The sequence below is a fragment of the Cajanus cajan genome, chromosome 3 (genome assembly GCF_000230855.2).
Source record: "Cajanus cajan strain Asha chromosome 3, NIPB_CcT2T_4, whole genome shotgun sequence".
In the NCBI taxonomy this organism is placed as follows: Eukaryota; Viridiplantae; Streptophyta; class Magnoliopsida; order Fabales; family Fabaceae; genus Cajanus; species Cajanus cajan.
The window spans coordinates 53,077,143-53,149,231 of record NC_138519.1 but is presented as its reverse complement, the minus strand read 5'-3'; the positions used below and the strand labels follow the sequence as shown (position 1 = coordinate 53,149,231).

Here is a 72,089-nt window from a genome sequence, read left to right as displayed (position 1 = left end):
ATACTACTAAATTCTAATTTTTACAAAAGAAGAAAATAGGCTTTAGTAGCTCCCTAACCTTCTCCCTTAGAATCCCAAATAGACTCATCCCTTTCAAAGGGTTCCTTAAGAGGTTGGAATGCATTATCCCCTTCCTTTTTGAGAAGATTTACTCTCAAATCTCTAGGTTCCTCCACAATTTTCTCAACACCTTCAAAAGAAGTTATAACATATGCATTAGAGATGTTTTGCACAACATGAAGGAGGTGTAGATAAGACATATTTTCCGAAAAGCAAAAATGATTATCTAATCTAAAGAGAATAAACTCCCTATTAGTAGGGAAAACATCCTCACTAAAGGGAAGTTTATAGTGGAAACTAAAACCTAAAAAAGTAAAACTAGTAAGGTTAAAACAAAATAAGTTTCTATTCATAAAAACTAAGATACTTTCCTAAGGTATTGATGGAGGACCATCCTTGAAGCATCATATAGGGCCTATCACAAGGTCCATGGCTAAGAGAGTAGAGGAAGATGAAGAACACACCACATCAAAGGCCATGATCATCATGTGTGTGGAATTTAAGCCCTCTCCTTAATTTGTTGCTTTCTTTTCCCATTTTGCCCTTGTATTTTGGGGTACATTAGATATTAGGATTTTATTTTGTATTTTTATTTAGCCTTTGTATTTTGGGGCAAAATTAGTCTTAGGATTTATTTTAGGACTTAAGCCTTATTTTTAAGGTAAAAAGTCCATTTTTTTTTACCTAACGGTACTTTAGTCTTTTAGGAGGGATGAGAGCCATTTAATTTGGGATGCATTTAGGGTTCATTTAGGGTGCATTTGGACTCCAAAATTTCGGCCAAATGCTCCCAAGAAACCCTAGATGCCTTTCTCTCCCTATAAGTACTCTAGGTAACCCACCTTGTAGCCACTTTGGAAATTAATGCTATTGAGTGAGCCTAGTGCCTCTTCATTCTTTCCTTAGTCCCCTAGGAACTCCATGGCCCTCTATCCTCTCCTCTCTTCCTTGAGTGAGCTTGGGTCTTCCTTGGTTGGCCTTCATCATCCTAAGTGAAGTGAGCTAGCTTAAAGGAGCTACACCACCAAACACCATCCATTTCTCTCCTTCATTTTGTGCGTCACCCTTCACCTTCCCAAACACCAAATCCTCCACTTCCATACCCTTGAAGAGATTATCCTTCACATCATATCAACCTTGGAGAAGAGAAGGAATCAACCACTAGCTCTCATGGAGAAGTTGGTTCCATCATGTATCCTATATGTTTACTGATGAAGGACTATCCTTAAAGCATCATATAAGGCCTATCACAAGGTCCATGGCTAGGAGAGTGGAGGAAGATGAAGAACACACCACACCAAAAACCATGATCATCATGTGTGTGGATTTTGAGCCCTCTGCTTACTTTGTTGCTTTCTTCTCCTATTTTGCCCTTGTATTTTAGGGTACATTAAATATTAGGATTTTATTTTGTATTTTTATTTAGCCTTTGTATTATGGGGAAAATTAGTCTTAGGATTTATTTTGGGACTTAAACCTTGACTTGTGAGGTCAAAGTCCATTTCTTTCTTTTTCTAGGCCTAAGGGCACTTTAGTTTTTTAGGAGAGATGAGAGCCACTTCATTTGGGCTGCATTTTGGGATCATTTAAGGTGCATTTGGGCTTAAAAATTTCGGCCAAATGCTCCCAAGAAACCGTAGATGCTCTCCTCTCTCTATAAGTACTCTAGGTCATCCACCTTGTAGCCATTTTGGAATATATGCATTTTGAGTGAGCATGTTTGCCTCAAGAAGCCTTCCTTAGTCTCCTAGAATCTCATGGCCAAATCCTCTCCTCACTACCCTAGAATGAGCTTAGGTTCCCTTGAGTGGCCTCCACCAACCCTTGGTGGAGAGAGCTAGCCAAGAGCACCAAAAAAACCTTCCACCTACTCTTCTCCTTATTCGCCCACCTTCACCTTCATATCATCCATTATTGTTTTTCTTCACCCTTGAGGAAACATCCAGCCATCAATCTTCATCCTAATCCATGGAGAAAGAGGGAGCTTCTCCTTGGAAGTTGTTGCGGGTTGCATCAATTGTCCCGTGGCGAAGGCTAGGCGAGCCAAGTCACTGTTGAATCATGGCGTTTGGGCTGCTGCGCTCTTAAGTAAAAAGAGTTGCGCCCTGACTATCAGATATAGCTTTTGGCCTAGTGGTAAGCGCTCGATCCAACAGAAGTCATTGAACACACCATAGAAGGAAAGAGTCTATCATTTACCAATGCTCCTAATGTAGACACCATTTTTTTTTCCGGGACACAAAAATAAAGACTTGGAAACTCCTAGGCTATAGAGGAGTGACCATAGAAGACTCCGAGGAAGCTCTATAAATGTTCAAGATGAATAAAGAAGAGATCATCTCATATCTTAGACTAGATTTTCCTAATTCAATCATTAAGATAGGAGAAAAATGTCTCAAGAGGCTATCATCCAAAATTTAGCTCAATCCAATGGTTAATAAATTTGCTAAAGGGTTAAAATGGTCACTAGTATGTGCATGATGATCTTATTTCGGACATTGTTTGTTCTCTCATGGTATTGCTCATTACAGATCACGTTTCAACGATCCCACCATTGAAGTCAAAGATCAATGTCTTGAGAAGATACCACCAAAGAACCAACATGATCCAACGGCTAACAAGTTCTCTAAAGGCCCTGTTAAGTTCCTAAAAATATGGGTTTTATTCTGGACAACGCTTTTGTTCTGGTAGTATCTCTTAGTATAAACCTAATTTCCACGATCCCACCATTGAAGTTAAAAATATATGTATTGAGAAGATACCAGCAAAGAACCAACACGATCCAACGGCTAAGAAATTCTATAGTGGCCCTGTACAACACCTCACAAATTTGTTTTTTGTGGATTTAGTCCCACATCTAACAATTCTCAAAGGATTTTGCCTCCTAGATGGTTATACAAGTAACCCCTTGGCAAGGGAAATACACACTTCTCTCTTCTCTAACTCTCTTTGAATAGCTCAGAACAGTGCTCTAAGAATTTTCAATTAAGAGATCCTTGACATATTATAGCTCATGGTGATAACTGGTTACCTCGGTCCAACACTTGGATAGACCACCGACGTCTGCCAATTGAAGATGTCAGAGGGACTGAGACCCTATAATGGGGGAACTTTGGGGGCCTTGGACCGGTGAGAACAATTAGAACTTACATGAGAATATGCACTTTTCTACAGGGCCTCTACCTATGGAAAGAACGTGACTATTCGTGGGTGTATATTGTTTGAATTATTGTGTGCATTGTTGTGTGTTTTTGTTGTTTTCAATAAATCTCCTTTGAAAGAGAACACACAAAATGTTTAAAACAACATTCGTTTTCATGAGGAAAAACAAAGAGCGAAAATATAAATATAAGTAAGGCATGCATTTCATTTAATAAACTCCCATCATGTATCCTTTTTTACAATAAGAACATTAGGACCACGAAAGATTTCTAGCAAAGGAAAAGAGGCTTGATTCGGTGTAACCTTCGTCATACCCTGTAGACACCCAATTTCGTCCGGGGACATACAAACAAGGACATGGACCTCTGTTACGAAGGGAAGGAGCTCCCGAAGCATGCCAACACTTTAGAGGGCCCAAAAGCACAAATTAAATATTTTTATTAGCCCGGAACGGGCCGTTCCAAAGTTGGAATGGGCCGTTCCAAGGTCCAGAACGGGCCGTTCCGACGCTCCCAAAAGGCCAAAAACCCTAATTTGGAACGGGCTGTTCTGAAACTGGAACGGGCCGTTCCAATATTGGAATGGGCCGTTCCAAGATTGGAACAGGCCGTTCCAAACTCCTTAAAAAGGGCTTAAATGGTTAACTGGAACGGGGCTGGAACGGTCCGTTCCTAAATCTGGAATGAGTCGTTCCGGTCTAAGAAATCACATGTTATTCTCACTACTAGAACGGGCCGTTCCGATTTCAGAAAGGGTCGTTCCAGTATAGGAATTTTACATGCAACGGCCATATCCAGAACGTCCATTCCGATTTTGGAACGGGCCGTTCTAGACCCCCTTCCCGAAGTCTATAAATAGACAGTTGGGGCTCATTTCTCCAGACTCCAAAATTTCGTCCAGACTCCCTAGAGCACGAAATTTCTCTCTTCTTCTCTCTCCCCCTCTCTTTTGTAGTTCTTGAGATTTTTGTGAGGCATTGTAGTGTGAAGGGTTGCCAAAAAGCACCCAAATCTCCATCTTTGAAGATTAATAGAGCTCGTTCAAGAGGTATTTCAGCTAATTTTCTTCTCTCTCTTTTATTTCTTATTTTTAATAAATATTATTTATAATAAAAATAATCATGTAGACATTTTAGGATTAATTGTATAATTTAAATTTCGAGCGTGTAAATAATTATTAATAAAGGGGATTAAATATTTTAATTATTAATTCTTATTACGTTATCTTCATCATAGGGTACCGATTTAGGGCGTTGTAGGGGTGCTTAATACCTTCCCTACACGTAACCGACCCCCGAACCCAATTCTGGTTATCAAGACCATTATTGGACTTTTAAAAACCTTTTCTTTTTCCAATGTTTTGAGTAAAACATTGGTGGCGACTCCATAGAACTTATTTTCAAAACCATTAATTAAGGATTAGTCTGGTGTCCGGGCATTCCTTAATTGATGAGATCTTTAAAAGGATGTCTAAACCATACGTCGCAAGATCAGAAATTTTCGGGTTGCGACATACCCAAAAATATTAGGGGAAGGAACATCAGCGTTTGAGGGAAGTAAGTCACCTTATCTAAAAGGGTGAAAACTTCTTAAGAAAAAAGGTTACTCAGTTGATGTTAATTCCTAGAAAATGGTTTTCAACACTCCATTTGCACGAGAGCTCAGAAGCAAATTATAATGGAAGGCTTGGAGGAGCAGAACTACGAGCTCACCGCCAAACTTACTCGGCTCAAGGAATAGATGGCCCCAATGATGGAGGCCATGCGTAACCTTCAAATGGGTGATAGCCACACTGGCAATGAATGTGATAATGAAGAGGAAAAGTGACATCCTCATTGCACACCTTTGCCTATACCTATGATGATCAAGGAACTCAAAGTCTGCAAAGAGCATCTGAATGCATTGGAGAAGAGGATGCAAGCTATGGAGGGTCATAACTTTGACGTAAAGGAAGCTGCTGAGATATGCCTAGTACGAGACATCCAATTCCCCTAAAAATTCAAAGTCTCTAACATCCCTAAATACATTAGGACTAGTTGCCCAAAGAACCATTTGATGATGTATTACCGAAAGATGGTTGATCATGCCCACAACGAGAAACTTTTGATCCATTATTTTCAAGAGAGCTTGTATGATGATGCGCTCAACTAGTATACGCGACTAGAGGGAGGTTAGATTCAGTCATGGAAGCAACTGGAAGATTCTTTCCTTAAGCGCTATAAGTACAACATTGACCTAAGATCTGATAGGTCAAATCTGCAAAGCATGAGCAAGGGCGATAATGAGTCATTCAAGTCCTATGTCTAGAGATGGAGAGAGTTGGAAGCTCAGGTGGAACCCTCATTGTTAGACGGGAAACTATGTCCACATTTGTTAACTCTTTGACTGGTCCCTATTATGACAAGATGATAGGGAACACGTCAACACCCTTTATGAACATAGTCACCATAGGGGAGAGGGTGGAGCAAGGCTTGAGGAGTGGAAGGATCAGAGGGCCTTCCAAGAGCCAAAAGGTCAAGAAAACCTTTGGCAAAAAGAAAGTGGGGGAAGTCAACGTAGTAACTATCTTCACCATTCCTCAAGGTTAAGCCTGAGGAGCCCTAAGAAAGGATAGAAAGTTTGACAAAATTCCTACAAGCTACGAAAGCTACTTCCTCAATTATTGAAGGCTTTCATGCTAGTTTGCATTCCACCGCAAAGGAAGCAAAATCCACCCTATCCCCATTGGTACAAGGCTAATGAAACTTGCAGCTACCATTCAGGAAGCATTGGGCACTCTATTTGAAGTTAGATGAAAACACATAGAAGGGGGTTTGAATATGTGTGTGTGTGACTCTAGGAATTTAAAAAATGTTTTTGCAAGGAAGCTCTTTTTCTTCTAGTAAAAACAATATTTTGAATGCTTAGCAGAAAATGTGCAGGATTGGTTCAACAAAAGATTTTTGCGTCTGAGAGTTTATCGTCTACACAGGAAAAATTCTTCTTAATTTTTTTTAAGATAATAAATTAAACAAGTGTGGTTTTCGTCTGAAGATAGTTATAATGAAAAATTAGCATTGGATGAAGTTTTCAATATGATATAATAGTTAAGGGAAATTGCATTCGAAATGTAAATAAATAGTGCAAGAATTTTTATATTGGTTCTCTCAAACTGAGTTACGTCCAGTCTATTTCAATTGAAGGGTTTCCACTAGATATTCAATAAAGTACAAGTATTATTTGTTCAGCCTCTTCAGGCTTGTAGTTGTCGCAACCCGAAAATTTCCGATCTTGCGACCTATGGTTTAAACATCCTTTTAAAGATCTCATCAATTAAGGAATGCCTGGACACCAAACTAATCCTTAATTAATGGTTTTGAAAATAGGTTCTATGGAGTCGCCACCAATGTTTTACCCAAAACATTGGAAAAAGAAAAGATTTTTTAAAGTCCAATAATGGCCTTGATAACCAGAATTGGGTTCGGGGGTCGATTACGTGTAGGGAAGGTATTAAGCACCCCGACAACGCCCTCAATCGGTACCCTATGATGAAGTTAATGTGATAAGAAACAATAAATTAAATATTAGATCCCCTTTATGAATTACTATTTACATACTTGAAATTTAAATTACACGGTTGACCCTAAAACGTCTACATGATTGCTCTTGTTATAACAAAAAAATAAGAAGTAAAAGAAAGAGAAGAAGATTAAATGAAATACCTCGTGGCAAGCTTTGTTAGATCTTCAAATATGAAAAAATATAGGTGCTTTGGGGCAACCTTTCACACTACAATGCCTCACAAAATCTCAAGAAATACAAAAGAGAGGGGGAGAGAGAAAAAGAGAGAAATTTCGTGCTCTAAGGAGTCTGAACGAAATTTTGGAGTCCTGAGAAATGAGCCCAAGCTGCCTATTTATAGCCTTCAGAAGGGGTCCAGAACGGCCCGTTCCGAAATCGGAACGGCCCATTCTGGATTTAGCTGTTGCGTGAAAAATTCTTAACTGGAATGGCCCGTTCTGAAATTGGAACGGCCCGTTCCAGAGATAAGATTAACACACAAATTGTTGGACTGGAATGGGCGTTCCAATCGAGGATTTTTAGGCCATTTTATTAACTTGGAACGGCCCGTTCCAGTTTTGGAACGGCCCGTTCCAGTTAAGATTTTCACCCTTTTTTGAGGAGGTTGGAACGGCCCGTTCCAATCTTGGAACGGCCCGTTCCAATCTTGGAACGGCCCGTTCCAATCTTGGAAAGGCCCGTTCCAATTTAGGAACGACCCGTTCCAAATTAGGGTTACTGGCTATTTTAGGAACTTGGAACGGCCCGTTCCAAATTGGGAACGTCCCGTTCCAAATTGGGAACGTCCCGTTCCGGTTTTGGAACAGCCCGTTCTAGTCTTCTAAAATTAGCTTATTTGGGCTTTTGGGCCTTCTAAAGTCCTATCTTGTTGTTTGCATGCTTCGGGAGCTCCTTCCCTTCGTAACAGAGGTCCATTCCTTGTTTGTATGCCCCCGGACGAAATTAGGTGTCTACAACTGCCCCTCTTTACTTGTCCTTTAGAATAGTAATGTGTTGTTTTTCCAAAGGCAAGAAAAGACGTAGACATTTTGTCCGGGTCTTCTCTTCGTCTATCTGGTGCTTCTACGTTGTTTCCCTTGTGATAATGTGTTCCTTTATTTATAGCTTCTTTAAGAGGGAGTATTTTCATATCCTCTCCAGGCTGTAGTATTTTCATAGCCTCTCCAGGCCGTAGTATTTTCATAGCCTCTCCAGGTCGTAGTATTTTCATAGCCTCTCCAGGCCCTAGTATTTTCATAGCCTCTCCAGGCCAGAGTATTTTCATAGCCTCTCCAGGCCAGAGTATTTTCATAGCCTCTCCAGGCCAGAGTACTTTCATAGCCTCTCCAGGCCGTAGTATTTTCATAGCCTCTACAGGGCGTAGTATTTTCATAGCCTCTACAGGCCGTAGTGTTTTCATAGCCTCTACAGGCCGTAGTGTTTTCATAGCCTCTACAGGCCGTAGTGTTTTCATAGCCTCTACAGGCCGTAGTGTTTTCATAGCCTCTCTAGGCTGTAGTGTTTTCATAGCCTCTCCAGGTCGTAGTTTTTTCATAGCCTCTCCAGGTCGTAGTGTTTTCATAGCCTCTCCAGGCCGTCTACTGGTGTTGATGATGTGATTGCCCCTTGACGAGGATTTTTGGTAAGTGGTGCCCTTGTGCTGGTGGGAAAAGGAGTAGATGATTGACAGAGATTCTGGTGTTACCCCTGCCATGTGAGTATTGTGATGCCTCTCCAGACGTCTGCTTGTGGTAGATTTTTTTGAATTTCGCTTTTGTTTAGCTTCGGCTCTTTCATGCTTGAAGCTTTCCTTTTGTGCTATTTTTTTTAAATGCTTCGACTTTTTCAACATTTATGAAGCTTGCCTTTTTCTCCTGTCGTTGTTTTGCTCTTTTGTCAAGATGCAAGGAAATAAATAAAAAATGCTGGATGCTTTTTTTTCATGCAAGATTTTTATTTATTTATTTTTGAATAATCCCCCTTGGATAAAGAAAAATTTATAAGTGTGTGAAATGATTTTGGATGCGTGCAATGCATGTTTTGATTTTTGTTTTTTGTTTTGTTTTGTTTTGTTTTTTTTTTGTTTTTGTTTTTTTTAGAAGGTGGCTCTCCTTTTCTCCTTCTCACGAAGAGACTGCTTCGATCGATGTGCACTATTAGTCATATTGGCCGTTTGGTGTATTGAGTCATTTTGGGGCTCCTTTTTTCTTTTTGTTTAGAAACCCTAATTTTTGCCTAGGATGTATCCTAGCGGGTATTTTTTGCTTTTTTTTCATTTGCCCTAATTTTTGCCTAGGATGCCCTTTGCGAGTTTTCATCCTAGCGGGTCATTTTCATTTTTCTTTGTTTCTTTTTTTTGTACTTGTTTAAATTTTGACAACCATCAACCATATACGTCATCAAGATTGGACAAGACAGAAAGGAAAGAAAAAGATGATTTAGAATGAATGGTTAGCAGAGGTAGGATGATTTAGAATGAATGGGTAGTGGAGGTAGGATGATTTAGAAAGAATGGGTAGTTGAGGTAGGTGAGTGTTTAAGTTTTTCCTTTTTTTTTTAACAAACATTTCCTTGGATAATTATTATAATCATTCTTCTAATTATCTTGAACTACAAATCCGAGTCTCAGGCGGAGTCTTCGCAGAATTTGGCCCCTTGTAGAAATGTTCAAGCCGCCTTTTAGCATTCAACTATGAGAATTATCACTTGCTATTTTTATCCTTTTTAGATCCCTAATTTTTTCCTAGGACGTGTCCTAGCGGGAACTTTCCATTTTGTTCTTTTTTTTTTTTTTTTTTTTTTTTGCCTAAGATGCCCTTTGCGGGTTTTCATCCTAGCAGTATTTTGCAAGTGATATTATTTTTTGGCATAACATTTCTTTGCTTTGACAAAGTCTCCTTCCATCCGCGTTTGGGAGGACCAACATCTTTGATGATTAACACTGCCCCCCATTCTCGTACACCAAGGAGAAAGATGTTGCCCCGACCTATGGGTGTTGAGAGAGTTCTTTCATGAGCCGAGATTTGTGCTTCCTTTGTTGGCCAAATTGAGCGAAAGTTGTTTTTTTTTTTTTGCAAGACTCTTATTATGCAATGAGAATCTTGTGTAAGACTCTTATTATGCAATGAGAATCTTGTGTAAGACTCTTCTAATCACTTTCTTATTTTTGTGTGTTTCGAGGAGGTGATCTTCTTATCTACCTTAGACTCAGATAATGCGTTGTAGATGTTCGAAGCTTTGATTAATTTTATTATCTTCGGTCATGTTTGTTTTTTTTATTGTGATTAATTTTAGAATTTAATATGTGGGAAGAGGGGGAAAAGAATAAACACAAGAGATTTATGGAAATGACGTATATTATTGATGAATGTAAAAAACAAGCCCTTATTGTGAGATCCCACAACCCTGGGCGAAAGTTATGGGTAAAAAGAAAACAAAACTTAATGGAGCCCCTGCCCCAATGGCCTTTCAACATTGCATTCCAAGGTCACTTCTTATCGTGCTTGTGCAACGGGTATTTGTTGATGTTGGGTGTGTTGGTGTCAAATTTCAACCAACCAACGTCTCTAAGTCCTTGCACACGAAATTGTAGGGCCTTGCATCGCTCCACGGAGTTCCTCGGAGAGTTAGAATGATAGTCGCACCTTTCCTCGGGCTTGTACCACGATGGGTAAGGAGGGTTCATCTTCTTCGTTGGAGGAAGTCATACTAACATCGAGGCCTCCAAGAGTTGGGGTAGTAGCTCTGCATATGTGATGGGGATTTTGTCTACTACCTTGTCATCTCTAGGCTTTGCCTGTGATGCAGCTTGACTCTTTGGAGCAAAGATGACAGTGTGGACCCCTTCTTCCCTCTTCTTTTCATAAAGCCCTTTTGACAGACCATTGTCTAGCGGTGAGGGCTCTATGGCTTCATATCCGAATGGGATGTCTTGTATTAGGTGGGTCTCGATCGCATTTTTACCGCCAAATTTGTGGTCCTCAATGGTTCTCAATCTTTCCTCTAGGGCACCCAGATGGCCTCTGACGTCATCGATGTCGTGTTGCATTCTAGTCATGGTCTCAAACGTCTTAGCCATTTGATGTTTGAGCTGTATGAACTCCTTAAAAAGTACATGAATTCCTTCTTGTAAAGCTTCCATGACTCTTCCACCCTAAGCGTTTGTGAGTATGGAGTGTTGAAAAGCCACCTTTGAGAGATAAGATAATTTCCTATTAAGCTTATTTAAATGGTAATGCATGAAGGGAGTTTCTATCAAAGACTTGATGACTCATCTTTGTTGAAAGGCGAGTTATTGGTGTTCCTCTTCATAATATTTTATGATGTGACAGAGGTCACACTGATTTCTCGTCTTTGATACAAATCCCCTTGTGATCCTGAATATATGATATGCGTGTTCCCCTTTTTTATTATCCTTTTATTTATTATATTCTTTATTTTGTAGACAATGCATGATGCCCCCCCTTTTTTAAAAAAAAAAGAAGGAATGTATGCTTCTCATGGATCTTATTTTCACACTAGGTCTTCTCTTACATTATAATACATTTTTTTAATTTTTGTGTTTTTCTTTACCTTAGGGGAATTATAAAAAATAAATGAATGATTTGAATAGACAAAATGCAACAAACATATGCTCATACAATCCACAAACAGTCGCGTATAAATCCATGGACAGTGGTCCCTGTTAAGAAAAGTGCATTGTATAAGGTGGTTCTAATTATCCTCACTTTGGTCTTAAGGCTCCCAAGGTGCCCCCATTATAGGGACCCAGTATCTCTATTGCCGTCACCTAGCAAACTCTAAGGTCTGTCGCAGTATTTCGGGCTAGAGTAACCGGTTATCACCTTGGGTGTGATTTCCGACAAGGCTCGCAGGCTCCAAGGCCAAACTTGGACCGGTCGTACGTCAACCACTCCCTATGTTTAATACCCTCATGCCCCCGGGTGTAGGGGGAACTGTTGTGTGCTATGGTTTGTGTGCAGTTGTTAATTCAAACATGTGCAGAATTTAAACAAGCAAACAAATATTAAAGCCAAACAAATAAAAAAAATAAAATAAAGGAGAAAAATATTTAAATTATTATTTTTATTTTATTAACTTCATCAATTAAATGGGCCTGACCCTCTTTGAACGTCCCCAGTAGAGTCGCCATCTGTCGCAACCCGAAAATTTCTGATCTTGCGACCTATGGTTTAAATATCCTTTTAAAGATCTCATCAATTAAGGAATGCCCGGACACCAGACTAATCCTTAATTAATGGTTTTGAAAATAGGTTCTATGGAGTCGCCACCAATGTTTTACCCAAAACATTGGAAAAAGAAAAGATTTTTTAAAGTCCAATAATGGCCTTGATAACCAGAATTGGGTTCGGGGGTCGATTACGTGTAGGGAAGGTATTAAGCACCCTTACAACGCCCTTAATCGGTACCCTATGATGAAGTTAATGTGATAAGAAACAATAAATTAAATATTAGATCCCCTTTATGAATTACTATTTACATACTTGAAATTTAAATTACACGGTTGACCCTAAAACGTCTACATGATTGCTCTTGTTATAACAAAAAAATAAGAAGTAAAAGAAAGAGAAGAAGATTAAATGAAATACCTCGTGGCAAGCTTTGTTAGATCTTCAAATATGAAAAAATATAGGTGCTTTGGGGCAACCTTTCACACTACAATGCCTCACAAAATCTCAAGAAATACAAAAGAGAGGGGGAGAGAGAAAAAGAGAGAAATTTCGTGCTCTAAGGAGTCTGAACGAAATTTTGGAGTCCTGAGAAATGAGCCCAAGCTGCCTATTTATAGCCTTCAGAAGGGGTCCAGAATGGCCCTTTCTGAAATCGGAATGGCCCGTTCTGGATCTAGCCGTTGCGTGAAAAGTTCTTAACTGGAACGGCCCATTCTGAAATTAGAACGGCCTGTTCCAGAGATAAGATTAACACATAAATTGTTGGACTGGAACGGGCGTTCCAATCGAGGATTTTTAGGCCATTTTATTAACTTGGAACGGCCCGTTCCAGTTTTGGAACGACCCGTTCCAGTTAAGATTTTCACCCTTTTTTGAGGAGGTTAGAACGGCCCGTTCCAATCTTGGAACGGCCCGTTCCAATCTTGGAATGGCCCGTTCCAATTTAGGAACGGCCCGTTCCAAATTAGGGTTACTGGCTATTTTAGGAACTTGGAACGGCCCGTTTCAAATTGGGAACGGGCCATTCCAAGATTGGAACCAAGATTAGATAGATCTATGTTATACCTCCGCTAGAAATTACAGGACCTAGAAAAATCACCTCATACAATCAAAAATCATACTTAGATAATTTAGCATAAAGGCATCTTGGATATATTTTCACCCTCAACTCCAATATGATAATATCACACCTTAAGGTCAATCTTACTAAACACACAAACATCCATTAATTGATCCATAAGGTCATCTATCCTCATATCAACATACGCACATATCAAATCATATTAGAATACCTAATTTAAACATTCATATATATACCATCCCTAAGCATGTACGAATCAATCACCATTTACTCCATATAGCATGTAGATGAACCAAATTTACCATATAGAATCATACAACCTTAAACAACCTTTCAATCCACATGGCAACGCCTCAAAACATCATAACCAAATCAGTTTTTTTATCCTTTCATTGCCTAACAACTCAAAAACATTATGACATCATACATCTCTTTTCAACAACTATCAACGAAAATGATACACAGAGAGTTATACTCATTCAAATAAGGTCAAACCTGTCTCAAACGAAATATAAGAGAATAAGCTACAAATACTATGAAGACATGAGATTCAAAAAATATTATCTTCATAGCTAAAAATTTCAAAAACCGCAGCAGATATATTCAGCGCTTACAACTAGACCTTCGTTCACTAAAACAACCATAACTGGAGTTCTAGACCTCCGTTTTACATGATTCTAGTGTCATTGGAAAGATAATATCCGAGGATACAACTTTCATGAAGACCAAAAAAGCAAATTATGTCAATATAGCACTCGTAATGGGGCGACAAAACTATAGTTAAAACATCTCCTGCACCAGACAGCAAAGAGTGCACCAAAGTCCAAGACCACGAAAATATCTTATAACACTTCCATACTCACTCTTTTCCATCCCAAACTCATACCTAAGCTTCCCACCACAATCCTAAACCAAAGTAACTCACATGTTCAACACAAAAGACTCAGAACTGAACTAAACCCACACGCAACCCAAACCATAAAAAAGGTTAACATGCAAGTATCAAAATTCAAAGAAATCACCAATATTTCAATCTCTAATAAAGAATTCCCAAAATTCCACTTTTCAACATACAACCTCTTTGAATTCAATCGCTACAGCTATAGATTTTGGAAAATCCATCATCCATAGACTCTTAATACCTTTGACAAATTAATGTCTCAACCAAATCTAAGGTCCCAGTAGTTTCTAGTTGATTAGCACAATATTTCGTCCACTACTACTCGTACATATGCTTGCAATACAAGCAATACCACCCAACCACTACTTCTTACGTAAGCAAGAAGTATAAAAAAAAAGAAGAAATCATAAGAATGAAGAAGAGTAGTCATGATGACATTAGCTAACACTATCATGTCTACCATCCATATTCTGAGAAGAGAAACACCCAATTAAACACAATAGCAACAACACAAAGAGAACATCATCATCATCATCATCACAAAGCAAAGAATCATCAAAGTACACAACAAGCAAAACACTGTCAGAGTACCCAATAGAATCATGATAAGCACATAACACACACGTTCGGTTTGAATAAACTAGGCTCTGATACCACTGAATGTGTGATCGAAGCCGTATCCGGTCAAATAAAAACAATTAAATGCAGTACTAGGAAGTTGTCCTAGGTTGTCTCCCAAGGACCATTTTTCTCTGTCAAAGGCTTAAACACGAAGTGGGGGGGGGTTTTGTTTCAGATTTTTTAGTTTATAACACAATAAAATGCAGGTAGCACAACAAATGAAAAAAATGGATTAGCTCCTTGTTCAGATTGTAACTCTCTTATCCTTGGTTCACAATAACATTACTCTATTAACCACTTAATCTTTGTTCCATCTGAGTTAACCAACTAATCAAATATTAACTCAAGATTTCCCTACACGAATTAAGCAAACGTATACAACATCAACCTCTTCACAGATTAAGCAACTGTGGCATTGAGCATAGCCCATTAAGCATGGACACATTCATACAGTACAGAGGTTAAATGAAGAAGAACAAAGCAGAACAGAGATATACAAACATACCCAACCTCAAACAGAGATTACAATCCATAACAAGAAGCCAACCCAAGAGATTTTAGCCTTCCATTAAAACAAAAGCAGATACAGAAACGAAAATGCAAGGAGAGGAGAGGAGAGCAAAACGAAAATGAACAATCTGTATTCTTCAATGCAAGGGTTCAAATACAAAACGAAAATGCATATAAGAGGAGAGGAGAGCAAAACGTGAACTGTAGCTATAGAGAGCAAAACGTAAAAACAAAGAGAAGAGAGAAAAAAACGTAAAAACAAAGAGAACAGAGACAGCCAATGTGGTCACATCAGATACTCTTTTTTGGTGGCTTCCCTAGGACCCTAAAAAACCCTAAAAAAGTCAATATGGGTCCCCAAGTCAGGTTTAACCCGAAATACAATAAAAATAGAATATAAAATGAAATTAAATGCTAAGGTGGAAAATGGTGCAGCAGTGACATGGCAGATGACGTGGTAGCTCCTCTTGAAGTCCAAAAATTAATTCCAAACCCAAATAATTATTAAACTGCCCTGAAAATAAAATTTGGAATAATTAGATTCAGAAAATTCAAATTAGTTAAAATATGAATTACCAGTCCAATTAAAGCCCAAATAGAAAACAATGCAGAATATCAACAATTAAGCACAAATCAGAGATTAAAATAAGTACAGAAAGGTAAGAAAATAAGGGAAAATAATGACTCATCAATGTGACACCCTCTACCCCAACATACATATATAATAATTATAAAAACATATTCTCAAGTTAAATAAAATCTTTAGAATTAAAGCAATGGTTCCACTAACATTAAAGTAGAGAATTCACATTTGTAAACTGAAATCATGGTCAAATGTAGAATTTATAAGAAAATGAAACATTAGTTTTCCAAAACAAAATAACAATAATGAAATCCTAAACTAAGCCTAGCTACCCCCTGATGTCACATATCCTATCATAGCACGCCCAACTAAAGCCTAAGCCTCATCACCAACATCCTTATGTTGATGATCACTTACAACACAATAAAATACACATAGAACAACAAGGGAGTGAGAAACATCTCACTCAAGTTCAGGTGCAGAAATAAAGGTTAGACAGCACACACACACAACAAACATAATACAAGTCACAAGCACAAATCACATGTAAACAATACACATACACAATCAGTATCACAAGCACACTCGTTTATCATGCAATGTGTCAGAGACTCGACTCACAAATGCATGCATGTGGAGCCAATCACATATCACATATCAATGGTGTGCTACCTAAACAACACACCTAAGGTAGTCTAGGAGTACATGTAGGGAGCTACCCATACACTTTCAACTAGAAGGATGTACTGCTAGGGTCTGGTCGGGACGGAGAAGCTATGCAAGTTATGTCTCGTGCTCACAAATGGGCGAAATCGAGACATCCAAACCGCACTATCCCTTAGGACTCCCCCAAGCTGTTACACAAGGAGGGTCTTCCCTAACGGTGTACTCCATATCGTACCCTTCACATAGATGCACATGATGCATGTCACACACGTTCACACTTCATGGACTCATCATTTTACTTGTCATAGTTACTCATATATCATGTCTCATTATCACATATCATCATATTTCATATCTCATATTCACTTTTCACATTGTCTCATCATATTCACATAATCTCCATAGAGCACTCTAATTCCTATCAAAACATATTCAAAACTCAAAATTAAATATACATTCATGCTCAGTAATCATCAGGAAACACAATAGAAAACCTAGAAAGTAAAACAGAAAACATTAGAAATTTGCCCGTTTCTCATAGGATTCTCTCAGAAACCCACTGAGCACTCTAATTTATATCAAAACTTGTTTATTTTCAAAATTAAACACATATTTACACTCAACATCACACAAGGAACGCAATAGAACATTCAAAAAGAAAAACAGAAAACTTTCATAAAGTGTATATTCCTATCAAGCAAGGGATTGGAGGCCAATCCTACTACCGAATAATTATTCCCACACCCTGAGCGAGGTTTCTCACTCCCCCCCTTACCTTGATAAGCAGAAGATGAAGCTAGAGCAGAATCTTGCTAGTTTCCTTCTCTTGGTTCTCCTTGGTCTTTAGAAAGTGTAGAAGAAAATGAAGTCAGAAGTGTAAAAAATGCTTTTGGTAGTCCTTGAGTATTGTTGAGCTTAGGGGAGCCTGAACTTGATGAGGTCAAGATTATCTGATGGAATCATGCTTTGGAGTGCAAGAGGTGACATACTCAAAGATCCAAGAGGAGTTGGCTAGACATGAAGGTTTGGGCCAGTCAGGGCCCATCGGGCCCAATGGGCCTAGGAAGGCCAAGTTGAACTTTTCATGGGCCATATTTTGTTATAGCTATTTTCATATGTTTTGTATACATCATGTTAGTATAGGTATCATATATTTTGGTCTTGTATTTTGGACCACATAGAGTAGCATTTTAGGTTTTAGGCTTGTTGGGCCTAGTTTTGGGCATCATGGGCCTTTGGGCTTTTGGTACCCAATATTGGGCTCATTTTCATTCTTGTAATTTTTCCTTTCCATTGTATTTGTTTGACCATTGTATTTAGGTCATTAGATTAGGAAAATACAAGAAATACTAAAGTAGGTTAACTAGGTTAAATTAGGTTTAATTTGGAAGCCATTTAAGTTACATTTGAGTCACATGTTTTGCACCAATTGGTGGCTGAACATGTGACACTCAAATTAACCCTAAATGACTCTCAAATCAGACCTAGATGCACATTAGATACCTAAACTCACGGCCACACCCATGTGCACCAAAATTTGAATTCAAATTTCCAATTTGAATTCAAATTTTAGGCGCCAACTTGTGTAGTTTAGTCTAGGTGCCAAAACCGTCCCTACTTAAAGTGTTTCTCCTACACTTTGTAATCACTTTTGATATATGAGAATTTTCTGAATATTTCTTCAGCCAAATTCCCTCAAGAGTCACCGAATTCATCCAAGAGAGAAAACCAAGAGAATGCCTTCAAAAACCTTAGGAAAACCTAGTTTCCTTTTCTTTGAAGTGTGCAATCCTTTGATGTTCTTGAGCTTGGATGCTTCCTTCAAGGCTTAGGCCTTCATTCCGCAAGCTTCTCACCTTCCTAAGGTGTTCATTCATTCGGTAGTATCTCCTTTGAAGTGGATCCGTGCCTAGAAGGAGCTTGGAGGAGTTCAATCATCACTTCTCCCACTCACTTCTATCATTTTTGGTATCAAGAGCAAGGTTCTTCAAGGAGATAAGTGCTTCATTTTTTTGTGTCCGAATTTGTGTTGTTCATTGTGTTCCTCTTGTCTTGTTTGAGTTTATTTTCGGATCTATATCTTTTGAATCACATTTTGTTCCGTAGATCCATTGGTTGATTGTTTTTGAATTTTCTTCCACAATCAACATGTTTAGGACCTATTAGCTTGTGCTTGTTTTGATTTAATTTGAGTCTCTCCATTCTTGTATGTGTCCGTGATTGGAATTCATGCATTTGCATTAGATTTTGGTTTTTAATCCATGTTTTGTCTTAGAGTTTGTGTTTAGTTCTTATATGTTCAAAAACTCCTTGAATAGCATGTTGACCTAATTTTTGTGTTAAGTGCATTGTTCATTATTTTGGCTCTCGGTTTGCTTCTCTTTGTGCTTACCTATATGTGCTTTTCTTTTACCTTATTGTGTTCATAATTTGCTATTAGTTCTAGCAAATTTCTTTAGAGTTAGGTTTCTATTGTGTACTTAAGTTTTCAAATCACCTTCCATTAAAAATCTTCTAAAAAATTTTTTTCAAGTGTAATCCTATTTCTAGTGCACTTTCTTGTGGATTCAAATTAATAAAAAAAGATTTTAGAGGCTGAAAAACAGAGATAAAACAGAGCCTAAACAAAAGAAAAGACCTAAAGTTCAAAAGAAAAATAGTTCAAAAAGAATCCAAACCAAAACCTAAAACTAGTGCACTAGTTTATCATTTTCACTTGAAATTTGACCTAATTTTTTTTGGCTGATTTGTATTCTCGGTTTCTATAGCTTGGAATCTCTAAAAATTTTGAAACAAAAGGCAAATATACTCTCTGGACTCTTAATTTGATACTGGAAAAAGAAAGAATTAAAAAAAAATAGAGAAAGAAAATTAAAAGGAAAAAGCCGAGAGGTATACAAATTGAAAAACCTACTTGATTCCTTGTTATTGTTTTGGCTACTATTTTTGCTATACTTGTCCAATTGTCTTCAAATTTTTTTTGTTTTGTTCATCTATTCTAGTACCTATCTAGGAACTCTTCTCTCTGAGTGCTAGCTTTTATTTGGAGTCTTAATTTTCAGTTTTACTTGTTGAACCTCTTTGAGTCTTGTCATATACATCTATTACTCTTAATTTTGGTATAAGCTTTTCAAATTGTGCTTTGTTGCTTGTCTAGTTTTTCTTTCAATAATTTCCTGTGCTGGAAGTGGCCTTAAATCCTTGCTCAAGGATCAAGCATTGCTCAACAAAGAGTAGGAAAAATTTTGGACACTATAATCACCAAATTTGACCTAATTTAGTGACCAAAATCATCCTAAATCTCCTTCACTTGAGTGACCAATTTCCTTCACCTTGTGAGGCAGCCACCTTAACCTCTTTGTTGTGTTTCTTTTGCAGGTCCAGGAGCAGCATATTGAAGGATTAGTGGTGGATTAAACACTTGGTTAAGTGTTAGAAAAGTTGAACACAAAACCGCCACTAATTGGTCTTCAAAGCCGCCACTTTATTGCTTTTTAGGCTAGTTTAATTTTTGTCAATTCTCTTGTATTTTTAAACCAATTTGTAAAGCTTGGAGGGAGTATTAAGAAGCTGGTCAGGTATATCTACACCCTTGATAGACTCTCACGTGTAGTACTAGTGGAAGTGGCTTGGAAATTTCATATGTTTCAAGCTTCCACTTAGGATATCCGACTAGTTGCTTAACTTGCTTCTTTTAAGTTTTCTTGTACTTAATTGCTTTGCTTTGTTGCCTATAAACGTCTAGACTTGTGTAGTTTTATTTGCTCACGTTTAGTTAAGTGTCAAAAACAAACAAATTGTGAAAAAGCATACAAAAATTTTTGTGAAAAGTTTTGAGGAATTGGAAATACCACAAAGGAGTTTAGTGATTTCCACTTGAAAAGGCTTGGTTATTAAGTGGCTCTTTGTAGCTCACCTCCCTTGATAGTGCAACTTGTACACTTAGACTTCCAAGTGCTATTTTCATTCCTAGAAAAGACCAAAAACATTTTATAACTTTTTGCATAGCATACAAATTCTTTGCTTAACCATGAGTCATCATTCTCAAGGTAGTAGTGACTTTGATACTCCTAAAAGTTTTGAAAGAATTGTCAAGGAGGTTGAAGCACTAAAACTTTGGAAAAATGATGAGATGCTTCAAAAACAAAAAGAGAAACTTGAAAAAGAAGTACAAATCATGGCTTTGGAACAAGAAATCCAAAAGATTAAGCAAAGAGAGGAAAAACTTTTAAAAAGTTTAAATAAAAATAAAAGTCCAAAAGGTTCTTCTAGGAGCTCAACCAAGAGCTCCAATGATTCTCAAAGCCAAGCTAATGATGGTAGTATGCATATGGATGCTTACTATCAACCAACACCTAGGAGAGTCATTAAAGAACACAAAGTGAGGGAATCAAGGGTTGATCTCCCTTACTTTCATGGAAAAGAAAATGTGGACGCCTACTTAGATTGGGAGATGAAAGTGGAGCAAATCTTCACTTGTCATCAAGTAGGTGAGGAAAGAAAGGTTCCTTTGGCCACCCTAGCTTTTCAAGGACAAGCCATGTATTGGTGGACATCCTTGGAAAGAGAGAGAAGACTTCATAATGATCCTCCCATCACTTATTGGAATGAATTGAGGAGTGCTATGAGAAGAAGGCACATACCTTCCTATTATAGTAGGGAGCTTATGGATAAGCTCCAAAGACTCCAACAAAAGAGTATGAGTGTGGAGGAATATAGACAAAAGATGGAGTTGTATCTCATGAGGGCTGGTATAAGGGAAGAGGAAAGGTTGACCATTGCTAGGTTTTTAAGTGGTCTTAATTTTGACATAAGAGATAAGGTTGAGCTACTCCCTTATAGGGACCTTGATGATTTGGTCCAACTTTGTATAAGGGTGGAACAACAAAATTTGAGAAAAAGCTCTTTTAAAGGAAAAACTCAATCTAGCTCTTATGTTAAGAAGGACTACAAGAGGGAGGGTCAATTTGACTCTTCTAAGAAACTTGGCAAGGGATTTGAAAAAGAAAAAGAAAATGAAAGTGATAAAAATAAAAATGTTGTCACTTCTAGTAGTAAAACTAGTGACATCAAATGCTTTAAATGTCTTGGGAGAGGCCATATAGCTTCTCAATGTCCAACTAAAAAGGTCATGATTTTGAGAGGACAAGACATTTATAGTAGCCTTGATGAATCTAGTTCTACCACTTCAAGTGATAGTGAGACTAGTAAGGAAGACCCTCAAATTGAAAAGCTATATCCTGTTGATGGTGATCTTCTTATGGTCAAAAGGCTTCTTGGAAGTCAACCTTGTCCCACTTCACTATCACAAAGAGAGAACATCTTTCACACAAGATGTTTAGTTTCTAAAAAAACTTGTTCTCTCATTGTTGATAGTGGATCATGTTCTAATTGTTGTAGTACAAGGTTGGTTAACAAGTTAGCCCTTACCACCATTCCTCACCCTCACCCTTATAAACTTCATTGGCTCAATGAAGGTGAGGAATTGGAGGTGAATCAACAAGTGAAGGTCAAGTTTTCTATAGGGGATTATAAAGACAAAGTTTTATGTGATGTGATCCCTATGGAAGCTTGTCATATTTTGCTTGGTAGGCCATGGCAATTTGATAAACAAACTATACATGATGGCCTTACTAACAAAATAACCTTCACTCATAAAAATAAGGAAATTGTTTTTAATCCTTTAACACCACCCCAAGTGTTTGAGGATCAAAAGCAAATGAAAAGAAAAAGAAATAAAGAAAGAAAAGAAGGAAAGAGTGTGGAAGAAGGGGATTCCACTAAAACCTTTGTGACCAAGGAGAGTTATTTTATGACCAAGCAAGATTTGAAAAGAACTCTCTTTATTCATAAAAGTCTTGACTCTTATCCTAATGCTGCCACTTATCTTAAAGTTGAGAATGAGGAACAAAATGAATTTCAAGTAAAGAATTCTTCTCAACTTCGAGATATAGTGAAGAAGGAGTGGACTATACCTAGTGTTACTCCTTATACTACTTCCTTGAAGGTGCACAAGGAAGGAAGTATTTCTTTGGATTTCATAAAGCACCCAATTTTTGGTTTACATTGTTTAGTAGATATAAATTGTAATAAACTATATTCTATGCTTGATCTTATGGGAAGTTCTTATTTTTTTGAACTTAATATGTTTCCTTCCCTACAAGACAAAAATAGAATATATGACTATGAGTATCTAATAAACAATCAAATCCAAAATTGTTTAGGACGTTTTTTAGTAGTATTTTCTTTATATTTTAGGAAAAGCCTAGGATACCATTTAGGGTACTTTAGGCAAGATATTGTAGTGTTTAAAAATCAGTCTTTTCATTGTCTTAGTCATAGTGTTCTTACATTTTTAGGTTTTACTTCTAGGTTATGCTTAGAAGAGGAGCCTATTTTTAGAGAGTCTAATATTTTATCTTTCTTTGTTAGGTTAGATACTAGGACTCCTCTTAGGATCCATGATCTTTTCTCTTACCATGTTACTTCTTATTCCTTGCATGTTTTATATGTAGGTGTTAATTTTTCTTCTTCCATTCATCCTCGAGATTTGAGGACAAATCCTTTTCAAGAGGGAGGGGATGATGGAATCATGCTTTGGAGTGCAAGAGGTGACATACTCAAAGATCCAAGAGGAGTTGGCTAGACATGAAGGTTTGGGCCAGTCAGGGCCCATCGGGCCCAATGGGCCTAGGAAGGCCAAGTTGAACTTTTCATGGGCCATATTTTGTTATAGCTATTTTCATATGTTTTGTATACATCATGTTAGTATAGGTATCATATATTTTGGTCTTGTATTTTGGACCACATAGAGTAGCATTTTAGGTTTTAGGCTTGTTGGGCCTAGTTTTGGGCATCATGGGCCTTTGGGCTTTTGGTACCCAATATTGGGCTCATTTTCATTCTTGTAATTTTTCCTTTCCATTGTATTTGTTTGACCATTGTATTTAGGTCATTAGATTAGGAAAATACAAGAAATACTAAAGTAGGTTAACTAGGTTAAATTAGGTTTAATTTGGAAGCCATTTAAGTTACATTTGAGTCACATGTTTTGCACCAATTGGTGGCTGAACATGTGACACTCAAATTAACCCTAAATGACTCTCAAATCAGACCTAGATGCACATTAGATACCTAAACTCACGGCCACACCCATGTGCACCAAAATTTGAATTCAAATTTCCAATTTGAATTCAAATTTTAGGCGCCAACTTGTGTAGTTTAGTCTAGGTGCCAAAACCGTCCCTACTTAAAGTGTTTCTCCTACACTTTGTAATCACTTTTGATATATGAGAATTTTCTGAATATTTCTTCAGCCAAATTCCCTCAAGAGTCACCGAATTCATCCAAGAGAGAAAACCAAGAGAATGCCTTCAAAAACCTTAGGAAAACCTAGTTTCCTTTTCTTTGAAGTGTGCAATCCTTTGATGTTCTTGAGCTTGGATGCTTCCTTCAAGGCTTAGGCCTTCATTCCGCAAGCTTCTCACCTTCCTAAGGTGTTCATTCATTCGGTAGTATCTCCTTTGAAGTGGATCCGTGCCTAGAAGGAGCTTGGAGGAGTTCAATCATCACTTCTCCCACTCACTTCTATCATTATCTCTGAAGCTTAAAGGAGTTTTGATGATCACAAAATGTGTGTCAAGGACAACAACAAACAATAACAACTTAGAAGACAAAAACAAAGTCAAAGAAAGTGCTATGTAATAGGGATTAGTATATAAATTGTTTTGAATGATTTTATGTGTTGTGAGTGTTGTGTGCATAAGCAAAATCTATATGTAAACTAATTAGAGAGTGTATGATGATGAGTTAAAAGGACTAAAAGACTTAAAACGAAGTTTTGAAAACTAACTCAAAATAATCGATTATCATTAAATATAATCGATTATTCCAGCAACAGGCAAAATGGGATGCCTTGCTGCAATAATCGATTATTTGCAAATTAATCGATTATCCCATAAATAACTCTCTGGAATAATCGATTATCCAGCAAAATAATCGATTATATTGTTCTTTGTTGGTTTCCAGAAAACCTGAAGAACAAAATAATCGATTATTCTTTAAAATAATCGATTATCTGGTTCTAAAACTTATATAAATAGTTTGAACTTTTAGAAACTTCAGAACTGAGTTAGAATTGAGAATCAAATTTAGAAAAGCGTTTTTGTGGAGTCTTTGTGACCATCTTGGAGAGTTTTCTTTGTGAATCCAAGAAGAAAAACGTTTGTGAAAAACTTTGAGAAAGGATCATCATCATCATCACATTCTTGAAAGGGGAAGATTAAGATTTGCTTCTGAATTCCAGGTGAATTCGTTCCTTAATTCTTTGTGAGTACTTGTAAAATCTTGAGAAGGGTTTCTCAAGTGGTAAGGATTCTTGTAGTGGGTTTCTACAAGGGGTGCTTTCTTGGGGTCAAGAAAGTGGTTATCTTGAGTGTTGAAGTATATGCATGTGTGGTATGCTTGTAAACCTTCTTCATAAAGATAGTGGAACAAATCTTGATCAGGTTCTGATTGAGGACTGGATGTAGGTCACATGTGGAGTGGCTGAACCAGGATAAAAGACTCGTGCAATCTTCTTCTACCTTTATCTTTTACTTTGAGTAATATCTTGATTGTACATTAAAGAAGATGATTCTTGATTAGCATGTGTGTGTGAATATTGGTGGTTTAAACTGAATTAAAGCATTACATTTGAACCTCATTATTTTTGTAATCAAGAAAGCATATAGAATTCATTCTTCCATAACAAGTCTTTAAAAAAGCTTCATTTGAAAATTCAGTCTTAGAAAAGTTTAAGTGAAATAAAGATCCTAAATACTCTGAAATTTTTAAAGGGTCTTAGAATCCAATTCACCCCCCCTCTTGGATTGTGCCATTCTTTTCTAACAAGTATGCTATTTATAAGTGTCAAAATTGACCAGAATGGTCTGTTCCGGATTCAGAACGGCCCATTCTGGATAATTCTGTTATGGGTAAAATGTGAATCTGGAACGTCCTGTTCTCAAAGTGGAACGGCCCGTTTTGGATTCAAATTTTACTCATAACAGCCTGTGTTGGAACGAACCATTCCAATCTAGGGCTTATATGCCATTTTAGTAGTTTGGAACGACTCGTTCCAGTTTGGAAACGGCCCGTTCTAGGCTACTAAATCACCCTTATTGGGCTTTAAGCCTTCTGATGTCATATCATGTTGTTTTCCTAGGCTTTGGGAGCTCCTTTATTTGATAATAGAAGTTCATTTCTTTGTTTGTATGCCCGGACAAAATTAGGTGTCTACAATATTTATAAAATACATTTAAGTATCAAAATAGTTTCTAAAATACCTTAATATAATTTATGAAAATTGGGATGTTACATTCATGATATTAAACAAGTAATAATTTGACTATTAAGATCCCTTTAGCCTCTACAAAACCATTTGTTACCATAAACCATGTATAAATTAAATTTTTTTAGTACATGAAAGCTTCTTTAAAAGTTATTCAAATGGACAACAATACATAGTATCAATTAAATGACATTTTACTGTTGACACTATTTGTTTGAGAGTTTAATAATTAGCCATTTGTTAACTTAAATTCTTATACAAGTTTTCTATTTTTTTTAAATAATAAAAGAGGTTTATTTCATATATAAATTATCTTCTTCTATGCAATGGTTTGTGATGTTATGATTAGCATATCTACCTTTAATATCACGTGAATCATAAGAATTTATAGAATATTTTGAGATAATGGAGATCATTGAGATGACTTTAAGACTCCTCAAGAAGTTTTAGTTTTGATGATGTTAATGTATAGATGGTGTTTGAGCCTATGCAAAAGGATATTGCATTGATTGTAATATATATAGGCTTATGTGTGTGTTTGTTTATGATTGATTGGTGATAATGAATGTTTAATTCAAGAACTAATCAAGTTTTTTAAAAAACCAAGAATTTGATTTTTTAGTATTTTCATGAGTAAACATAAAGTAATAGATTATCTTGAAAAGGGTAATTTACTACCAAGTGTTTAAACATAGAAATATGACTTAATTCAAACAAGAGTTTTCAAGGTAATATTGTTAATCAATTACCATATTCAAGGTAATAGATTACCAAATCTGTTATTAGAAAAGGATATTCAAATGTTCTCTGTGTTAATAGATTACCACGTCTGTTACTAGAAAATGTTTTTCAAGTACTATTTGAGGTAACTGATTACCAAAGTTAATTAGTAATAGATTAAAACAGACTCTTTTTCTTGAAATAAGGCTGAAGAATCAAAGTTTTCAATGGGTTAATCGATTACCACTTGAGATAATTGATTACCACAAAATGAAAGGCAATCATGGATCCTAGAAAGCTTAGGATAATCAATTACCATATCCTGTAATCGATTACCCTGGTGATTTTATGTTTCTGGTTCAATTTTAAAGAGTTGGTAACAAATTACCATATCAGGTAATAGATTACCTCTGTTATTACTCTTTATAACTAAATCACATCTTGCACTTTATAAAATCTATCTTTTTTGAAATTAAAAGAGAACTTTAGAAAATCTTTTGAAAGAGAAACATTTGAGAAAAAAATTACTTTCAGAAACAAGATTCAAGGCTTATCAAAGAATTTTTCTGAAATTTCAAGAAGTGCAAAGATAGAACATGAGTTCTTGAAGGAAGAAATTCAAGAAGTGTATTCAAAAGTGAAAGATCAATATCTACATGAAATTAGGTGTCATCTTTCTGATCTTTAAACTTGTATTTTCGTTTTGATTGGTATATCTCTTGAGATAGGGTGTCTCAACAAGAGATGTTGAAATCTCGAGTAGGGTTTCTCCAGTAATTTTTGTGGGTATAGAAATTTTGTTTGTTTTCAATCTTGTGGTATCAAGATTGATGTTTGTTTGAATTCTTGTAATATTGTGTGTGCAAGGTGTTTGTAAACAATATTATAGTAAATGTTCTTTGATTTAGTGGGGTGCTTTGATTTAGTGGGGTGCTAAATCAGGGAAAACTGGATGTAGGCCAAGTGGATGACTGAACCAATATAAATTTTTGTGTTCTTTATCTTCTTACCTTTATCTTTAAGAATATTTTAAATTTCTTTTTTAAAGGTTTTAAATATTTCTAAGATATGAAATTTCGATTGTAGCACTAACTCTGATCTTTGTTGAAATTGATTAAAAAGAAGGTAATATAAAAACAACCTTGGTTACAAGTGATTGTTTTGCTACATTAACTTTGATATTCTGATACGTTGGTAATAAACCTTGTAATCTACTATTTTTTGTTAATTCAAATCGAGTAAAGGTTGAATTTTAGATATCTTGATAGATCTTTATCAAGATTTTTTAAAAAGTGAGTCATCTTAGGATAGAATCTATTCAACCCTCTTCTAGATTCTAGTAAACTAGGACCAACAGAATAGTCGTTTGCTATCATGAATTTTTTATGTTTAAAGTAAATTATTTTCTTGAAAAAACTATTCTTTAAAATTTACTTTAATATGTGATCGTTAATAACGTCAATTGAATAACACTTTTATCTATGACGTTATTTAATTGTAAGAGTAATAACTAGTCATCTGCAAACTTAATCCTTATGCAAAATCTATTTCTCTAGATAAAAAATATGAAAATAATTCTCTTTCACATAAGTTATTTTTAATGGTTAATGATATTAATTGAGTAACAATTCTACCTTTAATATCATGTAAATCATAAAAGTTTATAGAATAGTTATTTGCTATCATAACCTTTTATGCATGAGGTAAAGTAAAAAATTATCATTTCATAAAATAAAAACAGTTATTAATAACATTAATTGAATAACAATTCTATATTTAATGTTATTGCAAGGATTTATTGATTAGTCATTTGCTAACTTAAATTCTTGTGTAAATTTCTTTTAATAAAATAAAAATGTACAAATATGAACGTTTTATTTTAATATAATATCAATAACATTAACTGAAAAACAATTCTATCTTTAATGTTATTGTAAGGATTTATTAATTTTGCTAACTTAAATTCTTTTTTTTAATAAAGTAAAAATGTACGAATATGAAAGTTTTATTTTAATATAATATCAAAGAATAAATATTAATAACATTAACTGAATATCAATTCTATCTTTAATATTATTGTAACGGTTTATTGATTAGTCATTTGCTAAATCAAAATATTTATAAAAAATTTTGTTTCTTTAATTAAAAAATATTAAAGAGTATATTCCATGTATAAATTATTTTAACTGGTGCAATGATTTGCGATATTAATTGAGTAGCACTCTTACCTTTAATATCTTTAATATTGTAAGTCATGAAAGTTTATAGATAGTTACCTGCTATTATAAGCTTTTACGCATAAAGTAAAACAAAAGTTATCTTTTTACGAAAAATTAACAATAATAATTATTGAATAATATTATTTGAATAGCAAGTTCTATCTTTAATTTTATCAAATTTTAAGAGTTTAATAACTAACCTTTTGTTAGTTTAATTTCTTATCCAATCTTTTTTTTTAAATAAAAATACAAAAGAAGCCTATTTCACATTAAAAAAAATAATAAATACATTTTCTTAGGGATAAAATAAATATTTATAAATTTATATAATTTTGCATAATTAATTAAAAGTACTGTTTAAGAGGCGTTTTAAGGGAGTTGATATCTTCTTTACACGTAAGTGACTTCTGAATCCAACTTTATTTCCAATGACCACATTTTTTAAAAGATTTTTCAATATTTTTTCCTCAAAATAAAATATTGATGACGACTTCATAAAAATATATTTTTGCGTCATTACCATCGTGATTTTAGTTGCGAAAATCCTCGGTCCTATCCATTAGACATATATACCTTTTAATAATTTTTCAATCTTTTTCTATCTACACTTCTCTTAACCATAAAATTAAGGAAAATTAAAAACAATTGTGCACACAAGAAGTACCTTTTAATAATTGCTTATTGCTATTTATTTATTTTTATTTTAATAAAAAAAAAACCAGAGTGTGATTTTTCCAACTGGTATACACAAACACAATGCAATATATCTAGAGCAGATAAATGTGTTAAAAATGACAGGTCTTGTGGAAATACGGAAGTGACTATGGTAGCGGAAGGAGAATGAGGTTTTCGCTTTAGTTTCGATGAAGCTTCGAGTGGGGTCCAGAAATTTTGTGATTAAAAGTCCCACAGCCCAGGTCATTCTTTGCCCATCCTTCACCATCCAATTCTCGTGGGCCTAGCTAAGCTAATGCCAACTAACCACCACGTACCTTCTTCCTCCCCCTAATAACTTTGCTTCCCTTTCACACACACCATGATGTTGAAGATAAAAATTGTGCAACTAATAGTTGCGGGACTCACGTACTTGCTAGCCTTATTCCCCAAAGTGTTGCTGAGCCATAAGGAGAAAGAGAAGGTTCAGCCTCAGCCTCAGCCTCAGCGTGATGAGGAGTCGGAGTGGGAGGAGTCGGAGTGGGAGGCTAATGAGAGGTACGCACTGAGTTGGAGGCTGGCCGTTGAATCCAACAATGTGCGTCCGTGGCGAACTGTCCCACCTAAGTGCCACACCCACGTTCAGAACTACATGTCTTCTGGACAATACTACCGTGACCTTAACCTCATCGTTGAACACATCTTGCTCTATGCCTCCGACCTCCCTCTTTCTTCCGATGCCATGGATGCTTGGGTTCTCGATGTTGATGACACTTGCATCTCCAACGTTTCTTATTACAAAGCAAAGCGATTCGGGTAACTAAAAATAATTGAGTTTCACATGGATTAATATTTTAATACGTGGTTGTTTTATTAACTAAATGAAAGCAAAAAATTATTTGGTAAGACATGAAATTATCTTACCTGCTTCATGTTGTTTGTGTATAGTTATAATTATACGTCATTTGACACATGATAAAAAAAAAAAAAATAGAAAGTTATCTTCCATGAAAGGAAAAACTAACAGGACCTTAATATTTGTGCAGGTGCGACCCATTTGACTCAGCCATATTTAAAGCGTGGATTATGAAAGGAATGTGTCCCGCAAATGTTGCCGTGAAAGTATTGTTTAACGCGTTGATAGCGAGAGGATTCAAAGTGTTCTTGCTAACAGGTAGAGACGAATCTCTTGCTAAAATCACTACTGACAACTTGCATAACGAAGGATTCGTAGGCTATGAACGTCTTATTCTGAGGTAATTACGCACATTTTTTAAACCTATAGTTTTCATGCTATTATTGCTATACTTTTATCTTCTTAGGTACCACCTATGGTTCTGGTTAATTTGTCCCACAAAACTTCATTAGGCAGCTGATAGGGACTGCTATACTTAAAATAAGAAAAACCTATAATGGTTAAGACGAAAGAGCATCTTTGGAATGCTCAGATAACAGTTAGAATTTCACACGCATCAAACACAGAATTATTCTTTTTAATCTGGAGTCTGTTCATTATGTGAGATAGACATGATCTGTATCAAATTGTAATGGATCCAACTAATTAATGTCTCACTAGCAGATATTATTATTATTATTTTAATAAACATTTTTTAATTTAAAAAATAATAAAAATATTAAAATTATAATATATTATTATTTTGGAAATTTAATAAAAATGGAATATATATAAACTTTAATAAATTTTTTATTTATTTTAAAAATAAGTTTAACTAAATTTACTCTATTTAATTTAATAAAACATGTTTTATATAATGATAAAATTATTAAATTTAAAATTTTTAATATAAGTGAAATCTGTAAAATAATTTTAGGATTATTTATAAATTTAAAATTTTAAGAATAAATTTAATTAAACTTACTTTATTTAATAACTGATATTTTATATTAAATTTTAATGATAAATAATTGAGTTAAATTTTTTTAATACATATAAGTTAAATCTATAAATTTTTAAAAAATTTAAAAATTATTTAATATTTTATTTTATTAATTTAAATTTACATATAAAATAATTTTAAAATTATCTATAAATTATTAAACAAATATAGATTTACACCTAAAATAAATATAGGTCGGTAATGAGCAAAGATAGAAGATAAAACAGGTGGTGTAATTGATGGTATGATGCGGATTCCAATTATTTGTTGACCTTGCGTAACTTCCTAGAAGCACTCCTGTATTCCTTTCGTCTCTATCCACCCATTATTAATTTACATGTTGATCAGTCAAACTTTTTTCGACAACATGCATTCCATTTCAAATTTTATTAAGACTTTACTATAATTTTCATTCTCATATTTTAATTTTTATACTACTTTTTCTTTATAATTTTTAATTCTTGATATTAAATCTCCCTCCTTAAAATTATATTCCAGTTTATAATGAATAAAACTTACGAAACAACTTAATTGGTCAGTGATTTATGCGAATAGCATTACGTTTCATAACTACTATAGGTTATTCGTCTATGTGAATAATGTTTTGCCACGAATTTACACAGTGTTTTTTTTGAATAAAATGAAGTATATAAATATATATACTTGAATAATTTACAGACCATAAACTAGATATTCATATAGAATTATATAAAAAAATGTTTACCAAATTGTTTTGTGTTGGTCTAACTAAATTATTTATAATTCTTCGTTACATGGTGCACGCACATAAAGTCGGCAACTAATAAAATAAGTGGAGTTAGGTACCTATTTATCTGAGTATAATATTGAACTGTAAAGCAAAAATAATTAACTTATAATAAAGTGATTTTGTTTTAAAATAAGTAAAAATATTTTTTATTTAATTTAGAATATACTATTAATTCGTCAAAATTTTAAATAAATACACCTTTTATATTTTTGCTTGAAAGAAAAAATATTTCATGTAATTTAAATTCACCACACACGTACATATAATATAAGAACATATAATATGTAAGTACCAATATTCATTTTATAGCATAATCAGGAGTAGAGAAAACATGCCTGCTTGTTGACTAAGTCCATTGTCCGAAGCATTTGGCATTTTCCTAGTCTTTATTTTCTGATATTTAGGGGTAGTGGATACATGAAACTTCATTCAATTAATAATGCAATATTGTCTGAGTAAGAAAAAGGACATGGAAAATGTGCAGAAATCATGCATTTCTACGTCCAGTTTTTCAACTGCCATTGGATTCTTTTACATTGGATGACTTAATTAGACTCTTCCAATTGCCTTCTTTCATATAATTAATCCCACATATACTTCCACTACTTAAAATAAGAATGCGAAAATGAGGTCAGAAAATTAAAAATCTTTCATAAGAAATTGCATAACTTTTGTGCTCCTGCAAATAAATAAATAAAATTAATTCTACAAGTGGTATAATGAACTAAACAAGTAATTAACGACACTTATGATGACACCAAAAATATTATATTCAAGTGTTTGTCATCCCATTAGGAATGAAAACCGTTTAGATGTATTAAACTTAATATTTTGTTTCTAAGTGCGTGTGCAATGTCCACCCACTAATTTTGGACCATGCATTTAGGAATGCGAATAGTGCAGTCTATTTATTAGAATTATAGTTTAAGGTAACAGGCTTAAATATTTATTAAATAAGTTAGATTATTTTTTTTCAAAAAAAATAAACCTTTTAGTTAAAATTTTTATATCAAAGTCTTTAAATTTAAAAGATCAATTTATTCAAGTAAATATATTAAGAGTATCATTTTTATTTTTACTAATGTTTTAAGATTGTATATATGTTGGTCTATTGAAAGGCTTAAGTCTTTTAAATAACTACCAAAACATAGCAGTAAATAAAAAGTAATAAAATGTATTACTTGTTCTCTTTAAGTCTTTAACAACCCAAACCCTCAACTCTCAAGGTCCTCAATTGTCGGCGTAATTGTCAATACCTCGTGCGTCCTGTTGCAAAGGTAGCGGGAGTTAGTTAGAAAAGTAAAAAGTTAATTGTACGTCTATTTTTTCATGTAAAAGAGAAGAAAAAAATAGTTGAACATTCACAGGTTAGTTAGTACTATACTTTTCAAATAAAATAAAATTAAAAATGAGCAATTGTTCATAACTGATATTGCGAAATAATGTTATTAGATTTGATTGTTTGAATGAGAAAAAAAAAAAAAGGCGGGGCAATAGAATGACTGGGTCAACTAAAACTTTTTTCTTGGTTGTACTATACCAACACTGCCATGCTGACAATGCAAAAAAATTGCTTGCTTCCGTATGGTGTCTTAGTCAGCGTCCGTGCATGCAAAATTAATATAGAGTTTGAAAGGTTCCACTTTATTTACAATTCGTCTTGATATGGAGACAACCAAAGCCAAACAAACAACAGACACAAATCACTTTTTCGTTGGAAAAGTCTCGTTTGACCACCTCTTATGATATTTTTAATCATAAAATGCATGATCGTCTTGTCTTGGGTCAATTATGCAATGGTTGACTAATCATGGCATGGGGTAAAAGTCAACAATTAGATTCAAATTTTATTAGCATAAGGGAGAATTGGTTATGGATGCTTAATTAATTAATTAATTAATTCGTTGTAGGAGTCCCGAATACAAAGGGCAAAGTGCTGTGAGATACAAATCAGCGATTCGGAAGGCGATAGAAGGAGAAGGGTATAGGATATGGGGAAATGTTGGAGACCAATGGAGCGATCTTCAGGGAGAGTGTTTGGGCAAACGCACTTTCAAGCTTCCCAATCCCATGTATTTCATTTCTTGATCTTCCACTCTCAACACCTAAGCTTCCACATTAATGCTTATTTTCCACTTCCATGTACTCAACAAACAATGCTTTGCCTTGTTGGCTTTGGCTACTCAATTTATCTCACTTCATCCTTATTTTCACAATATCAGTGCCTTTATGCTGTTATTCAACATTCACTTAGTCAGCTACTTCATGTTACCCGACACCGGCTTATAGTATATGTACACATGTGAAGCACATGTGTGTGTGTGTGAATTATAGTTCGAAAGTTAGTTGAGTTGAATTTAACTAACTTATATAAATTAGGTTTCAAAATAAAGCAACACTTTTCTTGCTTTTGACTCATTGAAGGTTATTTGCGATTAGTGTTCGACGAATCGAAAATTTTATTTTCTCACACATTTAGATGTTGTGTTTGAGATTAACTAATGGAGGTTCAAAGATGCAAACGTGTAATTAAATATAGCTTATAAGCTTCAATTCAAGTAAAAAAAAGATAAGAGTGTGAGAAGATTATTTTTGCATTTTGTAGATCTGTTTTCAGCATGGTTGAATGGAGATTTCATACGCTCTATATAGAGAAATAAATAAATAAATAACAAGTAAAATGAAATAAAGGGAGAGTCGGTACTAAATGAAATGGAAATAAGATACACTTTAATTCTTAACAACGGGTAACCTTGGTTTCCATTTAAATATCTAAATAGACATTCTTATGTCCTTGGAAGCTATAACCATTTGTTTGGATTAATCCTTATCTCCCATTTAGTTGAATGTCATGTTGGTTCCAATCAAAGCAACATTTTTGTTGCTTTTATTGATCTAGCGAGTTAACTCGTATTGCACAATAAGTTCTACCTTACTATTGTGAATAACTAGATTTTTATCTAAGAATATTTTGAATTTAAAAAGAAAAAAGAAAACAAATAGAATCATGGTGAATAACTAGATTTTTATGTAAGAATATTTTGAATTTAAAAAGAAAAAAGAAAAAAATAGAATCAAAATATAGGGGAGATTAGTCAGTTAAATGAGAGAAGATATAATAGGTTGACATGGTCAAATATATGTGACTGAAGAGATTATGTGATTAGATGGTGACATAAAAATGGAAGATTGATAATGAGATATCTTTTATTACAAATGTGAAATACAAGGATATACTTCTGGCCATAAATGCCACTTACAAGTATCAGAAAAAGAAAAGGACAAAAAGGAGGGAAAACATTGAAGAGAAAAAGCTAAAGATTAGGAGAAAAGTTCTGCACTGCATTTCACTATAACAAAATATAGAAATTGTTGTTGGTTAGAAGCCCAAGGTACACATCGTCATTTTGTTAGGCATCAATTATTCACAATCACAAATTCAATACATTATTTGTTTAATGTTTTGTACTCTATTCTTTATTTAACTCTTGGTTTTTTTTGTAAATTTCATTATATTTCTTGCTTTTCATTTTAATGGAACATGTATCAATACATCATTTATATTGAACTCGTGATGAATTTGTACATTTATAGCAAAGAACATTTTAATAAAAAGCACTTTCCACATTTTATCCATTTATAGCAACTTAATATATATATATATATATATATATATATATATATGCTCACGGAAAAATTCCAATGCTCAAACCCAAATTTAAAGACCATAAATTGGACTCTCAAAAAGTCATGGTCAACAAAAGTGACACAAAAATTTGTCACCACTGCTCATATAAATCCTAAACTTTTGTCGTCAACCCCTAAACTTTTCAACCTTTTTCACTTTCAACCCCATCACTTTTTCTTCACATGCCAAAGCCAAAGTATTTTAGAGTGAGTCCGTGTATTTCACTTTATTAACAGCTTTGAAAAAGAATGTCATTAATTTTAGCCTTAGATTTTTCAATGGAAATAGAAATTTTGCTTTTACTAGTATCACTCAGTGTCACACTATCTTATAAAATTCTCAACTCCATAATTCATAGACAAGGCATAGCCATAAGGATTATGCTAAATTGCTATTGCTACTATCCTTTGAGTTGCAATTTTATTTTTTGGTTAATATTAGTAATATGCAGTACTATTAAACAGTAAGAATGAACCCTTTTTGTGCATAGCTGATAGGGACGGTGGACTGGCAGTGCGACATTGTTATGCAACGGCCAAACACGCGAGCACAGGGCTGAGGCAGAGAAAAAAGAAGACGAATGTTGGAAGGACGAAGGCTATAGGCTGGCGAACGTTGGATGAACGAAGGCAACGGGGCTTCCGGGGCTGGAAGGTGCACTAAGGGTTCTATTTTCTTCAAATGAGAAATTCGTAGGTTGTCTAGAATGGGTTAACATTTCGTGGTTGGAATTTATTATTTCTTTTTCTTTTTCTTTTTACTATTCAGGGTGTATGTTACATAAATATAAATATAAATTATTATATAATATAAGTGATATGAATCCTCTTGAAAGTTATTAGGATTCTGGATATTTAGGAAATTGTCGTTGCTGTCTTGAAGAAAATTAACCAAAGAAGACACAATTTATCAAATGTAAAGTGAACAAAATTTAGAAGATACATAGAGAAAATGATAGGTAACAATTTTAGGTGTAGAATTTAATCTCAAATCAACACTCATACTTGGAGAATTGGACAGAAATATGTGAAAAGAAAAAATGACAAATAATAGAAAGGAAAGGGCATCACACTTCCAAAGATGGAAGACAAGCCCTAAGCACAAAGAGATGAAAGACCTTTGATAAAACTCAATTCTTGATAGGATAAACACTTAGGAAAATGAACTCACAAGAGCTATATTTTTCACAAATTGATATTCTGATCTCTTGAAGCCTATGCACACAATATATGGGCTGATACATTCAGCCACGTGCTATTCTCTTGTCCCTTAGCATTCAGAATTATTACAAGGTAAAATCCCTAATAATAACCAAATTAAAACCAATATGTAACTGCCCCCAAAATAATAATGTTTAGCCTACAAACTTTAAGCAATCTGGCCCCATATTTTAGTACAATGTAACAACCCAATTTATGTTTAAAACTCAGCCAAAAATAATTAAAACACTCTGGCCGTTAGGGGTGGGCAAATTAAATTGCACTAAACTGAACTGTTAAAAACTGTATTAAACTGAAAAATAGTTCAATTAAACTGAACTGAATTGAAAATTAAATCACAAAACTGAACTGAACTATTTTTTATTCTATTAAACTGAACTAAACTATTTTTTTATCTAAGAAGAAAGAATCTGTGGTTGGTGACTTGGTGCATGAGGAAGGAGGAATCTGTGGTTGCCTGTGAGTGAGGAATGAGTGTTGATTCTGTTGAATCAGGAACCCGTGCCGTGGGCCCGTGGCTTGCTAGAATGTGAAGAGGCTTACGATTTATGATTTAGAAACCTTGGTTGTGGCTGGAATGTGAAGACCTAATATGTGAAGACCCACATTTCTGCATTTACAAATTGAAACCGTGCCATGTCGTGGCCCGTGTCTGTGCTTTTATTTTATATTTTTAGTTAATTAGAGTAAACTAAACTGTAACTTAATAAGTTCAATTTTTAAAAACTGAACTAAAAAATAGTTTAATTCAATTTTATCTTAAATAGTTATAGTTTTTTTAGTTTAAAATAATTCAGTTATTTAATAGTTTAGTTTAATTCATTTAATTTTGGCCAGCCCTACTGGTCGTACCATTCAGCAAGTAAGCTCCCATCCTTGAGTTGAATTTATGACACCCACTTTTCAATTAAAGTCATGCATCATCTCCTTTAATCATGATGTAATTGTACAATTTATGGTTTGCATCTTCAAGACATGGTCCTAATTTAATAGTTGTTGCCAACACTTGTTGTGTAGCTTCCTTGACATTCCTCGTCCTCGCTCTTGTCATAGGTCCTCCAAGTCCTTCAAGTATTTTATGCTCCTTGACCTTGGTCATGTCCTCATGAATAAGTTTAATTATAATATTGGTTTTTATTTTTCAAAAATTTATTTTCATTCTTCTATTTTTTTTTCTTAGGTTCAATTTCATAACTTTATTTGAAAAAGTATCAATTAAATTTTTATTTTTTTAAAATGTATTCAACAAGATTCATTTTAAAATTAAATTTATTCTTACTTTTGAAGCTACCAGGAAAAAAATTAGAACTAAATTAACTTATTTTAAAAAATTAAAGACTTACTAAATTTAACTTAATAAATAAATAAATAAATATCAATAATCAAACCTTTTAAAAATAAGAGGACCATTAATTGAACCTAAAAAAAATAAATTAAGTTATCAAAACATTAACTAAAGTTATAATATATTATAGAAAATAATTGTTATGAATGTTATATTATTAAGTATTAGTTTTAAATTTTGAATTGCAATGTCTGACTAATTATTTTTTATTTTGTGAAATGTGAATGTAGACACTTCGGTATGAGTTTTTAAAAAACTGTAAATATTAATTATACAATAATTATTTATGATTTTATTTTTGTAAAATTACACAAATACTTACTATATTTTTAATCATTTCAATATATATACAAGGACGTTGATGTTTATATATATATATATATATATATATATATATATATATATATATATATATATATATATATATATATATGGATGTTAGTGCAATTTTATTTTAATATTAAGTGTGTACATATGATGGCATCCTTGTTAGCATTGGTGGAGAGATGGTGACCAATGTGAAGGAAGCCTTGACTCCTTGGATCAAGTTCTTCAAAGGAGACGCAAGGTATGGTGAAGGATGATGGAGATGGAGGTTGTAGGTTAGGTGTTTGATGAAAGACTTGAGAAGGTACTCTAGGGTTTGGCTCACTCCAGCGGTGATGAAGGCCACTTCTAGGATTTTCTCTCAAGGTAGAGATATGTAGGGTTCTTGGCCAAATTTAGACCAAGAGAGACTAAGGAAAATATATTAAGGCATAAAAGGCTCACTCAATATTATAATTTCCAAAGTATTTACAAGGAGGCTAGCCTAGGTTATTTATAGAAGAGAGGATGCATTTCAGGTTACATTTGAGAGTGCGCATGGCCAAGTAATGAAATCCAAATGCACTTCAAATAAAACCTAAATTAACCTTAGATGTTACTTGTGTTGAGATTCATAATGTTGATGGGGGAGATTGTTGAGATTCATGGTGTAGTGAATCAACTCAACTCAGCCTTGGAGTATGAGAGTTTTGATGATAACAAAGGAGTTGAAGGACACAAACCAGTCAAGAAAGGAAGATATGAATATCATGATGTGTAATAGGGGTAGCTTATAAGTTCTTATGTATTGTATTGTTTTGATTAGCTTGTTTTGCATGTATATGCTTTGTGCATGAGTTAATCTTAATCTAAATTGACTTAGAGTGAGTGTAATGATGATTTAAAATACTTTTAAAAAGATTTTTGAAGTATAAAATTGAGTTTTTGAGAGCTAACTCATGTAGACACCCAATTTCGTCCGAGGGCATAGAAACAACAAGATAGGACATTAGAGGGCCCAAAAGCCCAAATTAACTATTTTTAATGGCTCAGAACGGACCGTTCCAAAATCAGAATAGGTCGTTCCCAAGTCCGGAACGGGCCGTTCTTGAATTGGAACGGGCCATTTCGATACTCCTAAAAGGCCTAACAATTGTAGGTTGGAACAAGCCGTTCTAGACCAGAACGGGCCGTTCCAAACCAATCAAAGGGCCTAAAAAACTTGGTCTGGAACGGGTCGTTCCTAAACCAGAATGGATCGTTCCAAAAGGTTAAAAGACCTAACAAACCTAGTTTGGAACGGGCCATTCTGGGAAAGGAATTTAGTGTTAATTTGTACCCCGGAACGGGCCGTTCTCATTTCAGAACGGGCCATTCTGGTTTCCTGAACGGGTCGTTCTGATATCAGAACGGGCCGTTCTAGGGTGCAAAATTAACACATAACGTTCAGATCCGGAACGGGCCGTTCTAAATCTAGAACGGGCCGTTCCAACCCACATCTGATGCCTATAAATAGAAATCTCGGGCATAGTTCTCAAGGGACAAAAATTTCGTCCAAGACTCCTTAGAGCTCGAAATTTCTCTCTCTCTCTCTCCCTTATATTGTATTTCTTGAGATTTGTGAGGCATATTGTAGTGTGAAAGGTTCTCATAAAACACCTTCTCCATATTTGAAGATTCAATAGATCTCGTTCAAGAGGTATTTCAATCAATCTTCTTCTATATCTTTTATTTCTCATCTTTATCTCTATCTTTTATTTATAACAAACGCAATCTTGTAGATATTTTAGGGTTAGTCGTATAATTTAAATTTTCAATATGTAAATAATTATCAATAAAAGGGGTTTAATATTTATATTATTATTGCTTATAATGTTAACTTCGTCATAGGGTACCGATTAAGGGTGTTGTAGGGGTGCTTAATACCTTCCTTACACGTAACCGATCCCTGAACCCAATTTTGGTTATTAAGGCCATTATTGGACTTAAAAAAAAACATTTTCTTTTTCCAATATTTTGAGTAAAACATTGGTGGCGACTCCTAAGGACCTATTTTGAAAACCATTGATTAAGGATTAGCCTGGCGTCCGAGCATTCCTTAATTGATGAGATTTTCAAAAGGATGTCTAAACCATAAGTCGCGAGATTCGAAAATTTTTTAGTTGCGACAGATGGCGACTCCACTGGGGACGTTTAAAGAGGGTCAGGCCCATTTAATTGATGAAGTTAATAAAATAAAAATAATAATTTAAATATTTTTCCCCTTTACTTTGTTTGCTTTATTGGTTTGACTTTAATATTTGTTTGTTTATTCAAATGCTGCACCTGTTTGAATAAAACTGTACACAATCCTTTGCACGCAACAGTTCCCCCTACACCCGGGGGCATGAGGGTAATAAACATAGGGAGTGGTTGACGTATGACTGGCCCAAGTTTGGCCTTGGAGCCTGCGAGCCTTGTCGGAAATCATACTCAAGATGATAATCGGTTACTCTAGCCCGAAATACTACGACAGACCTCAGAGTTTGCCAGTGACGGCGACAGAGATACTGGGTCCCTATAATGGGGGCACCTCGGGGGCCTTAAGACCAGTGAGATTAGAACTATCCTATATAACACACTTTTCTTGCAGGGACCACAAACTGAGGATTTAAACGTGGTTGTTCGCGGGTGTACATTTGTTTGAGCATATGTGTGTTGTATTTGTTTGTGTTTATTTATTTCAAATGGATAAGAATTACAAACGAATAGATATTAATAAAAAATATGATAACAGATTTAACTCCCTTCTATATACCTAAACCTCAAAACAACATATAGGATAGTTTATTTCAAAAAAAAAATCAAATAAATATATAGAAAAAATTATGCATCATAACCTTAGTAAAAAAAAAATGATAAAATTTAGGCAGAAAATAGATATCATGCATCTTTTATTTTAGCATATATTTTCATTAGAAAATGGAAGACACATAGTATGTAAAGATTTTTGAGAAAGGAGAACATTCTAAAGTACAAGAATCGTGTGCCCTTATACTAAGGAGGCCTACTAGACTTTGGACTCTCGTCATCCTTTCAACAGAAGGCAAACTCTACATCTTCTCAGACTTCTTCCAATTTAGAAAGATGTCATTCCTCAACTCAAATAGGAAATTATTTGAAATTTTGAAAAGAAGGCACGCAAAAAAGGAAATTGAAGCAAAATAAAAAATAAAAAAAGAGAGAAATAGAATTTGCTTCAAAAGAACATAGTTTGGGAAGCTAAAGAAAACTCCGCTGATGAACGAGAAATCATGAACCTAGGGAGTTTAAAAAAAAATTGATAATAAGCTCCCTTACACCTCCAATTCGTTATCAAATCACTCCAAATTGCATCTTTCTTCTCTGACTCATCAACCTCGTCAATAAAGATGAAAATTTTGGCAATCACCAAAATAGTGGTGAACCCGAAGATCCTATTGACGGTTACTTCGGATGGGAATAGCAAGAAGAGAATCTGAGAAGAAACAAGAACTAATTGCAAATCAACGAACGAGTAAGCATGTCTATAGGGACATCATTCAAGCATTAGCTTCTGTAGCCTGTTACAACATCGTCAAAGTGCACCGAAAGATTTGTACAAAGAATATTCTCTAAACAAATAAATCAATGAGAATGATATTTGTTGAATTTCTCAATCACCTTTGCATCCTCTTTTGCACTTCATATAGATAATATGCTTTCCTTGTAAATAATAAATAAGAATAAAAAGGGAAACCTAACCTATGCGTGTTAATCAAATAATGAGATCACTGGTAATCAAGTGCAAACTCAATACATCAAATTGAAAGCACTTAAAAACCAGTAATTGTGCAAGAAGAATGGGGGGCATAATACGCCCAAATTGACAATTCAAACACCGAGAGTTCCCCATGCGGAAATGACAACTGTTGGGATAGGAGGAATGATCAAGAATGAATGAATCCTTGCTTCTAGGGAATTATAACAAAACCCAATTGAAGAATAAAGGCATTGCATGACAAAAACCCGCTAGGACGAAAACCCATAAAGGGCGTCTTAGGCAAAAATTAGGGTAAAGGAATCAAAATCCCGATAGGATCCATCCTATGCAAAAGTTAGGGATATACATATATATGTAAAAAAGCAATGCATGCTTAAGTTGAAAACCGAAAGGCAGCTTGAGTATTCCCTTTAGAAAGCAAGAATTCATAAAGGTTTCACTCTGAAGTTGAAACACCAATCGTCAACCATGCCTCTCTAGGGGGCAACCTTAGTTAATCTTTTTGTGTACGAATCACGAACTCGGAGCATGCCCGGGCCTCTGAGACATGTAAATTGGAAGTACTGTTTTAAATGCCATAACATTCTTTCATTTCTCGTCTCCCTTTAAATATTCACTCTAGGCCTCATCCATTAACCCTTAATAAACAAGATGTATTTGCGACAAAGATGTTACTCAATAATAGCATGGAAAGGATAACAAAGGAACAATCAGGAATCCAAAAATGACCGGGTTTAATAAAAATAAGGGCGTCCCATACAAACGTTGCAAAAATGAAAGCCCGGTAGGAAACCCACTAAGGGGCTGCGCAAAAGTTAGGGCAAGATCTGCTAAGCAACCCACAAGCAAAATTGGGTAACCTAGGCAAAAGAAAAGATCAAAAGAAAAATGTCCGCTAGGAAACACATCTCAAGTGACCTAGGCAAAAGTTAGGACGTTAAAGCAGCAACCTGAGTTGAAAATCGAAAGGCGACTCAAGGGGATCATCTAAACAAAGCGCAACCCAAGTTATCACTCCACTTTCCAAAAAAGCTAAAACACAATGATAGCTTCTTTGTAACAAATATGCCTTGTTTAATAGCCATAAACACTAAAGCCCACCTTGGCTAGCCATTCTTCTAAAAACCCCTTTTGAAAAAAAAATCCCTTCTAACAACCTTTTGAAAAAATACAAACATCCATTTTCTTTCTTTTCTCTTGACCCTTATGGCATTAAAATGGTACCGAAAATATACACGGAGAATGCACAGTGAATACTCATAGAGGAAAGATTGAGATGTCCCTAAATAGAGCTGGGAGACGCTTGACTACACATCGACTGGATAATCAATGAGCCACTAAAAGCTTGGGTTCAAAGGAACACATCCCGACAATAATAAAAAATGACATGGATAAAAAGGAACTGTCATCATTAACCTTAACGCGTACAGGTTGATTTCTCAACATAAAAAAAGAAAAAAAAGAATTACATTTTTTAGGAACAAACACATGAGCATAAATTGCATCGCATGCATATGAGGTAGGGGCATATGGAAGGGCGTTACACAAAAAAAAAAAATAATAAAATCACTTCTGTCTTGCATTTTCATTGCATCCATGCATCCATGCATTCTACTTGCTATGGGTCAGAAGGAGTCATCAGGATGAAGCACAAGCTAAATAGCCAACCACGAGCCAAGCGGTGGCAAACGGCAACCCCAAGTGATTCTATGTGCCCAATAAGCAAAGACATATCAATAGTGGAATAGAATAGAATCGACCAAACAAGCAAGTCTATAAGCATGAAGAGGCCATCGCGCCTTACTCCTCAACTAAATGAAGAATGATCCAAAAATGCCAAGACCAGGAATGACTTCCTAACCAAAGCCAGGAGTGGCTTCCAAAATAATACTCATCAATAAAGATTCAACGAATAACATCATAAGAATAGATCCTTCCACCAATGATGACAATAAAAAGCAAAAACAACATGAGAAAAAGGTAAGCTTCATAAATTTTGAAAAAGCCGAAGTTAAACAAAAACGAAATTCAGAAAAAAGAAACCTACCACAAGCAGGCGCTTGGAGAGGCATTACAATACTCGCATGGCAGGGGCAACACTAGAATCCTTGTCATCCATCTATTTTTCCCACCAACACGGGGGCACATCAAGCATCTCCTACCCATCCTCTTTGGGGGCAATTTTTCATCCAACAACACTAATCAGAAGACATCAAGTACAATCTCGGAAAGGGTTGCTAGATCCCCAAAACTAGTACAAGATCGGAAATGGTTGCTAGATCCCAAAAACTAGTACAAGATCGGTAAAGGTTGCTAGATCCTCAAAACTAGTACAAGATCAGAAAGGGTTGCTAGATCCCAAAAACTAGTATAAGATCGGAAAGGGTTGCTAGATCCCAAAAACTAGTACATGATTGGTAAAGGTTGCTAGATCCTCAAAACGAGTACAAGATCGGTAAGGGTTGCTAGATCCCCAAAACTAGTACAAGATCGGTAAGGGTTGCTAGATCCCTAAAACTAGTACAAGATCGGTAAGCGTTGCTGTCGCCACCGGCCCGAAACGGGCTTTCGGCATTCGCGAAGGATGGTTGGACTCTTTTATTTGTTTAAAAATATGGATTGCTAGAATGACTTATTCTCAAACTGAGACCTTGTCAAACGAGCAATTTTATTAAAAGGCTCACCAATCCATGTTAATCCCAAGTGGGACCCTCCATGGATTAGCGGTTTTCATAAAAAGGAAGGGTTCATGGAGTCGCCACCAATGTTTTACTCAAAACATTGGAAAAAGAAGTTTAAGGCAATCGATTCAAAAATCGACTTCGGCCATGACAACCAGAGTCGGGTAAGGGAGTCAGTTACGCGTGGGGAAGGTGTTAGCACCCCACAGCGCCCCTTTCGGGTTCCCTATGACAGATTATTTCTAAAAATAATAGTGCGAAATCACTAAATTACCCCTATTTATTCTAAACAATTATAACTTAACTATCTACATGATGACAGTTAAATATACACACAGAAAGCAGTAAAAGGAAGGTCTTAAGAAGAAACCTTTGAAGCGTGCTTTTATATTCAAGTAAAACTGGGAAGCTTTTTGGCGTTCCCTCGCTCTACAAGCCCGCTCGCTCCCTCCTAGAAAATTTTAACTATGGAAATCCGGAGGATTTCCCTTCGACTCAGTTCGAGACTCAAGCAAAAGGCTCAGAACTCGAGAACTTTGTCGGATCAACTCTCCGAGTGATTTCTAGGCAGAGCACTGCTCAAAAAAACCCAGAATACTCAAGAAGAGGGTTAAAACTCAGTGGAAAAGTGTCGAATGACGTCCAATTGACGTCATATTTATAGGGATGAGGCGCAATACGGCCTCTAGGGGTCAATACGGTCCATATTGAAGTTTTGAACTACAATACGGCCGTATTGAATTCAGTACGGCCGTATTGAAGTTCAAAAAACCTCAATACGGCCGTATTGAGTTCAGTGCAGCCGTATTGAAGTTCAGTGCAGCCGTATTGAGTTCAGTGCAGTCGTATTGAAGTTCAGAAACTTCAATACGGCCGTATTGAGTTCAGTGCGGCCGTATTGTAGTTTAAAATGTTCAATACGGCCGTACTGAACTTTTGGGAGGCCGTATTGGGCTTCATTCCCTCCACTTTCTTATTTTTTGCTACTCTAAGACCTCTAAACCTACAGATTGTCATCCCACGGTCTTCTAAGAGTCCTTTTGGCTGACTTTCCTTTGATCTTCGAGAGTCTTCGAGTCTTATTTCCGACCCGGACAATTTTAGGGGTCTACAGCTGCCCCCCCTTTACTTAGTCAAACGGCCTTTTGGTTTACCGTTTGATAAGTAAAGGAGTTGACCCAATTGTCCGGGGAATGTGCCATCCTTCTGACTTGTAGTGTCTTCAGGTGGGAAAATTGTTGAGTAGCCTCTCCAGGTTGAGTTTGCCCTCTCCAGGGTGAGTATTAGTCGTCGCCTCTCCAGGCTCATTGCATACCTCGGTGCTCTCGACAACTGGGTAGCTGAGTACCGCCTCTCCAGGCTTGTGCATACCTCGGTGCTCTCGACAACTAGGTAGCTGAGTACCGCCTCTCCAGGCTTGTGCATACCTCGGTGCTCTCGACAACTGGGTAGCTGAGTACCGCCTCTCCAGGCTTGTGCATACCTCGGTGCTCTCGACAACTGGGTAGCTGAGTACCGCCTCTCCAGGCTTGTGCATACCTCGGTGCTCTCGACAACTGGGTAGCTGAGTATTGCCTCTCCAGGCTTGTGCATACCTTGGTGCTCTCGACAACTGGGTAGCTAAGTACCGCCTCTCCAGGCTTGTGCATACCTCGGTGCTCTCGACAACTGGGTAGCTGAGTATTGCCTCTTAGGCTTTGAGATGATTTTGTCTCCACAGTCCACGATGCTGCTTCGACGGTTTGATTTTGATTTTGGTGCCGCTGAGGGCTGGATAACGCAGGGATCCGTCTAGGGGATGTGCAGTTACTCATAGGTTCTTGTGTCCCAACTTTCCATTGTGTAGTTGGTACCCATTGAGGAATTTCTGTTTCCTTGGGGTGTAGACACGAAGATGCTCTTTCTGAGATGAGCGGTGCCTTATGATTGGCTGACGTCCTTTCGACATTGGTGGAGTATCCCGGTTATCCTTATTCGGGTGACTCTTTTGATTTTCTGATTTTTGTTGCCTCTGTGTAGGCTATTATCCGCTGGGGGATTCTATTGTGATGATTTTGTCTCCACAGTCCACGATGCTGCTTCGACGATTGTTTTTGATTTTTGTGCCACTGAGGGCTGGATAACGCAGGGATCCATCTAGGGGATGTGCAGTTACTCATAGGTTCTTGTGTCCCAACTTTCCATTGCGTAGTTGGTGCCCACTGGGGAATTTCTGATTCCTTGGGGGTGTAGACACAAAGATGCTCTTTCTGAGGTGAGCGATGCCTTATGATTGGCTGTCGTCCTTTCGACGTTGGTGGAGTATCCCGGTTATCCTTATTCGGGTGACTCTTTTTGATTTTCTTGGTTTTATTGCCTCTGCGTAGGCTGTTATCCGCTGAGGGATTCTATCGTTAATTTTGATTGGCCTCTTCTGTTAGGCGGATCATCTTGACGTTTAATGATTGGCTGAATGCCGAATTCCGCTTGGGGAATGATTATTGATCTTTTTTGGATTTTCTCTTTTTGAAGAAGTGCCTCTGAGTAGGCGAATTATCTTGATGTTCGGTGTTCGGCTGAGTGCCAGATTCCGCTTGGGGAATGATTTATTGATCTTTATAATTTCTTTTTTGAAGGGGTGCCTCTGAGTAGGCGAGTGGGGATTTAAAGTTTATATATCCCAGAGTATTATTTAGAAAGCCTCTTCAGGCTTAGCTTCACTCATCGCTTGAGTTGGAAAGCTACCTTCTACTGAGGAAGTTTAAGTCCTTTCGACTTGGATATTCTGTTTAGATGATCAAGCCTCTCTTGGGGAATTTTGCTGATCTTGGTTTGATAGCTTTCACTGGGGAATTTGGCCCGTGAGTGGAAGCTGAGATATCTCTGGGGAGTATTATTTCGGCGACCTCTCCAGGCTCATTTATTCTGTACAGTTGGGGAGTATTATTTCAGCAAGCCTCTCCAGGCTCAATTATTTTAAGAGGGAGTATTGTTTCGGCAAGCCTCTCCAGGCTCAATTATTCTGAGAGAGTATTATTTCAGCAAGCCTCTCCAGGCTCAGTTATTCTGAAGGAGTATTATTTCGGCAAGCCTCTCCAGGCTCAATTATTCTGATGAGGGAGTATTATTTCGGCGAGCCTCTCCAGGCTCAATTATTCTGAGAGAGTATTATTTCGGCAAGCCTCTCCAGGCTCAATTATTCTGTATGATGAATTGGTTTTTTGTTCAGCCCGAGAATGCGAGCTGAGACGTCTTTTGGAGAGTATTATTTTGGCAAGCCTCTCCAGGCTCAGTTATTCTGTATAATTTGTTGGATTTTCTGTATTTTGCCTTTTTGTTGATTTTGGCTTTTTCTGTGTTTTTGCCTTTTTTGTTGATTTTGGCTTTTTCTGTGTTTTTGCCTTTTTTGTTGATTTCGGCTTTTTCTGTATTTTTTGTTGATTTTGGCTTTTTCTGTATTTTTGCCTTTTTTGTTGGTTTTGGCTTTTTCTGTACAGAAATGTCTCTGAGGAGTATTATTTTGGCAAGCCTCTTCAGGCTCAGTTATTCTGAGAGAGTATTATTTCGGCGAGCCTCTCCAGGCTCAATTATTCTGAGAGAGTATTATTTCGGCGAGCCTCTCCAGGCTCAGTTATCCTGAGAGAGTATTATTTCGGCGAGCCTCTCCAGGCTCAATTATTCTGAGAGAGTATTATTTCGGCAAGCCTCTCCAGGCTCAGTTATTCTGAGAGTATTATTTCGGCAAGCCTCTCCAGGCTCAGTTATTCTGTACGTTTTATTGATTTTCTGAATTTCTGCATTTTGTTTGCTGCTGTCATACACAAGCAATTTTTCTATTTTTTCTATTTTATGCGACTGCCTCATGACGAGGTCTTTGAATGTGCAATTAATGTGCGTGATGCACAAAATGCAAGTTTAATTATTTTATTAATTTGTTTTTTTTTTTTTTTTTTTTTAAGAAAAAATGAATGGCTCCCCCTATCCTCTTCTTCTTGGAGGAATTTTTGTCATCGACGTGAGGGAGGATTTCTGTTATTGCCAATACGGCCGTTATTCATTTCAGTATGCCTGTATTGAATTGAAAATTTGTTCATAACCCTAATTTTGGTACGGGCGTACTGAACATGATACGAGCGTATTGTTTTTCTGAAGTTTATATTTTTTTGTTTTTTTCAATAAACAGAGAATAAGTGATCTTCCATTACACCTATCATCTGTATGCATGTATGCAGTATGATGCACCTAATTCTATTTGATTCACTTTTCAAAAGAATTAACCGATGCGTTTCTCTGTTTGGATTTTTGCCATTCCTCTAAACGGGCTGTGTGCTGCCGATTTCTGTAACCGAGGAATGATGCATGTTATATTGAGATTTGGTGTCATCAACCAAATGATTTTCCTTTCCTTTAGAAGATGTGTCAACCCTCCTATTGACTACTATATCTCCATGTTTCCACTAGATTATTCAAAAATCGTTTGGGACAAGAGAGAAAAGAAGGAAAGGATATTTTTTTCGAAAGTTTGTGTTTTAGAGGGGATTATTTATTTTTTGAAAAATGGATTTTGTAAGAATGGCTTGGCCAATGGTAGGCTTAAGTGTTTAGGCTTGTTTGATTAAACACTTATGAAGTTAAGCACGTCGTGGTTATTATCATTTGTGATTTGACAACTTGGATAACTTTTCTTGAGCCCCTTTGTTGAATTCAGTTGGTGGTACCATCATGGATTTATTCTGTTTTTCGATTGCCCTAACTTTTGTCTAAAACGCCCATTTGTGGAGTTTTAGCGGGCTTTTGTTTTTGTTCATTATTTTGTAACCCTAATTTTTGCCTAGGTCACCCTTTTGTGGGATTCCTAGCGGGTCTTTTGCTCTTATTTTTGCGCAGTCCCCTTTTTGGGTTTCCTGCCGAGCTTTTTGTTTTTTAGGATTTTTGTCCTGAATGGATTTCTTTTTATCCATGACGGCACTTATTGAGGCCAAGGAAAGGTGCTCCAAGTTGTCACACATTTCCACATAAAAAAAGATGCGGGTTTATTTTTATTAAGACGATTTTAACCTCATTTATGTTTATTCAAACAGGGTTAAATAATGCGGTCTAGAATTTTATTGTAAGCAAGAAAAGAAGCAATAAGAAATAATGAAGAATGATTTTATTATAATCATAGTGGAAACATGTGCCCTATCGAGGCTCGGGGGTCGGGCTGTCCCCGAGGAGTAATCTCTAATAGTCATCAGGTTTACACATCCCTATCGAAAGGAGGAGAGCACTTGATGACGATGACCGGCCTCGATGCTTGTGAACCGGCCTTCCTGAAGATCTGGCTTAAAGAACGTCGAGAAGGATCTTGGTTCCTCTTCGTCCTTTGATCTTTATTAGGGTTGTATCCTAACCCTTATATCCCCGGATTATCCTTGATAACGGGTAGCTCGGGAATTCCTTGGGAATCCTTGCCAAGTCCTTGTCCAGGCAAGTATCCATTCTTGGTGAGCATATGGGCTACCTTCTTCATTTCTCGGGGAAATGTCTCAACATTGGCGATCTCCAATGCTTGGAAGGCGGTTTCTAAAGCTTCCTCTGCTGCATCCACGTAAGGTATGGTGGATGGCTTGCTGATGAGTATGTCATCTTCAGCTTGTACGGTCACCAGTTTGTCATCCACTATGAATTTGACTTTCTGGTGGAGCGTAGAGGGAACAGCTTTCGCATCATGAATCCAAGGTCGGCCGAGGAGACAGCTATATGCGGGAGAAATGTCCATCACTTGAAATTCGACGTTGAAGATGGTGGGTCCAATTTGGATTGGAAGATTGACTTCTCCCACCACTTCTCTTTTAGAACCGTCGAAAGCTCGGACGATCATGTTGCTCGGGCGCATTTGGATTCCCTTGATTGCCACTTGCTCGAGCGTTCTTTTTGGCATTACGTTCAAGGAAGATCCATTATCTACCAAGACTTTAGCGATGTGATACTCCTTGCACTTTACAGAGATGTGCAAGGGCTTGTTGTGATTTGGTCCCCCAGCGGGGATTTCCTCATCGGTGAAAGTGAGGTGATCATTAGCCGTGATGTGACTAACAATCCCCTCAAACTTGTCTTGGGAGATAGTGTGCGACACATATGCCTCGTTCAAGACTTTCAATAGAGCTTGCCGATGCGGTTCGGAGCATAGGATCAACGACAACAGAGTAATCTTTGCTGGCGTCTTATGAAGTTGATCCATGATGGAGTACTCGCTCTGTCGGATATATTTTAATAGCTCATCAGTCTCCTCCTCGGATTCTTTATTTTCCTCGGTTTTTTCCTTTTCTTTTCCTTTATTCTTGGGAGCTTTGTCGTGCAGATCTTCGGGAGTGTAGATCCTTCCACTCCTAGTCATGCCCCCAAGTCCAGCGATGTTGGAGATATCGCTGTCGGCAGAAGAATGGATGTCGTATATCCACGGCACAGCCTTATTTGATTCGTAGGGGAAAGGTCTTGGAGCAGTGATCCTTAATGGTGTTGGACCTTCCCCTTTATTCGTCTTGATTACCAACAATGGAGTTGATGTGCGCTCGCTTGGCGCGGTTGTTGGCTTACACTTAATAACAAATGGCGTGCGATCCATCTTGAACATACGCATCGATTATTTCTTTCTTTTTATTAATGTTTATTAATGATTTATTGGGAGGGATGTATGAAATGCAAACCTAGATCCCTCCATGATCTTTGATAAGAATGCATGATATGAGATGATGACGTTGAATATGCATGCATTTGTGTTTATTCAACTAAGCATTATCATGTTTTTAGGATGTTCCTAAGATGATGCATGATATTGCTTGGTTTGGATAAATAACCCTTTTTTCTTTTTTGGGTATTTTTATTTATTATATTTTTTTTTTTTGTATTTTTGGGTGAAAAGGGAAACTACCTATATGAATGTGATGAAGGTAGATGTTAACACCATGTAACGGAAGATTCTTATTCCCATTTATTCTTTTAAAAAGGAATGTTGTATGTTTAAAAGGTGCAATGTATGCTCATACAATGTCACATAAAAATGCACAAACAATTCACTCATCCACGAACAGTCACGAGCGAATCACGAGGTAGGGGTATCCTGCAGAAAAGTGCATATTCAAGGTGGTTCTAACTGTTCTCACCGGTCTGAGGCCCCCAAGGTGCCCCCATTATAGGGACCCAATTCCTCTTGTCGTAAGCCGATGGAAAGCTCCAACGCACTTTCGGACTTGAGTTCATGGTTATCACCTTGAGTGATGCTTTCCGACAACGGTCTACGGGCACCTATAGACCCATTCGACAACCGGCCGTACTAACATCCACTCCCTATGGCTTACCACTCATGCCCCCGGGTATAGAGGGAACTGTTGTGTGCAAAGGTTTGTGTGCAGTTTGTATTTCAAACAATTGCGAAAATTTAAACATACAACAGTTATTAAAGCCATATAAATAAAGCATGTTATCATACAAACAAGGGGTAATAAAGTAATTCTAACTATTATTTGTTAAAAATAATCTGTCACTAAATGGGACTGACTCTCGAGGCTTCCCCAGTGGAGTCGCCATCTGTCGCCACCGGCCCGAAACGGGCTTTCGGCATTCGCGAAGGATGGTTGGACTCTTTTATTTGTTTAAAAATATGGATTGCTAGAATGACTTATTCTCAAACTGAGACCTTGTCAAACGAGCAATTTTATTAAAAGGCTCACCAATCCATGTTAATCCCAAGTGGGACCCTCCATGGATTAGCGGTTTTCATAAAAAGGAAGGGTTCATGGAGTCGCCACCAATGTTTTACTCAAAACATTGGAAAAAGAAGTTTAAGGCAATCGATTCAAAAATCGACTTCGGCCATGACAACCAGAGTCGGGTAAGGGAGTCGGTTACGCGTGGGGAAGGTGTTAGCACCCCACAGCGCCCCTTTCGGGTTCCCTATGACAGATTATTTCTAAAAATAATAGTGCGAAATTACTAAATTACCCCTATTTATTCTAAACAATTATAACTTAACTATCTACATGATGACAGTTAAATATACACACAGAAAGCAGTAAAAGGAAGGTCTTAAGAAGAAACCTTTGAAGCGTGCTTTTATATTCAAGTAAAACTGGGAAGCTTTTTGGCGTTCCCTCGCTCTACAAGCCCGCTCGCTCCCTCCTAGAAAATTTTAACTATGGAAATCCGGAGGATTTCCCTTCGACTCAGTTCGAGACTCAAGCAAAAGGCTCAGAACTCGAGAACTTTGTCGGATCAACTCTCCGAGTGATTTCTAGGCAGAGCACTGCTCAAAAAAACCCAGAATACTCAAGAAGAGGGTTAAAACTCAGTGGAAAAGTGTCGAATGACGTCCAATTGACGTCATATTTATAGGGATGAGGCGCAATACGGCCTCTGGGGGTCAATACGGTCCATATTGAAGTTTTGAACTACAATACGGCCGTATTGAATTCAGTACGGCCGTATTGAAGTTCAAAAAACCTCAATACGGCCGTATTGAGTTCAGTGCAGCCGTATTGAAGTTCAGTGCAGCCGTATTGAGTTCAGTGCAGCCGTATTGAAGTTCAGAAACTTCAATACGGCCGTATTGAGTTCAGTGCGGCCGTATTGTAGTTTAAAATGTTCAATACGGCCGTACTGAACTTTTGGGAGGCCGTATTGGGCTTCATTCCCTCCACTTTCTTATTTTTTGCTACTTTAAGACCTCTAAACCTACAGATTGTCATCCCACGGTCTTCTAAGAGTCCCTTTGGCTGACTTTCCTTTGATCTTCGAGAGTCTTCGAGTCTTATTTTCGACCCGGACAATTTTAGGGGTCTACAGTTGCTAGATCCCCAAAACTAGTACAAGATCGGTAAAGGTTGCTAGATCCTCAAAACTAGTACAAGATCGGTAAGGGTTGCTAGATCCTCAAAACTAGTACAAGATCGGTAAGGGTTGCTAGATCCCCAAAACTAGTACAAGATCGGTAAGGGTTGCTAGATCCCTAAAACTAGTACAAGATCGGTAAGGGTTTCTAGATCCCCAAAACTAGTACAAGATCGGTAAGGGTTGCTAGATCCCCAAAACTAGTACAAGATCAGTAAGGGTTGCTAGACCTTAAAACTAGCATTGGGCCGGCTGAAGCCCTAAATATCAGTCCAGCCTGGAGAGGCTGAGCTTAGAATATACTCCTTCTTTAACAAGCTACAAATAAAGAAACACACTACCATGAGACAACCAGAAGCAGTAGGAAGCATCTACATCAAGACCAGAAGCCTAGATGTTTCGGTTTACCATCCTTGAACACCCAACGGAGCATATAACCCAACACTCAGTTGCTTCAAAGGGCAAGGATATAGGAAAGCACCATCTACTCGAAGGAAATGATGTAGGGGGCATTTACACTATTGAAGTAAAGGAGAAGATTCAGACACAACAAGCGACATGGGGAATTCACATGGATGTTGAAGCCTAGATGTTTCGGTTTACCATCCTTGACACCCAACAGAGCATACAACCCAAAACTCAGTTGCTCCAAGGGGCAAGGATATAGGGAACACCGTCTACCCGAAGGAAACAACGTGAAGGTATCTATTGTCAAAACAAGAGTGAAGATCTGAGTTTTCACCTCACTATCACAAGAGAAACAATGGAGCTTCTACTCGAAGACTGAAGATTAGGTGTACAGTTTGTCAACCTTTTTACCCAATAGAGTACGCAACCAATGCTCAACTGCTCTAAAGGGTGAGGATACGAGAAAATACACATGTCCAAGGGAAGCAACGTAGAAGCATCAATACAGAGACGAGAAGAAGACCCGGACGAAATGTCTACGTCTTTACTTGCCTTTGGAAAAGCAACACAGCTATTCCAAATGACAAGTAAAGAGGGGCAGCTGTAGACACCCAATTTCATCTAGGGCATACAAACAACAAGACAGGACATTAGAGGGCCCAAAAGCCCAAATCAACTATTTTTAGTGGCCCAGAACGGGTCGTTCCCAACTCCGTGTCGCAACCCAAAAATTTTTGATCTCGCGACTAATGGTTTAGACATCCTTTTAAAAGTCTCATCAATTAAGGAATGCCCAGACACCAGACTAATCCTTAATTAATGGTTTTGAAAAATGAGTTCATGGAGTCGCCACCAATGTTTTACTTAAAACATTGGAAAAAGAAAAGGTTTTTAAAAATTCAATAATGGCCTTGATAACTAGAATTGGGATCGGGGGTCGGTTACGTGTAGGGAAGGTATTAAGCACCCATACAACGCCCTTAATCGGTACCCTATGATGAAGTTAGCTTTATAAATTATAATAATAAAAATATTAAATACCCTTTTATTAATAATTATTTACATGCTTGAAATTTAAATTATACAATTAACCCTAAAATGTCTACATGATTATTTTTATTATAACAATATTTATTATAGATAAGAAATAAAAAAAGAAAGAGTTTGATTGAAATACCTCTTGAATGAGCTCTATTGAATCTTCAAAACATGAAGATTTTAGGTGCTTTGTGACAACCTTTCACACTAAAATGCCTCACAAAATCTCAAGAAATACAAAAGAGAGAGAGAGAAAAAAACAGAGAAATTTCATGCTCTAAGGAGTCTGGACGAAATTTTTTCGAGTCTTGAGAAATGAGCCCAAGCTGTCTATTTATAGATTTTAGAAAGGGTCCAGAACGGCCCGTTACAAAATCGGAACGGCCCGTTCTGGATCTGAACGTTGTGTGTTAATTTTGTGAGTGGAACGGCCCGTTCTAGAACTGGAAAGGCTCGTTCCAAAAGTGAAATTAACACACAATTGGCTAAACTAGAACGGCTGTTCCAAAAGGAGATTTTAGGCCTTTTTCTTAACTTGGAACGGCCCGTTCCAATAAAGGTTTTAACCCACTTTTTATAAGCTTGGAACGGCCCGTTCCAATCTTGGAATGGCCCGTTCCAATCTTGGAACGACCCGTTCCAATTTAGGAACGCCCCTTCCAATTTAGGGTTTTCGGCCTTTTTAGAAACTTGGAACGGCCCGTTCCAAATTGGGAACGGCCCGTTCCGATTTTGGAACAACCCGTTCCAGTCTTCTAAAATTAGCTTGTTTGGGCTTTTGGGCCTTCTAAAGTCCTGTCTTGTTGTTTGCGTGCTTCGAGAGCTCCTTCCCTCCATAACAGAGGTCCATTTCCTTGTTTGTATGCCCCGCGAACGAAATTGGGTGTCTACAACTGCGCCTCTTTACTTGACCTTTGGAATAGTAATGTGTTGCTTTTCCAAAGGCAAGGAAAGACGTAGACATTTCGTCCGGGTCTTCTCTTCGTCTCTTTGGTGCTTCTGCGTTGTTTCCCTTGTGATAATGTGTTCCTTTATTTGTAGCTTCTTTCACTCTGAGGTTAGGTAACCTTCTTCAATCTTGTACTAGTTTTGGGGATCTAGCAACCCTTTCACTAAGGTCAGGTAACCCACTTTGTCATTGAAGTAGTTTCGTAGCTCAGCCTCTCCAAGCTGGACTGATATTTTAAGGCTCCATCCGGCCTCCTCTAAGGTCAGGTAACCCACTTTGTCATTGAAGTAGTTTCGTAGCTCAGCCTCTCCAAGCTGGACTGATATTTTAAGGCTTCAGCCGGCCTCCTCTAAGGTCAGGTAACCCACTTTGTTGTTGAAGTAGTTTCGTAGCTCGGCCTCTCTAAGCTGGACTGATATTTTAAGGCTTCAACCGGCCTCCTCTAAGGTCAGGTAACCCACTTTGTTGTTGAAGTAGTTTCCTAGCTCAGCCTCTCCAAGCTGGACTAATATTTTAAGGCTTCAACCGGCCTCCTCTAAGGTCAGGTAACCCACTTTGTTGTTGAAGTTGTTTCGTAGCTCAACCTCTCCAAGCTGGACTGATATTTTAAGGCTTCAGCCAGCCTCCTCTAAGGTCAGGTAACCCACTTTGTTCTTGTACTAGTTTTAGGGATCTAGCAACCCTTTCACTAAGGTCAGGTAACCCACTTTGTTCTTCTACTAGTTTTAGGGATCTAGCAACCCTTTTCATTAAGGTCAGGTAACCCACATTGTTCTAGTTTTGGGGATCTAGCAACCCTTTCACTAAGGTCAGGTAACCTACTTTGTACTAGTTTTGGGGATCTAGCAACCCTTTCCGTGTTTGTACTTGATTTCTTCTTGTTGGTGTTGTGAGATGAAAGATTGGCCACATGTGGATGGGCAGGAGATGTTTGATGTGCCCCTGTGTTGGTAGGCAGAGAAGTGGATGACTGGCAGGGATTCCAATGTTGCCCCTTCCGCTTGAGTATTGTGATGCCTCTCCAGGCGCCTCTTATGGTAAGTTTCCTTTTTTTCTGAATTTCATTTTTATTTAACTTCGGCTTTTCATATTTGAAGCTTGCCTTTTTCTACTATTTCCTTAAATGCTTCGGCTTTTTCAACATGTACGAAGCTTGCCTTTTTCTGCTATTTTCTTAAATGCTTCAGCTTTTTCAACATGTACGAAGCTTGCCTTTTTCTCATGTTGTTGCTTTTTCTCTTTATTGTCATCATTGGTGGAGGGCTCCATTCCCATGATGTTATTTGCTCAATCTTTATTGATGAGTATTATTTTGGAAGCCACTCCTGGCTTTGGTTAGGGAGTCATTCCTGGTCTTGGCATTTTTCTTGGATCATCCTTCACTCAGTTGAGGAGAAGGGCGCGATGGCCTCTTCATGCTTATGGGTTTCCTTATTTGGTTAAGTTCATTCTATTCTATTCCACTGTTGATATGTCTTTGCTTAGTGGGCACATAGAATCACTTGGTGTTGTCGTTTGCCAATGCTTTGCTCATGCTCGGCTATTTTACTTTGATGAGTGCTTTGTCCTGATGGCTCCTTCTGACCCATAACAAGTAGAATGCATGGATGCATGGATGCAATGAAAATGAAAGACAAGAATGATTCTTTTATTTATTCCATTTTTTTTGTGTAACGTCCTTCCATATGCCCCTACCTCATGCATGCGATGTATTCAATGCTCATGTGTTTGTTTCTAAATATGCAATTCAATTTTTTTGTCGGGAATTTAACATGTACGTGTTAAGGTTAATGTTGATGATTCCTTTTTATCCATGTTGTTTATGATTATCGTCGGGATATGTTCTTTTGAACTCAAGGTTTCAGTGGCTCCTTGATTATCTAGTCGATGTGTAGTCAAGCGTCTCCCAACTCCGTTCGGGGACATCTCGATCTTTCCTCTGTGAGTATTAACTGTGCATTTTCCGTGTATATTTTCGGTATCATTTTAATTCCATAAGGGTCAAGAGAAAAGACAAAAGGGATGTTTGTATTTTTTTAGAAGGGTTGCTAGAATGGATGTTTTTCCCAAAAGGGTTTTTTAGAAGAATGGATGTTTGTTTTTTTTTTAGAAGGGTTGTTAGAATGGATGTTTTTTTCCAAAAGGGGTTTTTAGAAGAATGGTTGGCCAAGGTGGGCTTTGGTGTTTAGGGTTATTAAAGAAAGCATATTTGCTACAAAGAAGCTATCATTGTGTTTTAGCCTTTTTGGAAAAGGGAATGATGACTTGGGGTCGTGCTCTGATTAAATGATCCCTCTTGAGCCGTCTTTCGGTTTTCAACTCAGGTCGTTGCTTTAACGTCCTAACTTTTTCCTAGGTCACTTTGGATGTGTTTCCCAACAAACATTTTTCTTTTGATCCTTACTTTTGCCTAGGTTTCCCTTTTCGAATGTGATCCCCTAGCGGATCTTGCCCCAATTTTGCGTAGCCCCCTTAATGGGTTTCAACCTAGCTTTCATTTTTGCAACGTTTGTATGGGACGCCCAGTCATGTTTGGACTCCTGATTGTTCCTTTGTTATCCTTTCCATGCTATTATTGAGTAACATATGTGTTGCAAATACATCTTGTTTATTAAGGGTTAATGGATGAGGCCTAGAGCGAATATTTAAAGGGAGAAGAGAAATGATAGAATGTCATGGCAATTAGAACAATACTTCCAATTTACATGTGCCCCTGTAGCAAAGCTCGGAGGCCCGAGCATGCCCCGAGTTCGTGATTCGTACACAGAGAGATTAACCGGGGTTGCCCCCTAGAGAGGCATGGTTGACGATTGGTTGAACTACGTTAAGAACGCATTCCCACTTGCTTGAATGTGGGTGTTTCAACTTCGGAGTGAAACCTTTATGAATTCTTGCTTTCTAAAGGGAATACTCGAGCCACCTTTCGGTTTTTCAAATCAGATAGACATCTCATATTTTTATATATCCTTAACTTTTGCATAGGACGTATCCTATCGAGATTTTTTTTAAACCCTAATTTTTGCCTAGGACGTCCTTTACCGGTTTTCGTCCTAGCGGGTTTTATATGCAATGCCTTTATTCTTCAATTGGGTTTTTGTCTTGTAATTCCCTAAAAAGCAAGGATTCATCCATTCTTGGTCATTCCTCTTACCCCGGCAATTATCGTTTTCGCATGGGAAAGTCTCGGTGTTTGAATTGTCGATTTGGGCGTGTGATGCCCCCAATTACTAATAAATGTTCCCCGATTTGATGTGTTGGGTTCGCATTTGATTACAGTAATTTCCATTATCCGGCTAACACACACAAATTAGATTTCCCTTTTTATTCTTATTTATTATTTACAAGGAAGGCATGTTATCTATATGAGGTGCAAAATAGGATGCAAAGATGATTGAGAAATTCAGCAAATATCATTCTTATTGATTTGTTTGTTTAGAGAAAATTCTTTGTACAAATCTTTTGGTGCACTTTAACGATGTTGTAACAGGCTACAGAAGCTAATGCTTGAATGATGTCCCTATGGACATGCTTGCTCGTTCGTTGATTTGCAATTAGTTCTTGTTTCTTCTCAGATTCTCTTCTTACTATTCCCATCAGAAGTAACCGTCAGTAGGATCTTCGGGTTCACCACTATTTTGGTGATTGCCAAAATTTTCATCTTTATTGATGAGGTTGATGAGTCAGAGAAGTAAGATGTAGTTTGGAGTGATTTGATAACGAATTGGAGGTGTAAGGGAGCTTATCATCAATTTTTTTTTTAAACTCCCTAGGTTCATGATTTCTCGTTCATCAGCGGAGTTTTCTTTAGCTTCCCAAACTCTGTTCTTTTGAAGCAGATTCTTTTTCTCTCTTTTTTATTTTTTTTTTGCTTCAATTTCCTTTTTTGCGTGCCTCCTTTTTGAAATTTCAAATAATCTCCTATTTGAGTTAAGGAATGACATCTTTCTAAATTGGAAGAAGTCTGAGAAGATGTAGACTTTTCCTTCTGTTGAAAGGATGATGAGAATCCAAAGTCTAGTAGGCCTCCTTAGTATAAGGGCACACGATTTTTGTACTTTAGAATGTTCTCCTTTCTAAAAAATCTTTACATGCTATGTGCCTTCCATTTTCTAATGAATGTATATGCTAAACTAAAAGATGCATGATATTTTTTTTCTGCCTAAATTTTATCATTTATTTTTTTTACTAAAGGGGAATGATGCATGATTTTTACTATATATTTATTTGTTTTTGTTGTTTTTTTTTTAAATAAATTATCCTCTATGATGCTTTGAGGTTTGGGTTTATAGAAAGGAGTTAAAATTTTATCATATTTTTTTATTATTAATATCTATTTGTTTGTAATTCTTATCCATTTGAAATAAATAAACACAAACAAATGCAACACACATATGCTCAAACAAATGTACACCCGCGAACAGTCACGTTTAAATCCTTGGTCTGTGGTCCCTGCAAGAAAAGTGCGTTGTATAGGACAGTTCTAATCTCACTGGTCTTAAGGCCCCCAAGGTGCCCCCATTATAGGGACCCAGTATCTCTGTCGCCATCACCTGACAAACTCTAAGGTCTGTCGCAGTATTTCGGGCTAGAGTAACCGGTTATCACCTTGAGTGTGATTTCTGACAAGGCTCGCAGGCTCCAAGGCCAAACTTGGGCCGGTCGTATGTCAACCACTCCCTATGTTTATTACCTTCATGCCCCCGGGTGTAGGGGGAACTGTTTGTGTGCAAAGGATTGTTTACAGTTTTATTCAAACAAGTGCAGAATTTAAACAAACAAACAAATAGATATTAAAGCCAAAAAAAAAAACAAATAAAGTAAAGGGGAAAAATATTTAAATTATTATTTTTATTTTATTAATTTCATCAATTAAATGGGCCTGACCCTCTATAAACGTCCCTAGTGGAGTCGCCATCTGTCGCAACTCGAAAATTTTCGATCTCGCGACTAATGGTTTAGACATCCTTTTAAAAGTCTCATCAATTAAGGAATGCCCAGACACCAAACTAATCCTTAATTAATGGTTTTGAAAAATGAGTTCATGGAGTCGCCACTGTCGCCACCAGCCCGAAACGGGCTTTCGGCATTCGCGAAGGATGGTTGGACTCTTTTATTTGTTTAAAAATATGGATTGCTAGAATGACTTATTCTCAAACTGAGACCTTGTCAAACGAGCAATTTTATTAAAAGGCTCACCAATCCATGTTAATCCCAAGCGGGACCCTCCATGGATTAGCGGTTTTCATAAAAAGGAAGGGTTCATGGAGTCGCCACCAATGTTTTACTCAAAACATTGGAAAAAGAAGTTTAAGGCAATCGATTCAAAAATCGACTTCGGCCATGACAACCAGAGTCGGGTAAGGGAGTCGGTTACGCGTGGGGAAGGTGTTAGCACCCCACAGCGCCCCTTTCGGGTTCCCTATGACAGATTATTTCTAAAAATAATAGTGCGAAATTACTAAATTACCCCTATTTATTCTAAACAATTATAACTTAACTATCTACATGATGACAGTTAAATATACACACAGAAAGCAGTAAAAGGAAGGTCTTAAGAAGAAACCTTTGAAGCGTGCTTTTATATTCAAGTAAAACTGGGAAGCTTTTTGGCGTTCTCTCGCTCTACAAGCCCGCTCGCTCCCTCCTAGAAAATTTTAACTATGGAAATCCGGAGGATTTCCCTTCGACTCAGTTCGAGACTCAAGCAAAAAAGCTCAGAACTCGAGAACTTTGTCGGATCAACTCTCCGAGTGATTTCTAGGCAGAGCACTGCTCAAAAGAACCCAGAATACTCAAGAAGAGGGTTAAAACTCAGTGTAAAAGTGTAGAATGACGTCCAAATGACGTCTTATTTATAGGGAACAGGCGCAATACGGGCCCTGGAGTCAATACGGCCCGTATTGAAGTTTTGAACTACAATACGGCCGTATTGAATTCAGTACGGACGTATTGAAGTTCAAAAAAACTCAATACGGCCGTATTGAGTTCAGTGCGGCCGTAGTGAAGTTCAGAAACTTCAATCCGACCGTATTGAGTTCAGTGCGGCCGTATTGTAGTTCAAAATGTTCAATACGGCCGTACTGAACTTTTGGGAGGCCGTATTGGGCTTCATTCCCTCCACTTCCTTATTTTGAGCTTATTACAAGACCTCTAGACCTACAGAGAATCCTCCTAGGGCCTTCCATGAGTCCTTCTGGCTGACTTTCCTTCAGTCCTCAAGAGTCTTCAAGCTTTATTTCCGACCCGGACAATTTTAGGGGTCTACAGCTGCCCCCCCTTTACTTAGTCGGACGGCCTTTTGGTGTACCAGCTGACAAGTAAAGGAGTTGACCCAATTGTCCGGGTGATGTGCCAACCTTCTGACTTGTAGCGTCTTCCGGTGGAAAATTGTTGAGTAGCCTCTCCAGGTTGTTGCATACCTCGGCGCTTCTGACAACCTCGGTAGCTAAGTTTACCCTCTCCAGGGTCAACTTCACTCGACGCCCGAGCCGGAAGTTGAACACCAACGTGCCTCTGACGACGCTGATGGTTGAGTACTGTCTCTCCAGACCTTGAGTACCGTCTCTCCAGACTTTGAGTACCGTCTCTCCAGACCTTGAGTACCGTCTCTCCAGACTCTGAGTACCGTCTCTCCAGACTCTGAGTACCGTCTCTCCAGACTCTGAGTACCGTCTCTCCAGACTCTGAGTACCGTCTCTCCAGACTCTGAGTACCGTCTCTCCAGACTTTGAGTATCGTCTCTCCAGACTCTGAGTACCGTCTCTCCAGACTTTGAGTACCGTCTCTCCAGACTTTGAGTACCGTCTCTCCAGACTTTGAGTACCGTCTCTCCAGACTTTGAGTACCGTCTCTCCAGACTTTGAGTACCGTCTCTCCAGACTTTGAGTACCGTCTCTCCAGACTTTGAGTACCGTCTCTCCAGACTCTGAGTACCGTCTCTCCAGACTTTGAGTACCGTCTCTCCAGACTCTGAGTATCGTCTCTCCAGACTCTGAGTACCGTCTCTCCAGACTCTGAGTACCGTCTCTCCAGACTTTGAGTACCGTCTCTCCAGACTTTGAGTACCGTCTCTCCAGACTTTGAGTACCGTCTCTCCAGACTTTGAGTACCGTCTCTCCAGACTTTGAGTACCGTCTCTCCAGACTTTGAGTACCGTCTCTCCAGACTTTGAGTACCGTCTCTCCAGACTTTGAGTACCGTCTCTCCAGACTTTGCTTCGGTTGTCTTTGAGTACCGTCACTCGACGCCCGAGCCGGAAGTTGAACACCAACGTGCCTCTGACGACGCTGATGGTTGAGTACTGTCTCTCCAGACCTTGAGTACCGTCTCTCCAGACTTTGAGTACCGTCTCTCCAGACCTTGAGTACCGTCTCTCCAGACTCTGAGTACCGTCTCTCCAGACTCTGAGTACCGTCTCTCCAGACTCTAAGTACCGTCTCTCCAGACTCTGAGTACCGTCTCTCCAGACTCTGAGTACCGTCTCTCCAGACTTTGAGTACCGTCTCTCCAGACTTTGAGTATCGTCTCTCCAGACTCTGAGTACCGTCTCTCCAGACTTTGAGTACCGTCTCTCCAGACTGTGAGTACCGTCTCTCCAGACTTTGAGTACCGTCTCTCCAGACTCTGAGTACCGTCTCTCCAGACTCTGAGTACCGTCTCTCCAGACTCTGAGTACCGTCTCTCCAGACTCTGAGTACCGTCTCTCTAGACTCTGAGTACCGTCTCTCCAGACTCTGAGTACCGTCTCTCCAGACTCTGAGTACCGTCTCTCCAGACTCTGAGTACCGTCTCTCCAGACTCTGAGTACCGTCTCTCCAGACTCTGAGTACCGTCTCTCCAGACTCTGAGTACCGTCTCTCCAGACTCTGAGTACTGTCTCTCCAGACTCTGAGTACCGTCTCTCCAGACTCTGAGTACCGTCTCTCCAGACTCTGAGTACCGTCTCTCCAGACTCTGAGTACCGTCTCTCCAGACTCTGAGTACCGTCTCTCCAGACTCTGAGTACCGTCTCTCCAGACTCTGAGTACCGTCTCTCCAGACTCTGAGTACCGTCTCTCCAGACTCTGAGTACCGTCTCTCCAGACTCTGAGTACTGTCTCTCCAGACTCTGAGTACCGTCTCTCCAGACTCTGAGTACCGTCTCTCCAGACTCTGAGTACCGTCTCTCCAGACTCTGAGTACCGTCTCTCCAGACTCTGAGTACCGTCTCTCCAGACTCTGAGTACCGTCTCTCCAGACTCTGAGTACCGTCTCTCCAGACTTTGAGTACCGTCTCTCCAGACTTTGAGTACCGTCTCTCCAGACTTTGAGTACCGTCTCTCCAGACTTTGAGTACCGTCTCTCCAGACTTTGAGTACCGTCTCTCCAGACTTTGAGTACCGTCTCTCCAGACTTTGCTTCGGTTGTCTCTGACGACCTAGGCAACTGAGTTTGCCCTCTCCAGGGTCTGCGTCCGTGTCTTCTGATCACTTCGGCAATGCGAGTTTACCCTCTCCAGGGATCTGAGATGATTTTTTGTCTCCACAGTCCACTATGCTGCTTCGATGGTTTTTCTGATTTTGTGCCACTGAGGGCTGGATAACGCAGGGATCCGTCTAGGGGATGTGCAGTCATTCATAGGTTCTTGTGCCCCAACTTGCATTTGCATAGTTGGTACCCATGGGGAATTTCTGACTCCTTGGGGTGTAGACACAGATGCTCTTCTTGAATTGAGCGATGCCTTATGTTTGGCTGACGTCCTTTGACGTTGGTGGAGTATCCCGGTTATCCTTATTCGGGTGTCTCTCTTTGATTTTCTGATTTTGTAGCCTCTGTGTAGGCTATTATCCACTGGGGGATCTTGTCATTTGATTCTTGATTGACCTCTTCTGTTAGGCAAATCATCTTGATGTTTAGTGGTTGGCTGTACGCCCAAATTCCGCTTGGGGAATATTTATTGATATATTTTTTATGTTTCTCCTTTTGTAGGGGTGCCTCTTGAGTAGGCGACTGGGGATTTGGGGATCTTATGTATCCCAGAGTATTTTTTAGGAAGCCTCTGCAGGCTTAGCCTCACTCAGCGCTTGAGTCAGAGAGCTATCCTCCACTGAGGAAGTTTCAAGTCCTTTGACTGAATATTTTGCTTTGGATGATAGCGCTTCCATTGGGGATTTTGACGATCTTGCTTTGATAGCTCTCGCTGGGGATTTGTTCCATGAGCTTAAGCTGAGGTTTCTCTGGGGAGTATTATTTCTGCGAGCCTCTCCAGGCTCATTTATTCTGTACAGTTGGGGAGTATTATTTCAGCAAGCCTCTCCAGGCTCAATTATTCTGAGAGAGTATTGTTTCGGCAAGCCTCTCCAGGCTCAGTTATTCTGAGAGAGTATTATTTCGGCAAGCCTCTCCAGGCTCATTTATTCTGATGAGTATTGTTTCGGCAAGCCTCTCCAGGCTCGGTTATTCTGAAGGAGTATTATTTCGGCAAGCCTCTCCAGGCTCAGTTATTCTGAAGGAGTATTATTTCGGCAAGCCTCTCCAGGCTCAGTTATTCTGAAGGAGTATTATTTCGGCAAGCCTCTCCAGGCTCAGTTACTCTGTATGAAGAAGGAGTATTATTTCGGCAAGCCTCTCCAGGCTCAGTTATTCTGTATGAAGAAGGAGTATTATTTCGGCAAGCCTCTCCAGGCTCAGTTATTTCTGAGAGAGTATTATTTCAGCAAGCCTCTCCAGGCTCAATTATTCTGTACAATTTTGTGGATTTTCTATGTTTGCCTTTTATCGATTTTTGGGCTTTTTCCGTATTTTGCCTTTTTATTGATTTTGGCTTTTTCTGTATTTTGCCTTTTTTGTTGATTTTGGCTTTTGTTGTACAGAAATAAAAGTGCTAAAAGATTTAAGGGAAATGATGGGACGCAGCCCATTCAAACAAATACATAAAAATAGGAAAAAGAAAGCCGGTCTTCATTCTTCTGCCGGCGGGTTCTGTGGAGGAGCGGGGAACTGGCGGTGCATCCAGACCGAGAGGTTGTCGAACCCCTGCACCAAAGTGTCCAGTCGAGTATCGATGCTCTGCTGCCATGCGCCGATACTATGCTGAAAAGCATCGAATCGAGTATCGATGCTTTGCTGTAAAGCGTCAAAGCGGGCATCAAAGTAGGCCTTATCCGACTGTGAGGTGCCGGCCTCTGGCTGTGGGCTGCCGTCGCCCTGAAGATCAACGTCATTGAAGAGCTTGGCGAAGGCATCGGGGCCATCCGCTCGTACATACCCCCCTCCTGACCTCGCTATGATCTTCATACTGATCAAGGTGGAGGCATTAATTGGCTTCGGTGCCAATGGCCCTGGCTCTGCGCCGTCTGGGCATCCCCAAGTCTCCGCAAGCCGTGAGAGGAGTGGGGCAACCAGGATGTTTCCCTGCCTAGATCCTCCCTCTCGTGCCCCCAAGTTCTTGACGTGCTCGAGGAAGAAGTATCCGGGGTTGGCCCTCCGACTGGTGGCCATGCAGTATAATGCTAATAAATCCGGCCGTGTCACCGACTCGGGGCTCTTCCACCTGCCATGGATGGTGCTGGTGAGGATCTTGTGACAGATCCGAAGAGCGGTCGAGAGCCGGGTGCCCTTCACCCCGGCATGATAGTCTTCGTGGCCTGTGATCGCTCACCACATGCCGACCAGGGTCCACTGATCAGGCCACTCGCATATAGCATCTCGATATGTCAGCTGATCAGTCCTGCTGAAAAATCCTGCTTGGACGTTGAACTCGTCCAACGTCAGTGAGCGGTACCCCTGGTTCATCCAGAAGTCAACTGAGCAGACAGCCTCCCCAAAACTGTTTGTCGACTCAGTAACGCCGACAGTGGCCAGAAACTCCTTCGTCGCCGTCAAGTACAGCTGAGAAGGGGGATCAAGGAGGAATCCCCATCCTATACTGTCGAAGTAGCCTCGGACTTCATCCTCCAAGCCCACTGTACGGAGAATGTCAAAGTCGAGTGCCCTCGACGGCTCGAAGATGAATGACTCTATGAGCTATAGCCGTTCCTGATGTCGATCTGTCATTACGAGTCGAGCTGGGGCTCTTTGCCTCTTTCTGGATGATTCAACCATTTTGTATTTGGAGAAGATTTCTGGGTTTCACTCACAAGCAAGGTATGCAGAGGAATGAAGATTGGAATGCAAAAATAAGAAGGGAAAAACCTATTTATAGACAAAATTTCGCCAATACGGCCCGTATTGATTCAATACGGCCGTATTGACGTATCCGTTAGTGGGCAAAATTGGTAACCAATACCGGCTGTATTGAATGCAATACGGCCGTATTGGAGGCTAATACGGGCGTATTGGTTTTAATACGCCCGTGTTGAATCTGAAGAGTTGCTTCAACGGTAGTCTCAATACGGGCGTATTGAAACCAATACGGGCGTATTATTATTATTATTTTTTTTTTTAAGATAAACAGAGAATAAGTGATCTTCCAGTACACCTATCATCTGTATGCATGTATGCAAATATGATGCACCTAATTCTATTTGATTCATTTCTTTCAAAAGAATTAATCGGTGCACTTTTTGTTTGGATCTTGCCATTCCTCCAGATGGGCTGTGCTCTGCTGATTTCCGTAACCGAGGAATGATGCGTATTTGATTTTGGTGTCATCAACCAAATGATTTTCCTTTCCTTTAGAAGATGTGTCAACCCTCCTATTGACTACTATATCTCCATGTTTCCACTAGATTATTCAAAAATCGTTTGGGACAAGAGAGAAAAGAAGGAAAGGATATTTTTTCGAAAGTTTGTGTTTTAGAGGGGATTATTTATTTTTTGAAAAATGGATTTTGTAAGAATGGCTTGGCCAATGGTAGGCTTAAGTGTTTAGGCTTGTTTGATTAAACACTTATGAAGTTAAGCACGTCTTGGTTATTAACGTTTGTGATTTGATAACTTGGATAGCTTTTCTTGAGCCCCTTTGTTGAATTCAGTTGGTGGTACCATCATGGATTTATTCTGTTTTTCGATTGCCCTAACTTTTGCCTAAAACGCCCATTTGTGGAGTTTTAGCGGGCTTTTGTTTTTGTTCATTATTTTGTAACCCTAATTTTTGCCTAGGTCACCCTTTTGTGGGATTCCTAGCGGGTCTTTTGCTCTTATTTTTGCGCAGTCCCCTTTTTGGGTTTCGTGCCGAGCTTTTTGTTTTTTAGGATTTTTGTCCTGAATGGATTTCTTTTTATCCATGACGGCACTTATTGAGGCCAAGGAAAGGTGCTCCAAGTTGTCACACACTTCCACATGAAAAAAGATGCGGGTTTATTTTTATTAAGACGATTTTAACCTCATTTATGTTTATTCAAACAGGGTTAAATAATGCGGTCTAGAATTTTATTGTAAGCAAGAAAAGAAGCAATAAGAAATAATGAAGAATGATTTTATTATAATCATAGTGGAAACATGTGCCCTATCGAGGCTTGGGGGTCGGGCTGTCCCCGAGGAGTAATCTCTAATAGTCATCAGGTTTACACATCCCTATCGGAAGGAGGAGAGCACTTGATGACGACGACCGACCTTGATGCTTGTGAACCGGCCTTCCTAAAGATCTGGCTTAAAGAACGTCGAGAAGGATCTTGATTCCTCTTCGTTCTTTGATCTTTAACAGGGTTGTATCCTAACCCTTGTTTCCCCGGATTATCCTTGATGATGGGTAGCTCCGGAATTCCTTGGGAGTCCTTGCCAAGTCCTTGTCCCGGCAAGTATCCATTCTTGGTGAGCATATGGGCTACCTTCTTCATTTCTCGGGGAAATGTCTCAACATTGGCGATCTCCAATGCTTGGAAGGCGGTTTCTAAAGCTTCCTCTGCTGCATCCACATAAGGTATGTTGGATGGCTTGCTGATGAGTATGTCATCTTCAGCTTGTACAGTCACCAGTTTGTCACGCACTATAAACTTGACTTTCTGGTGGAGCGTAGAGGGTACAGCTTTCGCATCATGAATCCAAGGTCGGCCAAGGAGACAGCTGTATGCCGGAGTAATGTCCATCACTTGAAATTCGACGTTGAAGATAGTGGGTCCAATTTGGATTGGAAGATTGATTTCTCCCACTACTTCTCTTTTAGATCCGTCGAAAGCTCGAACGATCATGTTGCTCGGGCGCATTTGGACTCCCTTGATTGCCACTTGATCGAGCGTTCTTTTTGGCATCACGTTCAAGGAAGATCCATTATCTACCAAGACTTTAGCGATGTGATACTCCTTGCACTTTACAGAGATGTGCAAGGGCTTGTTGTGGTTCGGTCCCTCAGCGGGGATCTCTTCATCGGTGAAAGAGAGGTGATCATTAGCCGTAATGTGACTAACAATCCCCTCAAATTTGTCTTGGGAGATAGTATGCGACACATATGCCTCGTTCAAGACTTTCAACAGAGCTTGCCGATGCGGTTCGGAGCTTAGGATCAACGACAACAGTGTAATCTTTGCTGGCGTCCTATGAAGTTGATCCACGATGGAGTACTCGCTCTGTCGGATAAACTTTAACAGCTCGTCTGTCTCCTCCTCGGATTCTTTTTCCTCGGTTTTCTTTTCTTCTTTTCCTTTATTCTTGGGAGCTTTATCCTGAAGATCTTCGGGAGTGTAGATCCTGCCACTCCTAGTCATGCCCCCAAGTCCAGCGATGTTGGAGATATTGCTGTTGGCAGAAGAGTGGATGTCGTATATCCACGGCACAGCCTTATTTGATTCGTAAGGGAAAGGCCTTGGAGCGGTGATCCTTAATGGTGTTGGACCTTCCCCTTTGTTTGTCTTGATTACCAACAACGGAGTTGACGTGTGTTCGCTTGGCGCGGTTGTTGGCTTACACTTGATAACGAACGGCGTGCGATCCATTCTTTGAACATACGCATCGATTAATTTTTTCTTTTTATTAATGTTATTAATGGATTACTAGGAGAGATGTATGAAATGAATGACTCCTAGATCCCTCCATGATCTATATGCATGATATGAGATGATGATGTTGAATATGCATGCATTGTGTTTATTGAACTAAGCATTATCATGTTTTCGGGATGTCCCTAAGATGATGCATGATATTGCTTGGTTTTGGGTAAATATCATTTTTCTTTGTTTTTTGAATATATATTTTTTTTGTATTTTTAGGGTGAAAAGGGAAACTACCTATATGAATGTGATGAAGGTAGATGTTAACACCATGTAATGGAAGATTCTTATTTCTATTTATTCTTATTTAAAAAGGAATAGGAATGTTGTATGTTTAAAGAAATGCAATGTATGCTCATACAATGTCACATAAAAATGCACAAACAATTCACTCATCCACGAACAGTCACGAGCGAATCACGAGGTAGGGGTATCCTGCAGAAAGGTGCATATTCAAGGTGGTTCTAACTGTTCTCACCGGTCTGAGGCCCCCAAGGTGCCCCCATTATAGGGACCCAATTCCTCTCGTCGTAAGTCGATGGAAAGCTCCAACGCACTGTCGGACTCGAGTTCATGGTTATCACCTTGAGTGATGCTTTCCGACAACGGTCTACGGGCACCTATAGACCCATTCGACAACCGGCCGTACTAACATCCACTCCCTATGGCTTACCACTCATGCCCCCGGGTATAGAGGGAACTGTTGTGTGCAAAGGTTTGTGTGCAATTTATATTTCAAACAATTGCGAAAAATTAAACAAACAACAATTATTAAAGCCAAATAAATAAAGCATGTTATCATACAAGTGAGGGGTAATAAAGTAATTTTAAACTATTATTTTAAAAAGAATCCATCACTAAATGGGACTGACTCTCGAGGCTTCCCCAGCGGAGTCGCCATCTGTCGCCACCAGCCCGAAACGGGCTTTCGGCATTCGTGAAGGATGGTTGGACTCTTTTATTTGTTTAAAAATATGGATTGCTAGAATGACTTATTCTCAAACTGAGACCTTGTCAAACGAGCAATTTTATTAAAAGGCTCACCAATCCATGTTAATCCCAAGCGGGACCCTCCATGGATTAGCGGTTTTCATAAAAAGGAAGGGTTCATGGAGTCGCCACCAATGTTTTACTCAAAACATTGGAAAAAGAAGTTTAAGGCAATCGATTCAAAAATCGACTTCGGCCATGACAACCAGAGTCGGGTAAGGGAGTCGGTTACGCGTGGGGAAGGTGTTAGCACCCCACAGCGCCCCTTTCGGGTTCCCTATGACAGATTATTTCTAAAAATAATAGTGCGAAATTACTAAATTACCCCTATTTATTCTAAACAATTATAACTTAACTATCTACATGATGACAGTTAAATATACACACAGAAAGCAGTAAAAGGAAGGTCTTAAGAAGAAACCTTTGAAGCGTGCTTTTATATTCAAGTAAAACTGGGAAGCTTTTTGGCGTTCCCTCGCTCTACAAGCCCGCTCGCTCCCTCCTAGAAAATTTTAACTATGGAAATCCGGAGGATTTCCCTTCGACTCAGTTCGAGACTCAAGCAAAAAAGCTCAGAACTCGAGAACTTTGTCGGATCAACTCTCCGAGTGATTTCTAGGCAGAGCACTGCTCAAAAAAACCCAGAATACTCAAGAAGAGGGTTAAAACTCAGTGTAAAAGTGTAGAATGACGTCCAAATGACGTCTTATTTATAGGGAACAGGCGTAATACGGGCCCTGGAGTCAATACGGCCCGTATTGAAGTTTTGAACTACAATACGGCCGTATTGAATTCAGTACGGACGTATTGAAGTTCAAAAAAACTCAATACGGCCGTATTGAGTTCAGTGCGGACGTAGTGAAGTTCAGAAACTTCAATCCGGCCGTATTGAGTTCAGTGCGGTCGTATTGTAGTTCAAAATGTTCAATACGGCCGTACTGAACTTTTGGGAGGCCGTATTGGGCTTCATTCCCTCCACTTCCTTATTTTGAGCTTATTACAAGACCTCTAGACCTACAGAGAATC

General features: G+C 38.0%; 1 protein-coding gene across 2 annotated transcripts; it reads left to right on the top strand.

Moving 5' to 3' along the window:
• The first annotated feature begins 29,288 nt into the window (after window positions 1-29,288).
• On the top strand, window positions 29,289-36,411 carry LOC109793173 (acid phosphatase 1). Of its 2 annotated transcripts, none has more exons than XM_083070946.1 (3): window positions 29,289-30,055; window positions 30,286-30,495; window positions 36,092-36,411. In XM_083070946.1, the coding sequence occupies exons 1-3, from the start codon at window positions 29,622-29,624 to the stop codon at window positions 36,255-36,257; spliced, it is 810 nt and encodes a 269-aa protein (XP_082927072.1). In that variant the 5' UTR covers window positions 29,289-29,621; the 3' UTR covers window positions 36,258-36,411. The 2 variants fall into 2 exon arrangements, with proteins under 2 accessions (XP_082927072.1, XP_020208227.1); XM_020352638.3 differs by lacking the exon at window positions 36,092-36,411 and adding an exon at window positions 33,817-34,122 and having other exon boundaries at window positions 29,297-30,055.
• The last annotated feature ends 35,678 nt before the right edge of the window (window positions 36,412-72,089 follow it).

What these genes read in the sequence shown, in the direction of transcription:
- LOC109793173 (XM_020352638.3), top strand. Translation starts at nt 29,622, where the DNA reads ATGATGTTGAAGATAAAAATTGTGCAACTAATAGTTGCGGGACTCACG. An exon ending in TACAAAGCAAAGCGATTCGG is followed by an intron (nt 30,056 to 30,285) that starts GTAACTAAAAAT and finishes ATATTTGTGCAG; the next exon opens with GTGCGACCCATTTGACTCAG. An exon ending in TATGAACGTCTTATTCTGAG is followed by an intron (nt 30,496 to 33,816) that starts GTAATTACGCAC and finishes AATTCGTTGTAG; the next exon opens with GAGTCCCGAATACAAAGGGC.